The following is a 72,089-nucleotide window of genomic DNA, read 5'->3' on the forward strand; positions in this document are numbered from 1 at the left end:
TCATTTTTGCAACCAGAATTCTGCAGTGAGAGCTCCAGGGCCAAGATCTTTTTCAGACCTGAGATGGGGAAAATTCTAACTGCGCTCAGCGCTGAAAATGAGACATGAAATTGGATGAAGGTCTAGATAAAAATATGCTGTAAAATAAAATAGGAACTATTTCTTTTTTTCTGCAGTTATAACTCTTAATTAAAAAAATAAAATAATTTAAATACATTTGCTTTAGGTCATGAGAAATGAGGCATGGTTAGAGTTATTTAATGACTGATGTAACTTCTGCTAACAGTACCTATAAAATTTATATCTCTGTAATTAGTGAGTGAGAAAAGTTTAATATTTCAGAAGTATCCCTTTGGATGTGTAATTTCAGCTGGGTCTCACTGTCCTGAATAAGGTCCTTTGAATTACTTTCTAAACAATTCTGGATGAATGATCAGTCACATCTTTTGCTGCTTTTTCTGGGTTAAAACCTTAATTTTCCCACATGTGATGATAAAATCAGATCAGTATTAAAATGCAGTTGAAATGTAACTATTTTGTAAGAAAAGGTGCTGCACAGGCTGTGCTGGAGAGAGGCTGATGAGGTGACTAAACATCCTGCAAGGAGGAATTTCATTGGGAAGATTGAGAGCTGTGGTGAGAACTCTTCTCTGCCTACACACTTTTACCACTTCTCACTCTAACTGAGGACTTATAAATAGTTTATAAATTAAAATAATTAACCCCAGCACTCCCAGACTTACACATTTCACACATGGTTCTATCAATAGTGGATAAAACATTAACTCTTGCAACGAGGGCACATTTTAAAATGGAACAGAGTTGGAAATATCAGCAGCTGATGTTCTTTTCCAGGCAAATATACAGATTTGGAAGGAATAATGGATAATTTGCAATACAACGATAATTTAGTTCAATAATAATTTCCTGGCTAGTTCCAGATCCCTGAAAAGAATGCCAGGGTTTTTAAAGAGTGATACATGTAATGACCAAACTCAGTAAATCCCAAAAAACAGTGCCCACAGCCTCTGGAAGTGTCCTCAAGCTATCAGGGGGGGAGCTTTTATCACTGTTCACTTTGTGTAGAAGATCCTGTGCAGGAATTAAACATCATTTTTTTCTGCTGCTTCTCCCCAAACCCACCCAAACCATCACATGGCTGAAGCCTCCCCAGCCCTGCACTTCTTAGAGCATGCCCGGAAACCTTAGTTAATCTCACCTGCAATGCAATTAAAAGCCTCTCAAAACCTTGCACCTGCACTAATTGTAGATTCACATCGCTGCTTTGCAGTCATTAAGTCCACGAGTTAAAGTTTGGATGAGTGCAGCTAATCTGGTTTATCAACAAAGTGCTGCAAGGTTCCCATGCTAAACCAGGATAATCAGCAGGGGTCAGGCAGGAATTATCTTGTCTCACCAAGCATTTCAAAATGGCTAATTATGTTTGTTCATAAAAGTTGGACCTAAAACAACTGAAATCTGAGGGTAAAGCTTTGGAACTTTTAACTGTGAGTAACTCATTTGGCTGAGGTGTTGATTTACGTCAGAAAGTTCTGTGAGCGTTTTATTCTTCAGCAAAAACCAAGATACTGGGGTTGTGTTTTCAAAGTGCAGCAGGTAAAACTGCATCTCCATGCTGCTGAACCTGTATTTCCATGGATATCTGTGTGCAGGGATGAAAGGAACACACAATGTGGTCCTCCCACCTCACAGAGTCTAGCTCTTAAATATTAACCCTGCTGCCAAATTCCTGTTGTAGATCCCAAAGCTGCAGTATCCAAACAGGCTAAAATTCTATATTTTACCAGAGATTTTTTAAAAGAAGTTTCTTTGTGCTCATCCAGCAGCAATGGAAAACCCACCTAGAACTGTAGATGAGGATAAATAAAAACAGAGTATGGAGAAAGAGAGAAATAAGTAATTCAGCCAGGAATTCTTTTGGTTTTTTTTTCCTAAAGGATTCTTTCTCCCAATTCACCCAGGGTAAATCAGCACACCTGTGGCATGTGGAACAGATGGAGCAGGCCTGGCAAACACCTCCAGCTGCCCAGATCTGTTACACAGGTGCTGGGTTCAGGCTCTGCCTGGCCAAGGACACTGGGGCTTTGGCAAATGCCCAGAATTCCAGGGGCTGGAAGAGAAAAGGCAGGGAGAAAGGAGGCAGCTGGCAGCAGCATCTTCCAGAGCAGCCCCCAGGCCTGAGCCAAACCTGCCCGGCTCATTCCTCACCCCGTGCTCGGAATCACTGTCAAATTCCTAAACTTATTTGGCAGTTCATGGGGAGGAATTTTTGGCTGGAGTTACTGGAACAGGGACACTGGGATACTCAGTGCCTCAGTGGGTGGTGTTAAAGCCTTCCATGGCTGAGCATTCTGGGGCAGATGCTCTTGTGTGAGGTCTTCTTTTAATTCTTTTCTCCTGATTTGTTTGGGTTCTTTTCAATCCTTATTTTTTATCACTCTCATTTTCTGCCACACTTGCTCCCCTACCCTGGTTGTGGGTTTTTTTCCATTTCTCTTCTTTGATGCCCTTCCTCCCTCCCTCCCTCCTTGTTTATTTCCAGTTTTTTGTTTTTCTTTTTTTAGTTCCCCTCCTTGGTGTTTTTTTTTTGTGGGGAGGGTGGATATTTTTGTTCATTTTAGATTTTTTGGGGTTGTTTTTGGCTGGTTGGTTTGGTGCGAGTTTTGTTCAGTTTTCTAATTTTTATTTTTCCTTTCTTCTTATTTTTTTTCCCCCCTTCCTTATTTATTTTCCTCTCCTTGTTTTTTTTTGGGGGGGAATGTTTATTTTCCCACCTGTGCAATTCTCCCCCTCCAGCTGAGGAGGGCAGGGACAGTGTCAGGGGGCAGTGACAGCCCAGGCTGCTCTCCACTCTCTGGACACGCTGCAGGTGTAACTCAAGCACGGTGACGTTTGTTATGTCCCTCTAAATAGCTCTGCTGATGGTGCAGAACTGGTGCTGAGCCAGGAGAAATGATAAAACATAATCAAGCCCCAGAAGACGACGTTGTGATGTTGATAGAGACAAATTTATATCCCTCCTCTACCCATGTTATGTTCAGATTAATCCATTTGGTATCTGTGTGTTATAGAAGCCAAAACACTTGGTAATGATCTACTGGGACAGGAACATCAGTAGGGCCTATTCTTTTATAAACTAATTTTCTCTCCAAAACGCTAATTCAAATAATAATTTTTCTGTTTAAAAAAAAAATATATCGAAAGGCTTCAATTCCTTCTGTTGAAAAGCCACCTTTCCAGCTCCGAGCTGGTGGGGATGAGCTGTCTCCTCATGAAGATTTAACCGGGTACATAAATCCATGTGTTTATAGAGCAGAAATCTCTGCTGTATAAACAGACTGAGCCTCTACTGACCAAAGAAGGCCAAACCCCAGCCTCCCACTTCAAGAGAAATTTGCCTTTTTTAGTGTGATAACATCGGAGTGATGGCCAAGGTTTGGATGGCAAGGCCTGAACTTCCATTCCAAAAATCCAGGCTATGAGGGGTAAAAAGCTGTGAGGGGGTACAAGTTATGAGGGTAGTATCTGCAGCTGGAAGCAAGCCTGGAAATTTTGGGAAGGCCTAAGTTGCTTTTAGGGACAGTTTTGGACTCTGTTGAAAGCCAGAAATCTTCAGCATTGGTTGGTCCAGCTTTGCAGACCAGGCCTGGCTCAGGAACCATGATCATCCCAACTCCTGAGTTGGATACTCCAGCAGGAGGACAGATTGGATTTCACACAAGTGATGCTTAACTTCACTGAAAGCTTATCTAACAAAACTTCTTCAGACAAAACATTTAAAATGTGGAAAAAAAAAAAAAAAAAAAAAAGGTGTGTTTGGTTGCTGGGAAATGTTTGACTTCAGTCCTCCAATGCCAATATCTAAAATAAGTGTGAAATAACTTGTGTGTCATTAAACCTGGGAGATTATAAACCCAATGACAACTGGTTTAATGCCAACGTTTTTGTTGGCACTGCAGTTCAACTTGTTCTGATCTTTCATCAACTCTGTGACTAAATTCAGAAATCTTGCTTCGGTTATCAAGGATGGTAAGAAAGTATCAACACATTTTCTCAGGTTTCACAGAGCAACCTGTGTTTCTTGGCTCTCAGGAGTGGAAATAAAACATCAATTAACAACACTCCATCTTCAGGAAGGTCTGGGTGAGATATCCCTCTAATATATAAACAACATTTTCAGCAATCACAGTCTTTTTTCACTCTTCATTACCTTAACCATTTACATCCAAGTACTTCAAGCTTTCCTTGGATTTTTTTTTTTTTTTTGGAGATATGAGCCATGAATGACTACATGATGTACTGATTTCATTTGAATGATAACTGGAGATATTATTTCCCAGCAGGTGAATAAATATAAAGCTAGCAAGTCATGCCGAGGAAATCAGTAAAACCTTCAAAAAGTGGTTTAACTTTCGTTTTACTCAAACAAAACCCACCTTTGCAACCAAATATTTTATAAACTCCTTCAGCACCTTTCCAAAGGTTACTTTACATTTTAATTGGCTCAGATATTTTTCCCCCATTGATTAGGCTGATCAGACAGATGGATAAGGAAATATTGCTGCAAAGAGGATGACTAAAGAAATAAATGCTGCTTTGATGGTGCTGACAAGGCTCACTGTGGCACAGCAGCACCCAACATACCCGTGAAGAACAGCACAGAAATAAAATGGGAAGTGCCAGAAATGCTCAGGGATGGACAAAATTTTTCCCTTCTGTGTTTATTTTCAGTATCCCATTGTTAGCCTGAAGACTATTTGATAAATACTATGCTAATCTATGTAATGAGCTAATTACCTGTGGTATAAACATGTAGTGCTACACAAAGAGGGATTTTGGAGCCCAGATCATTTCAAGTTTTGATCAGCATGTTCAAAATTGATCAGATTTTTTTTTTTCTCTGTGCAAGTTTGACTGCAGCCTTTGAAAATCCCGTGCTAAAAAGTGGTTTTCCATAAAGTAGTCAGTGAAATAATTATGTTCTCTTAGAAACAACTGGAAAGATGATAGGCCATCCTCTCTTGCAGAATTTGGCCTTCCTGGATAAAATAATCCTTTCAGTGGAGGGAGCCTGTGTGGTCAAACTGATTGCCAGGAAGAGAACACTCTCAGTTCATTATCTGGAGTTCTTCAGCTCAATCCAAGGAGGCATTTTGCAATCACTAGCACAGAAAATAGATGCACTGAGATGCTATTGCATTTACAGAAAGCTTCAGGATAATTTATTTACGAGATGCCTTGTTGCTCTTACATACTACTTACATTCATCAAATTCTTGGCATTTATTCTTCCCAGTTGGGCCAGTGAAAAGCAACCAATTACAGTGGTGTTCAGGCAGAAAAATTCCAGCCCCATCCAGAAGCAGGGAAGGAGGAAGAATTATCCATGGGTTTCTTTAGAGGTTTTTAATAGGTTCAGCTCAAGCAGGTGGGAAGGAGTGTGGGAGATGCCAGCTCACAGGGCAGGGAGCTCACCTGGCCGTGGTAAAAAGTCCTTTGGGTCCTTCCCACCAAGGTCACACGTCCCTCTGCAAGGATCCTCTCCCCAGCCTTCCATCCAGGAGATTTCTGGCCAGGCCCCACTCTCCTGGCAGTTTTTGGGGCTGGCAATCTGCTGACACAGAGACTGAGGCTCTTCTGCAGGTGTAAAAACCTGCCCCTCGTGTCCCAGTAAATGTGGGGTGTCCCTCAACCAGGAGGCAACTGAGTGGGCAAAAAAAATACATAATTGGAGCTTGCCTCCATAGGAGGGACTTTTCCAGGGTGCCTGAGCTGGAAAGGTGTGAATTCATTATTTGTGAGTCCATAATCCTTTACTCCTTGAAAAATGAGGATTGTGGGAAAGGCATTTGGGTTTTCCAGCTTATTTCACTGTAGCACTTGGTTTAGGCTTTCAATACACAGCTCAAATCCTCTCCTGCCATGGCTTTGTCCACATATTTGGCCAGAAAGAAGCTCTGATTCACACTTTTATGGCAGTCTTACAACTTTTCGGTCTAACAAGCAAGTATTGCCTGGTACGTCCAGCAAAGTTATTGTGTCTTTATATCGATGAAATTATGTCTGAAACAAGGCTTGAGTGTGGTGGCGTTGCAGTTAAAGATTAAATCTGATTGTGTTCTGCGTGGCAATGCTGTAAAACTGCTATTTCTGTTTAAAAAAAAATATAAAATCCATTTTCCTCTAACAGATTACATTGTTTCTTTGAAGGGTGAGTTTAAGCAGCGAGTATTTATAAGAATATGTACCTTATTAATCTCCAGCCTTTAATCTCTAGAGCCCTACTTAACCCAGGGAAGCTTCAAAGGCTGTGGGTGCCTTACATTTTTTTATTGAGAGAGGAGGTAAAACACAAATGAAAGATCTGAAATCAGAGTTGTATCTGTAACATTTCCTTTTAATCTGCATAATATATTTAATGCTCGACAGGTTGGGAAGCTACCTGGATGTTTGCCTGATGAACAGTTCTAGGGACAAACTGGAAAGAGTAAACATATTAATTAGAGACTGCACAGCTCCTTCTTGCTGGTGTAATCATTAAATTGATTTTTCCAGTCTGACATGTAATTGTTCCAGCGATGGAATCCTGCTTTCCACTCTCGTTCTGCTTCATCAATATTTCCTGTAAAACATGAAATGGGTTACATTAATCTAAATTTGAATCTCTTTGTATGCTAATTGAAAAATAATTTTTATTATCAATGTCATCTGCTCCAAATACATTATGGGATGGTCTTTTGATTCTTTTCTTAAACCTGGAATGACTGAAAATTCAGTGATTGGCATTTTGTCTTTACATCAGAAAGGAAGGAGTGCAAAGTTATCATTCTTGCAGGGTAATAAATATACTTTGGATATTTAAAAATATGTATATTTTTAAAATACATTTTGGATAATTATTCTGTCCATCAAAATCATAATTTTAAAGTCACTTTTTTTTTATCCTCAAAATATTCCTTTCATTAAATATACCCTGCATTGAAACCCACACACCCTGAAGATTAAATAATGTAAAATGAGAGAGATGCTTGTAAAGATAAGGTGAAATCACAGCTTTGTTTAAGGCAACAACAGGATTTCCATTGTTTTAATGGAATTCAATGGATGTCCAGGATCTCGACCTCCCATGGAATAAATCCCCAAGTTTGAAGCATAAAGGGCACAGGTTTGGAGTAGGACACTGCCAAATGTGCACTATGTCACCATGAAACCATCTCCTCTTTTCTTTTTCATCCCCACCTTTAAAGCATTTTCCAAGTAATCCTGAGTCCCAAGGAAATATTTATTGCCAAATTTGTTATAAGCATGGGAGCAGAGGGTGAGGATGAGAAGAGTGATAAAAATACAGCATTTCACAGGGTTCCCAGAGTATTTTATGGACAGGGATCTCCTCCTGCAGCCCCAAAAGGTGATTAACACCATGAGAAAGGCTGTGGCCTTGCAGGAACATCCCAGAAAGCACCAAAAGCTGGATAAAACCTGCAGGCTGTATCAGTCACTGATGCTCATCATTGTGTTTCAGCTGTAGACTTCAGGATAAAGTTCAGAAACCATTGATGATCTGTGAATGCTTTGTTCATTCTGGACCCAGCTCTGGCATGGCTCACTTCCAGAAACACTTGGTGATGGTGTTCCTGAGGTAACAGCTCCGTGGGTTCTTTATGCCCCTTTGGCTTTTATGTTCTTCTGCTGTTCTTCTTCCCTCCATAAATACACCCCTTCCCCGTTTTTTATGACCTGCCAGTGCTGCAAGTGTAACTGGTGATGTGAAAATGAAATACTTCTGTGTTTTACACATCGCTAGAGAGAATATTCGGGAGAGAGAGTTCACTGATTCCGAGATTTAGCTTGGAGAAGCATCCAGTAATTTGGTCGCTTATCTGCAGTTTAGCTCAACGTTTCCAAACCTTTTTGGTCTGGAAATCCAGATGGCAATTTAATGAGACTTTGAAATGAGATTTACTTCTTGGTTCCAGTGAGACCAGAAATAAAACCAAGATATTTTTTTCTCCGGGAAGTCCTGTACTTTTAAATGCAGTCAAAAAGAAAAGTGTGAAGAACAAATATGGGAACAAATGTCAATAAATTAAACACATCCTTCTCCCTCAGCTCAAAGTTGTAAATAATCTTGGTTATAACAGAGATCAAAGGAAAGTTCAGATACCTTAAAATTTTCTTTCTGCAGGCCACAATTGCCATTAACTCAGAGATGATTTGAAAGTGCTGGTAACAATAAAGTCTCATTTTCATTGCTAACTATGCAGATAGAACTCAGAAACACGGGGACAAAACATGCACAACATTCTGCTTTCCTAATGCTAAGAACTCTCCTTTTCACATATTTAATTTAAACATGTAGTCAGGGTCTCAGGCAAAGCCAAATTTTTCACATTAAGTCAAACGGATTGGTAATTTAGTGTATGAAGCAGTAGCAGTATTATTTGGAGAAAGCTGCCTGAACTGTGTTTCTCATTTTATTCTTGATTTTGGGTGTCCAGTTTTATTTATTCAGGCAAACTTCCACTTATGAATTAAAAAGGAAACTCAAAAACCTCTCTTCTTTAATTATTCAGGTGTAGAGGTGTTTCAAGTCTGTCCAAAGACACCGAAATATCTCTACATCTTGAATTAAAAGTCACTGTTCCGGGGTATAAAGTATGGGGCTTTTCAGTCCTTTTTAAAGATTATGGTGAACAAGTGAGCCAGCTAGATAAAGAAGACATCAAAAAATTCAGAGGAGCCAACATTATGGATCTAAAAGACAAAAGGAGGATGGAAATCACTGAAATAAGAACTTGGATTCCCATTTGTTTGCTTTTCTTCCCCCCAGTGATAAGATCCAAATTGAAGTCACAAGTCAATGCATCCCATTATCACCAACATCATCAATCTCTGGGAGGCAACCACCCATGACTTAGATGAGCTGACAGCTGGGAGGCAGAAAAGAAAAAGATCTGAGAGTCCGAGCTGACCAATAATTACAGCTCAGAGCACTGGGTGCCTGCAGAGCCAGCTAACAGTGAAAACAGGGAATTTTCTATAAGCCACTGGGACAATCCCAAACTTTACCTGAATTCCCATTAGCCCCATGCAAAGCCCAGTGAGGCTGACAAGGAGAAAAGGGGAGATTCTGTAGGCAATGAATCAGTGCTCTGAAAGGTTCCAGGCTAACAGGTCAAAATTTTAAAAAGGGATTTTTTGATTCTTCAGCAATGCCGGCACAATCAGCTGGAATTTCCTCTCATTCCATCTCTCCCTTACTTTAATGGTGTTATAGCAAAGTTAAATTTATCACCATCCCATCCTTTGAACTGCTGGATGTGCCAATAAAGTTCTAATCTTAATGTTAACACACAAAAATACCTTTAGGATTGGGATAAAGGCCATATAGCTGTTAATTAATAAGGGATGACAAGTTCGAATTAATTTTTCTGTCCTCAACACCTCATGATTGCAAGTTTCATGACTGCAGGTTTTTGCAAACCTTCAAGTTTTTGATTTCAATAGTATGAAAAATGCCACAGGTTTATGCTGTAGATTCTCATGGTGAGAGTTCCTTCACAAGTGTCCAGAAATGAGAAAACAAATAATATCTCTATTGAATATTTTTTAGTCACACTCTCTGGATATCAAAGCTTTGTTAGACACAGCAGTATATTAATTTTTACGTGTTTTTAAGGACTGCAAAATCCTTTCTTTTATTGCTTTAGTTCTTCCACAAGTCAGCAGAGCTCTCTGGGACATGAATTATTCTAAGGGCTGTTATCTTTCCAATGACAGTTTAGGTACAGAAACTTCTTACTCATAGGTGCAATGAGTAAAGTCTTTGTTGGGAGGTGTGGTAGCATTGGTGAGGTTACCTATGATTAACTCACATTTCTTCATGTATCCAACTCTGTGGAATTTTAATTTAATTCTGATGGTGAATTTTCTATTTAGCCTTTTTTTTTAAATATTCTTACCACCCTGAGTATTTATCTTGGTAGTATCCAGATACTGGATCACAGCAAATACAGTAATTTTTGTTGCTCATTAGTCGAGAGGTTGAACATTTTTCTGCCTCCACATAAAAAAAAAAAAACTTTTTAGGGTGGTTTAAGAAAAGGAATGTATTTATATGACCAAACTTGATTTCTTCATAGATGATACATGATCCAGTAATATCAAATAAAATAGAAAAAATATGTATTAGGTGCACTAAAATAGTAATGGAAGAGTAAATGGAAAGTTTGGCTGCCTGCAGCGTTCTACAATCAAGAGGAAACGGGCTCACATAAATAGGAAGGGCTTCAGATGCATTAAAGGTTGTGTTGAGGAGGTAAAGTCTAACACAGATCCTTTTATAATTAACACATGATTGCTCTAAAAGCTACTTAAAAGTCACTTACTGCTTACTGTCCCTCCAGTGTGATTCTCTCAGCAGCAGCCAGCAGAAACCCTTCTGCTTTCAGGGTGGAATGGGAAATGCTGAGCGCTCCCAGCTTGTCCTGGGCCGGGCAGGGCGCAGGGTGTGCTCGGGGCTTTGGAAATGGGGTTAAAATCCCTGTAGGAATCGGGTCTGCTCGGAGCTGAGAGCCCAGGCCTACTTGTGCAGTGCTTGTTATCAAGCTGGACACAAAACTCCACGTTCTAACTTGTGTCTTTAGTGATGGATTTATGAATTGAAACTCGAGGAGAAGGCCTTGAGAAACCTTCCAAAATCACACAAATTACTCTGGAGGTGTCGAGGCCATGTTTTATATATGGCTGTTACTCTTGTATTAACTGTGAGAGCCTTATTTTTTCCCTATTTTTCTCCTACCCCACAACCATAATATATATTTTTTTAATCTGATATGATTGCCTGAGGAAAATGTGAATTTTCTAACAGTAAAGATATATATTTCTCATATATTTAACTGCCTCAGGGAACTTGTCTTACCCAGCCTGTGATGGGAACAGGCTGGTTCAGATCCAGGACACATTTGGAACTGGCCTTTAAAGGCCTTAAAATCCCCCAGTGGGTGGCAAGGCTTGGGCTAGGAGTGGGTCAGGAATTAGGCAAGGGGTTACCAAGCACATCCATGGCAAATCCTGATCACTTGATGCTGAAAAATCATAATTCCTGCAAAATAATTTGTTTTGATTATCCTCTTTGGGTTCAACCTGATGGAATTCTACTTTGCCTATCTGAACCCTACTTGAACCTATAACAATGAGAACATAAAAATTCCTTACTTGTTCCTGTCATTTTATATCACCTTATGTTAAAGCAACCTTCTTTTCCTAAGAATATTTCAATGAAAGGAGTAATAGAAAGAACAGACCCTCAGAACAAGAGGAAATCTCTGCATTAATGCTGTGCACTGTCCTTTGGGCATAAAAGGCAAGAGAAAATGCAAAATAATATTTCAGTGAAGAGAATTATTGCAATATAAGCTATTATATCATATTTGTACACAGGATTTCAAAGGGTTTTCTGTCAGAATTGGATAATATTGTACAGGGAACATAATGGAAACACTCTGTTTTTATTATTGCGATGTTTCAAGGGCTGACAGATGATACAAGACAAGGCAGTGCCACTTGTTGACAACATTCTTGCCTCAGTTCTATATTTGGATCCAGACACGACGATCCTTCTCTTTTTGTTAAGAATACGCTCGTGAATTTCTTTTAATTAAATTATGTAAATTTATGTTGTGAATTACCAAATGTGGCACAGTGATGAATTTATGTCTGCTGGCAGGTCCTGAGCGTTGCTCCATCATCCCTCACCCCACAGGACCAGGCAGAGCTCTCCTCTCCCCCAGGATGTGTTGAACTCCGGTGATCTGCTCCCTCCCGCACCACGCGGACTTAGTTAAGCTCAGCCCCATTTGTAGGATCCACATCTTTCCCAAGGGTTTCCCAGCCAGGTTAAAGGAATATGTAAAACAGTTCAGTTCTCCTGGCTCAGCACAAAGTTGTCAGAATCTTTGAAACCTCCCTGAAATCCACCCGTAATTGGGAAAGCTGTGATTTTAAAATCACACTGTAGGCTTCATAAATTATTCATTTTACCTACTGATTTCGTGTCTCTTGATTTAATTGAAAAACATCTGTTGAATTGAGAGGGGATAAAAGTTGAGCCATAATGCAGTCAGAGACTCAAATGAGGAGGGAATAAATTATTTCAGAGGGAATCATCTGTGCACCATGACAGTTTACATATTTTTAAGGCTTACGTGTTTTTTAAGACGAGCATTCAAACTGAGTCTTAGAGAAAGATTTTAAATTACTAATTAACATCTTAAAAGTGTATCTCATTTTTGAAACGAGACTTTCCCTCAGTCAAGCTGCAGAATGTGATTCCATAGCTGCAAAATCACCTTATAATATCAATTCCTTTTGAAATCCAGAGCACAGAGGCTTCATCTATTGCTGGGCTTTGGTAAAACAGGGCCATCGGTCTTCAAAAAATTTGTGTCTTTTCTGTTCAACTGATCATAAAGTTTCAAACAATTAAACTTTTCTTGGCAGTGAAATCTCATAAATCCATTGTATACATGGCCAGGCACAAATCAGTTCTGTTTTCTATAGGCAAATCCTGCAGCCTCTGGGTTGTCAGCTACAACAGTCCAGAAATAAAACACAGGGCTCTCACGTGAGCTGGAAACCAAAAACCCCTCCTGGCAGTGGCAGTGCACTTCATATCCTTGGGGGATCAGTTGCATAAAATAGAATCCCATAAATAATAGATAATATAATTCAAACATAACATCCTGTAACGTCCCACACTTTATACAGAACATCTAAAGCTTCCAGAGAGCAAACTCTCCTTTAGCATTGATTTTCCTGCTCACTCCAGAACCCAGGAATCCTGGTGTGTTGGTGGCACCAAAACTCTTTCAGGGGGTACCCAAGAACTGAGGTTTCAGCACTCAGTGTCTCACATTGTGGCTGCATCTGAATTTTGGGACAGAAAAACTCCATATCACAAAGTCCTGGCCCTTGGTGTGTCCCCAGGTTTTGTCCTGGTACAAAATAAGGTGGTGACCCCAAAGCCAGAAGCACAGGGCACGTTCTGGGGTCCACCCTCAATGCAGCGTGGACAGTTCTACCCAACACCAATTCAGTTTTCCCCAACTGAATGTTGCCCTGGTTTTTAAAATTGTTAAGTTTTCTTTTATAGTTCTTTTGAAAGTTTTAAAGTTCTCATAAAACTTCTTTAGCCTTCTGATAATGTTTACATATTTCTGCTGGAGCTCTCACGCACTGTCCATGTAAATAATGATTGTTCTGCATTCTTCTTTGTGAGAGGAGAGAATTGATGGACTGTTGGTTTGACCAGTGTGGTTGGAGAGGTGGCAATTCCATCCTCCAATCCACTGTCACTTTTGGAATTCTATATATTGCGAGGTCAGAAATAAAATTTGCTCTTTTTCTCTCTTGAACTCACCAAGCTTCTGTGTGCTCATTTCCTGTCCAATGGCGACAACTGAACATCTCAGTTACAAACAGGAATAGAAAGATCTGAACTCAGTTATCACATTAACATCCAGCAAATGATCCTTTGTGTGAAAGTTTTATATAAAAGCATCTAGAAAAGAATTGTTACCTGTCATTTGCACGACTTTGGGGAAAAAGTGTTTCCAGAATCGACACTGCTGAGCTCGTAGTTTTGTCAGTACCGCGGAAGTGTTGGTGCTCAGTGTCAAATATTTCTGGTCAGTACTAGTGAAGACTGGCCATCTTGTTCCGTTAGTCAGGGTCCCGTTTGGAGCTCTAAATAAGACAAGAAACACTTAATTTTGAATGAGAAATCACCTCAGCACACAATAAAGCATGATTTGGGTTTATTTAACAGTTGTTCAGCTTAAGTGTGTTAGTTTGGAATGACTGATGTGTCCTTTTGGAAATAACAGGGGAAAACAGCCAGATAAATTTAATTTACCCTCATTTAAAGGAAAAAAAAATCCCCAGAGGTGTTCTGGGTTTATCAAAGGGAAAAACTTAATAAATTATCATATTCAAACAACTTTTTGAATCTGGAGATTCTCACAGAAGCTGTGAATTATTAGGGATGACTCTAGAACAAACCAGCCTGCCAGTCTGAGAGGTTGAGTGGTTTGTGTTTTAGTTTGAATGCCTTTGATCCCTTTAGACGGACCAACAGATTGGAACAAATGACTGGGATAAACATGTAAGTAAAGGTAGAAATAACTCTAAACTGGGATAAGATCTGTACTGGGAGAGAGAACAATTATTCCTCATGAAGAAGGAGCTGTCATCCTGGAGGCATGTTGAGTCCTGCTTGTGGAGGGCCAAATGGGAACAATCTGAAATCTTGTGGAAATTGGGAAGAGATACAGAGGGCTTGACCCTTTATAAAACCAGCTCTGCATGTGAAAGGAGCACAGCTGTTGGTATTAAAAGAGTTGTGATAAATATTTATAATACAACAGAATTCAAGAGGCTCTAAGGACAGGCATCCCAGATTTCACCTCCAGAAATGAAAATATCTGTATGAGGGGGAAAAAATGGTTTAAATGTGTAGGAGAACAACAAAATGGGCACTGTTGCATTGGGGAACAAACAAAAGAGAACATGAATTTTAGAATAAGTACATTTGTATTTCAAACAGTCAAAGATCTCCATTAGCTCTGAAGAGATTAAGAATAGAAATTAAACATTTTATTTCAGTGCAAGCACAAGGAGCCATTTTCTTTCCTAGAAGTTGATATCAAGGAATCTGGGATTTAGGGCAGAGCAACAATAACTGGTGATTCTTGATGGGATAAATTAACTCTGAGCTGAGTTCATTTGGTTCTCTCTACTTTACTTTTCACCAGGAGTCTTCCTGGAAGGCAGAATGCAAAGAGGAGTCCAGCAAGAGGAGCCCATTTGGGTTCTGTTCCCCAAGAGAGGGAACAAGGCAAGAGGTGTGGGTGGGAGCACAAGATGCTGAAGCAATATCGATATTTCTCAGTTGATTTGGAATTAATCAAGTTTTCAGCCCATGCTTTTGTGTTCTGGGGTCTTTGGCATTGGCTGCTTCAAGAACCAGTGTTGGAATAGAAGTTTCAGGCTGTCATTTCCTGACCTGCTCCCTTCTTCACTGATTTTTCCTGACTAATTCAGCTCTGATTAACCCATGGCACCTTTTTTAAGTGCACATTTATTTGTGGCTCCTGAGAATGATGACTTAAGCAGAGCTGACTTGCTCTTCAGTTCAAGATCAGGATGCTAATGGTGCTGTCAGTATTCATTTAACAGCTTTTACTCTGTGAAATAAATCATGACATCCCACATTATAATTTACAGGTGTGTGGGGGGATTACACAATGCCTCGATTGCTACAGATGTATTTTACTAAAAAATGATTGAAAGAACTGTCAGGTGAACACAGCACTTTGAAGCCCGTGAACCTGCTGATTAGGACAATCTCTGCATTTCTAGGAAGTTTACTCTTCAAAGAAATGCCCAGTAATTTCCTTCTTGGCTTTAATATTGAAAATTTCCCAAGTTAAAAAGCAGCTACCAGCCAGAGAAAAAGGGAGATCACAGGAGTATAATTTGGAACAAGTTATGATTATAACCTTGTTGTTCCCTCACAATTACTGTTCATTCCTTCTTACTAATAACTTCATGATGAGAATTGCAGTGCCCAGAATAGGCTGTAAAATTCCCTGTTCTTTGCACCAAATTCAAAGTCTAACAATATTCATACAGAACAGTGGAAGTGTGGTGGGAATATCTTCAGTGAGCAGACAGGAATCCAATACCCTGCACAAACTTGTCGCTGCCTATTTAGGTTTGGATGGACAATCTTTGGTGATCGATTACAGAAACTTGTTTGTACTAAAAAAAAAAAAAAAAAAAAAAGTTCAATTTGCATGGAAAGCTCCATTCTATCATCTTTTATCAGTTCCTTAAATCTCTGCTCTTTCATCTACTGGTATTGCTTAATCACCTCTGCTTCAGTAATTCCAGTTTTGCCACTTTAGTGCTGGCACTGGGGCCTGATGGTGTGTCCTGAAAATGCTTTGGGCTGTGCATCTTCAGGCCAGGCCTCTATTTCTTGGTTTTATTTAGTCAAATCACCTTTCTTGGACAAGATTTATTCAGAGAAGGTCTTAATTTTGTTTGGAGAAAATCATCAAATAGTATGGTTTGGAAAGGAAGTTGGAAGATCCAACCTCCTGAAATGAGCAGGGACATCTTCATCTAAACCAGGAATATGAGGTTCACTGAAGATCTTAGAAAGAATCTTTTTCCATTTCTACCCTTTTTATCATTTGCAGGAGCAAGTCTTAAAGCAATGAAAAAATACAATTCTTTGAATTGCTCTCAGAAAATAAATTGGAGACAGAAAAACAAAACAAAACAAAACACAAACTCAAACCACCTGTGCTTTTAAACTCTAGTGTAAACAGAATTTGTCTCATTCCTGCAGCTATGTTTTCTCTTTGCATATGCCCCGAAATTATAGGCTGGATTCTCTCTATTCTGGTAGTGGCACAGCAGCTTGTTTATAGTAAATCATTTTGTTAAGATATGTTTTTAAGTGGAAGTTTCTTGATTGTACTTGTTGTTACTTAGATCAGGTTCTTCCTCCTTTGGGTTTTTCCATCCACAATTGCCGATAACTTCTATTTTTCAAGATTAATTTATAGCAAGTGTACTAAATTTGATACAGGCATGAAGAGGGTTTTGGAAGAGCTTATTCACCAACCATTTCTCGGTATTTAATATTCCTGTTCAGCAACTTTAGAAAGTTAATTTCATTCCAATGGAAAATGCAACATGAACAGAGCTCTGTTAATCATAATAAACATGCATACATTACTATTCTCATTAATATGATCAATATAGCCTGAGAAACAATACCAGCTCACTGCATTTTTATTAATATTCACACAGCATTACCTTTACAAATGGTTTATCATACAGACACACAAAAAAATGTAATTCATCATCTGATTGGTTTTGGTAAACATTCAGGATATAAAGTACCTGGACAATATTCCCCTTATTTTTGGGAGCAAGTTCTGAAGAGCAGAGTGAAAACTCATGGGGAGTGAATTCTGTCATTACCACAGAGGTTATCCTTTTGTAGTGTTAAGTTATATTTTGAAGAAGTCCAGAATGGAAAATATTCTCTGCTAACCCTCCTGGAAATGTGTTTAGGGTGCTTTAGAATTTACTTTTGTAAAACAAGTGTCCTACAGTGTAGCTTGGACTGCCCCAAGCTTTCACCATGCTCCTGTTTGTGACTTACGTTGTGGGCTTCTCCAAAGGACAAAAAAACAATCCCACGTCTCAGTGCCCACTAAGATGAATGAAAATTAATGATAATTCTGCTGCACACTCTGCTTCCCCTGTGCAGGAGGAATTAAAATCTGAGGGAGACCCATTCCTCCCAGTGTGAGTGGATTGGCTTCACCCTGGCTGGAACTGCTGATACTCATTTCCAATTTGGCCCCTTTTCTTTCAAAAGCTGGTTTAAAGGCAGGAGAGAGGGAATGTGAATCCCTTTTGGAATGTGAATCCCTTTTATTGGCTTTTGCGATTCCTGGTGGCTGTTGGGCAGCACTGGCAATCAGCTGGTTTCCATGGGATGGTATTTTATGAAGTGCTACCATGGGCACAAGAAAACCAGGAGGGGTAATGGCCTTGGAGGGAATGCAACAGCAAAAATAACCCCAACTCTTGCAGGTTTCCTGCAGCTGCAGTACAAAACCTCTGAGAATTATGGGAACAGTCAGTTCAGCATCAAACAAGAAGGACAAACTAAAGGTTTCACCCCAAGGGTAGCTCTGGGAGTGAGGGCTGCTTCTGCACATCTGACGGCTGGATGATCTTCAAGGTCTAAACCAAACAGATGAATTTTTTTTTTTCTTTCCCCTCACATTTTGGAAAAAAAACATTTTGTTGCTTTGACTCTTTCCCACTTGGGCAGGACGACACTCCTAATTAGCGGGAATGTTGATGAGGAGCTCCAGGCCCTCCTGTGCTGCCCCAGCCCCGCTCCAGAGGGGCAGGAGGTGTTTGTGGCGTTAGCCAGGCCAGCACATCCAGATGTCTCACGTGATCCCTGAAGGCCAGGATGGGTGATGTTTATACCTGTGCTCATTTTCCCATTGCAGCACACTGGCTGCCAGGTTAATCTCAATTTGGGGTGCTGGTGTGGCCCCTGGGGAGATAATGGGGTAGTGACAGCATAAGTAAGGCTTTGCTTGGATGGCACCATGGATGTGAGAAAATAGTGAGGGGTTTCTGAAAATGTAAGTCATTAAACATTTCTCATATAATTGGTTTAAATTATCATATAATTGAAATTTTAAGAAAATTCATATAATTGCTCTTAATAAGGTGCAAAAATCCTGATTTTGTGGCATTTGAGCCTTACTGAGATTCCCACAGTAGGAAAGAAAGGGCTCTTCTGATGAGCACTACGAGTCTGAGGGATGTGCAGACTCGAATCCTTCAAACTCCCTTTTTAATCAGCTGGTTCTGGGAAGTTCATTATGCCCTGCTGTGCTCAGTTCTCACTCCCAAATCACACACACGAGTCCATAATCCAGTGACTGCAGTGTCCCTGAGCCAGAGGGAAACTGCTTTGCAAGTCCTAGCCTGGGTAAATATTATTCCTCCTGCTGATCCCTGAAGAAAGCAGCAGGATCCAGCTGGCAAAGTCCTTAACTGAGAGAAACTGGAGAAGAACCTTTGCAGCCAGGCTTTCTTACACCTTCACAGGCTAAATAAAGCTCAGGATATTCCTCCCAGATTCCAGCCTGGACACAGCAGCTGCCTGTTTAAATGCCTTTAACTATAAACTATCGTGGGATGTGCTATTACATATCAGTTTCAGGAAATGAAGCAACAAGCTGTTATTCCTTTTTTTTTTTTTTTCAGGTTTTTTTTTTTTGTTTGGTTTTTTTTTTTTTTTTTTTTTTTTTTTTTTTTTTTTTTTTTGTGCTATTTGTTACTATGTTTTCTGTCTTGTGTTCTGCTCCAAAGAGCCTCGTGGAGTTGAAGCAATTCCTGCTCGTGCATGTCATAAATTCGTGCTGTACACAAGGCAGGCCTCAAGGCTTTATTGGTCATAAATAATGGAGCATTTGAGACATTTCGATGCAGGATGTCCTACCTCAGCTCTTTGCTGAGCATTTAGGAGCTGGGTGCTTCCAACCCCTGGCTCCTGGACAGGAACCTGCTCTGGTGGCAGGAGAAATAACGAGTTTGAGCCAGAGCTAATGAGCCCTTCAACCCCTGCCTGCATTTCTGACCCTCTGGGCCGTGCTGCACGTGGGTTCTCCTTCACTCTGAAATGTTTCAGGCAAGCCTGGCGCTGCTTCAGGAACCCCAAACTCCACACAGAGCATGGATGAGATGGGATTTTATCATATGAGGTCTGGAGCTGTCCCACTGTTCTGTGTAAGAGTCACAGTGAGGATTTCACACCTTCTCCAGGACTCAGGCTCTGGTGTGAATATTCACATTTCATGTTCACATGGCTTTTGGATAGACATGAGAGAGGCAACACTGCAGCTTAGTCCTTCTTTAAGCTGAAGGAACCATTTTACCTTTTTTTCCCAATGTTCCTGTAAAGTGTTTTGTAATATCCTTCTGCCCTTTTGTGTGGTGTCAATTTCAGCTTTCAAGGGCCACTTTTCAAAGCTGTTATTTCTTAACAGTCTTGGCTGCAGGAAGACATCAAATGGAACTATAGCTTTTAGTCTTGTTGAAGAGGGATATTTGGAAATGGAGGAAGGTCCTGAACCCCACTGAGACCTTGAAGGAAGAAGTACCTTCCCTAACAGGTAAGTAAAAGAATGAGTAGACAGGAAGGTACATGGCACTTGCCCTTTTGGTCATCCTCTGAGTCTGTTTTATCTCCTCTGCAACCCCTCTTCCTCCTCACGACCTGGAAAAACACAGACTTACACAATATCTTACCCAGAATTACTCCCTGGAACAAACCAGGGCTTCATAAGAAACAAAAAAAGAGGGCGTGAAAGGAGAGAATAATATTTTTATAGCCATAAAACTATTAATACTGTGTTTTAAATTCCCACTGTCTTTGGTAAAATTTGTCAGCCCAGCTGGTTCTGAGAAAGAGTAAATACTGTGCTCATGGATATTATTGCTGGTTCCATTCCTTCCTTTCTCTGCCATTAATAAAGTTCATCCCAGGCACTCAGAAATTGTTGGATAAATGTGTTCAATGCTTTTCTTATCTCTAGAGACTAAATTTGCAATTGAGACTGTGCACTTGATACTATGCCAGGATATGATATTTGAGATTTGTTTTCAATGGAAATTGCCCTAATCATGATTTATTTTCAGGATGGATGCTCCACAGAGCCCTGAACCAACCAAAACCCTCTGGATTCGTTGTGTCCTGATGAATTTCATCACAGTGGCATTTTTCTTTATATTTTCTACTACTGTTTTATTTCTGTGAGTGGGAGGAAGTGCATGAGTCACAAACTTTCACGACCATGTAATCTAGGCCAAATTGAGCAGTCCTAAAAATGAAAGTATTGGGTAGTTTTCAGGAGGGGGAATTTGTGTTACTGCTTCATCAGAAACTGAACCACTGCAGCTTCATGCTGGGAAATGTAAACAAGAAGATAGAATGTTCTCAACTCTCTCCCCAAATATATAATAATAATAGTAATAATAATAATAATAATAATAATAATAATAATAATTTCTTATGATATAAAGTCATTATAGGTTTGACATTTACAAGTGGAAGCTACATATGACTTCCTTCGATAAGGAAATTTGAATTATGTCCCATTCTTGTAAATTCTTCTGAGTCTCTGTTTTGAACTGCAGCAAGAGGGAGATCTCCAAATACCAACACATGGACTGGGAGCCATGGAAAGGTTGCTCCTAGGAAGAAACAACATGAAAAGAGGGGAGGAATCTGTTTAAAGTTCTTCTCTTTCAAAACTCGAGAGGATTTCATGGAAATTATTGTATGCAGACTACTTTATTGCTAGGAAAAACAGCTGTTAAACGTCTGAGCATTTCCAGTTGTACAGAAAATCCACTTGGAGGTTGCACCATGAATAAGATCCATGAGAGGCAGATATTTAAAAGCTTATTAAAATGAAAAAAAATTGTTAGAATAAAAAAAAATCAGTTTTTAAACAGCTGTTCCTGTAGGAAGAGGTGTACATTTGAGGTAGTGCTCTTTAGGGTTTGCATTTTATGGAATTAAGAAATTCTCTTATGTGCCTGCAAGGAAAGGTAGAGGACACAGAAGTGTCTGGGGAAGCAGAGAACGTCAGCTTTCAATTTTATATTCTTATAGAATTGTGTAACATCACCAACTGCGTGCACAAAATGCCCAATTTCTACCAACACAGCTTCAGATTCTTGGGGACAGAATTTCCCAAATCCCAACACTGAATTTCTAACTACATTTCCCCACCACTGCCTTCCCCTGCAGCTGATTGAAAACAGAATTAAACACCACATTGAGCTCCCTTCAAAAATGTGGTGTTAGGTAACCTCTGCTGCTCCTCATTTCCTCTCCTCTCGCCTTTGCCACTTCCCTGGAACAGCCAATCTCTGGCCTTGGGGACTAAATTGAAATGTGCACTGAAAAGTTTCCATTCCTCCCGTGGACCTTCTCAGCATCCCTTCAGATTAGTGTTCCAGAACCACCTGGAAAAATGGGGTTTGCAGACCTTTCAAACTTCCATTTCTGCCTTCTGATGATGAAACAAGGACTAAGCTGCAGGAAAGCAGCACGGAAGAAGAGTGGCCCTTAAAAAGGGGATTAACTGTGGGTGAACATTAATTAGAATTTCTCAGTGCCTCTTGGAACCGTGTGTTTACATGCCTGTAAAATACATTCTCTCTGAAGTGCCTGGTTTTATATGTGAACCTGCCTCAATTACAACTCGTAATAAGTCCACGTGTGCCCTTCCTTCATTTCTCTCTTCTCAGATTTGTTCTCCCCCTGCAAGCCTTTCAGACATTTTCTACTTTCATATTTCAATCTCTCTCTTGTTTTTTCTCCTTTGTGCATTTCTTGGTCACCTGATGTTACAGCAGTTACATTTCCTTCTCTTGCTTTTCTGTTTTCCTTACGTCCCACCAAACACTAAATTATTTCCATCCAGGCTTCTCACTCCCACTCCCAAATTTGAGGTGGCAATCACACCATGGTTTTATTTCACTCTTGAAACGTTTATTTCTCTTCATGCCTCTCCTTTCCCCAGAATGTGTCTGTGTAGACTCTGCCAGGCCCTTGGGACAGCAGGGAACCCTGTCCAGCACTTCAGCCTGTCTCACAAGGAAAGGCTGAGCCACATCCAAGATTTGGATCCATAGAATCATTGAATTAGGTTGGAAAAGATCCCCAGGATCTGCTGACCTGGCACTGCCAAGGCCACCACTGTCCCATGTCCCCAAGTGCCACATCCATGCGCCTCAAGGGACAGGGATGGCACCACAGGCCTGGGCAGGTTTTACCGAGGCAGGACATCCCTTTCCATGAGAAATTCTTCCTAATATCCAACCTAAACCTCCCTTAGCACAGTCTGAGGCCATTCCCTCTCCTCCTGTCCCTGTTCCCTGGGAGCAGAGCCTGATCCCCCAAGCTGTCCCCTCCTGTCAGGGATTGTGCAGAGCCAGAAATTCCCCCTGAGCCTCTTTTTCTGAGCCCCTTCCCAGCTCCCTCAGCCTCTCCTGATGCTCCAGCCCCTTCCCCAGCTCCATTTCTTCCTCCAGCTCCTCAGATCTCCCTCTCTCCCAGGGCTCAGGAGTTCTCCGTGCTCAGCCCCAGGCCCGTGAATCACCACTGATGGTTTTGGTCCCACAGCCTTTGACAACTGAATTCGAGCTTCCCCTGCTCCACAAAGCCCTGCCACTGTTCTCTCCCAGGCAATCCTCTGCATTTCTGCTCTAGCTTTTAGTTTTGTTCTCACTCAAAGGCTCCCACAATATTTGGACATTTCTTTAATAGATGTTCTCATCTCCTGTTTGAAAATAATGGTTTGACTCATCTCTTGGAGGGAGTAAAATCCGCGTGGACAGAATTGAGTTTGCTGCACATATGGAGAGGAAGGAGACATCTTCTTGTAATTTGCAATGTTTGTAATAAAATTAAACCAATCTCAACAATTTGTACCCCAGACTAATTTTTGAAAGACATCTGAATCAAATACTCCTCTTTTCAGTTTAGAAATTCAGTGACAGCTTGTCAGCTTGCAAGCCAGAGAGAGAGAGATGCCTGCCAAGGTGAGTCTCTGGTTACTGATATTTTCCATGATCCACTGTTTCCTATTAGTTTGCTACAAAGGTGTTTCCATTACTGTTTCTGAATATAACAATGGATATAAACTCTGGGAAAGATGATGAGTCACCTTTAAGAACTCAAAACTGAAAAAATAGGAGTAAATTTTCTTCAAAATGAAACTTTTTTTATTTCAAGACTATAATTTCTGCAGTTTCTTTGCATGGCTCAGAAATTTGTCACATGAAAGACAGTGAATGAGAGAATAAATGTGTCCTTTTGGGTCAAAATTAAAGCTTTAATTTTCCCTAACATGGGGAAGAAAGACTTCCCACATACATTTTTGTATTTTTGGGAACCTCTCTCCCACTCTGTTCATACTCCTTTTTTTTTTTTTAATCCAGAAATCTTTTTTTCTGGATTCTTGACCTGATCAGGAAAAATCACTTGTTAAGATGAAAAATTAATTTTTCTGGAAGGGTGTGAGATCCCAGGAGCAGCAGCCTCAGGGAAAGGCTCCTCTTGGTCCCCCTGAGCTCTGCCTCTGGAGTGTTTGAAGACCCTGTGAGGATCAAAGTGACTCCAACCCAAAAAATTTCCTCTATCCCTGTGAACACGAGTGAATCTCTGGCTGAAATACAGCCCACAGTAAATTTCTTCCCTTGAAATGGCTCAGAGGGACATAAAACTTCCAACTTCCTGAAGTATAAAGAAATTAAAAGTGGTTGGAGTTTTTTATTTTTATTTTTTCCCAGTATATTCAGTCCTTCCCATACCCAGAGTATATAGGTCCCCAGTTCAAGTGCTGCCTGGACTCTATATGAGGCTGTTGGTTTTGTTCTCACTGCTCTGAAACTACTCTCTATAAACAGGTTGTGATAAGTTGGTAACAAAAGCACTGAAATTTATTATGTGTCTACCAGAGGAACATCAGGGAAAGGCAATAATAACCAGACAAAATGCTTCACAGCTTTAGTGGGACAATCAAAGCCTCACAAATTCCCCTAAAACATAGGAGGAAATATTTCAAAGGCTTCACTTTATAGAAAAAGCTGCAAAGATTTGTTTCAGCAGTTGTAAAACTGGCAGGGAGACAAGTTTTGCCCGTTTCCTTTTATCAGAAACATTTTTCACAAAGCCTTAAAAAATATTATCTTTGTGTGCTCCGTTATAGTCTTGCTTGAGATTTCAGCTCCTCTGATTTGTCTGGCTCTTGTCACTTTGCATCTCTCATCACTAAAGAACACAGTTACCAAATCTAATGGAGAGAGGAATAGAAAAGGCACCCAAAGATTCAGGATCCCATCTAGTTTTTCTAGGGATAAATAAAATTTCCCCTTCCCAGAGCTGGCAGAGCATCCTGGGACTTGGGATTTGTAGGACCTGTTAGTGTCACCTGCCTGCTTTCAAAAGCTTCCTGAAGAATCACAAAAGTGAGGCAGAAAAAGGAACTTTAAAAATGTTCAAAAAGAGAGATTTCTATTTTTTCATGAGTGTGGCTTAAAATCAAGTATGCTGGGAAAAATTTAGGAGAAGGCCACCGAAAATGAACAATATTGTTAAAATAAATGTTATTTCCACACAAACACAGTCATACCAGAGCTGATCCAGCACTTTTCATGACACCACACTACGGTTTCCTGCTGAATCCAATCTGCCCATCTCTCTTTGTCTAACTGTGGTGATCTCTGGTATTTTATGAAATGATTTTGAGGCTATGAATTGATATTCAACTGCCAATACTCTTAAATGCAAGAATAAACTGAGGAAACTCCAGGCCAAGGTGAAGGGAGGAATTCAACCTTGAAGTGTAAATCAAGAACTTCGATTTTGGAATCTGTTCTTTCTTAGAACCCAAATATTTTATTAGGCTTGATTTATTCAGACAGCAGGAGTAATAGGTCTCTTTCTTCCCTTGCTGGTAGAACAAGGATTTTTCAGGGTAAGAGGAAAATGTTGCTCTTTCAAGGCTCAAATGTATGAAAAATAAAAGTATTTTTTGGAATATCTTAATAGCTTAAAAAGGAATGGCTGGAATACTTTGTCAAACTTACTTGATACCCAAATTCAGCCATGGAAAAGACTTTTTGAGCAGGATCTTCACAGACTATGTCAATATATGGCAGAGTCCTAAAAATGACCCTATTCCCTGGGATCCAGAAGAGAAATTGGAGTCTGACAGCAGCACCAGCCCCAGAGCTCCCAGGAGAAATGTGTGTTCCTGTCTCCTACTGAATCCTCTACATCTCCATTCCCTGTTTATATTCAAAAATAGAAATGCCTGTAATTTTCCAGGAAAAAAATGGTCACTAATCACTGATGTTTACTTTTAGCCAGGATGTGAACTAGGAAGTGCCCAGAGATTTGGAAAATTGCCTCCACTCCTGCTGGGGATGGTGGTGGGCTGGGACAGCCCTGGGCTGGCTGACAGTGTCCTTTTAGTTACTGAGAAATGCAGAAATCAAGGATTTCACACTCTTGGGATGCTTTCAAGGAGCCACTTTCTGCTCCTAACATCTTTTCTTTTGTCCTTACATGACATCAAGGATTTCTCACAAGTTTTCTTTGCTTTCATCCCTCCAGCTCTCTCTTCCCTCCCTCTGTGGGGGAAGAGGGCAGCAGTTTTGTGGGGTTCGGCTGCATGACAGAAAGAGAAAATGCTCCTAAGTGCATATTTTAAATTTTCCTATCAGTATTTTTATTCCTTGATTGATAACAAAACCCAGAGATCACTATGGTCAAGGTTTGGGCTTGAAGGCCCCTGATTAGAGGCAGCTCTGTCACCTCTCAGTCCCTCCCAGCCAGAAAACACCAAGAAAAACAAGATTTTTTTCCAGTTTTGTTGACTCTACTTCATCTCCTTTCCTCTGCAGGCTGCTCTCCCCTCCCTTGTGCTTTTGTACTTCAGCACATTAGAATATTAGGTCAAACACCCTCACTAAAAAATGTGCTGTACAATATTTCTCATTTTTGCTTGATTTTTCTCTTCATCTGCTGGAGACATCAATGGTAATTTTCCCCTCAGAGGTTTGCCCTTTGATCATGCCAGAGTTTCCTACAAACATTATGTCAAAACAGGGCTTCCCCAGCTCCTTATAAATGTTTGCTGTGCTCAAATGTGCTGGGAAAAAAAAAAATTTGGAAATATTAGGATTTTTTATTACTTCCCCACTGCTTGCACACTCTGAATAAAGGGATCCAGAGCCTTAGGTGTCTCTGCTCTGGATAATGAGTAAAGGGTCACGTAGAGAGTTAATCCTGATCTGATCTTTCACTAACACAGAAATTGCTGGCTTGTATTGTTTTTCCCAATAATGATGGTTTGGATCCTGGTGGTGGGAGCAGAGGGAGGGATTATTTGCTGTTTGCTGTGGTAACCACTTGAAATTCAATCTGTGGAGTAATCTAATTATAGTGTGAATGATGATCAGAGTAGGTGACAGGACTGTCTTCCACAAACTTAAACCTGGATGTACCTTATGCTGTCTAATTTTAGGAGCTGCAGTGACAGGAACAGTGTTTTGCAGAGCAGGTTATTGAGATTTATATATGAACATATATACATAAAAGTTATATACATGAAAATTAAATAAATGCATGAAAATGAAATATATACATAATCCAGCGGAAACCAATAGTTCAAAGAAATGTAAATATCGCTCTGCAAAATCAAATATAGACCTGAATTTCTCTTTTTCCACTAAGAAATAGTTGTGTCCAGTGGCAGGATGTGCTGTGTCTGGTGGAAGATCCTGCTGCAGGCTCCTTTAGGGCAGGATGGGGAGCTGCAGGGTGGAGCCAGGAACTTTCACTCAGTTTGCTCTCCACCAACACCAGCCCCAAAGGAACGGTGTCACAGCGCATCTCCATGGCGCAGGAAGTGCTCCCAAGCCTTTCCCAATGTCTGACTTCATCTTGGGAATCTACCAGATGCATTTTTGGCATTGATAAATCAACCTCCCAGCTCAATTCCAGACTGAGCCCCACTGAAAGCTTTGCTCTGCATCACAGCCCTCCCCACCAAACTCACCTCCGTGAGTTCAGCCTCTGAGCAGAGAGGGAGGCAGGAAGAGCTCGTGGATTCCATTTTAGATTAAATTTTACAATAATTAAAGCTGTATGAAAGCATTATGCAGTGATGAGTACAGCTATTGGTACAGCTGTTTTCTGAGTTTTAATGTGCTCATCTCTTCTGGTAAGAGAAATATTTATTACAAGCTCCAGCATATAAAGGGGGTGGGAGTTGTTAAGGTAATTAATCCTCCTATAAATCAAGGCAATCAATCAATCAACCAATCAATCACACTCATTGATAAGTAAATATGTTAAAAAAGGGATGCACATAAAAATAAGCAGTGAGTTCACCACAGAGGATGAGGTGCAGGGACAGCACAGGGCTGGCAGCCTCCAATTTTGGGGTGTCCTGGAGCTGGAGAGAGCCCAGACAAGGGGGGAACGTGGATTTGGGATGGATGGTGGAGCCTTTGACACATGGCAGCCCCAAGATGACAGCACAAAGCACAAACAGCTCTTGCCTTGGATGGATAAACAGGGGATGTCAGGTTGAACTGGGAGGGAGAGGTGACACCTGGAATTACAGCTCTGTGGGGATGACAGTGTTTAATTCTGGCAGGGAAAGATCCAGCAAAGTGTGGGTGAATCACAGGTTTAAAGGTGGAGAGTTATTATTTGAGAAAAAGCACATTAGTGCAAGTCTCAAGGGTATGATCTGTTTGTTTAACAAACAGTTAAAAAAAAAAGGATTAAGGATTATTTTAATAGATCCTCAATAATCAACCTCTATATAGAACAAAAATAATAAAATGAATCTTACAAATTGTCAAAATGTAAAACCTGGAAAATGCAGAGTTAGACTAGGCAAATTCAGTCTGGAAACATTAACTTTTATAATGTAACATTTTAAGTGGAATTAAGATTTAAAACAACCTAACAATGTTTGTTCTGGATTTTTAATCAGTGGAAACATTTTTAATCAGTAGGAACGTTTCAGTCCTACCTGTGTTTTGTGTTATGTACAAGGTTGGGTGGACTAAATGAGCACAGTGGTCCCCTTTGGTTTCTAATCTATTAAAAAATTAATTAGATCCTATTCCAATGTTGATTTCAGCCTTTACAAATCTATATATTCTTGACATATCAAACGAAGGCTCCACTTTAGAAACAGAATTAATGCAGGATTTTAACAATAAAGTTAAAGAAATGTTTTTAGAGTGTGAATTGACTGTTTGGTTATGTGTTCTCCAAGGAACAGATTTCTGTATGTATCATTTTCTCAGGAGAGAGCACAAACCAAACTTCTGGAAAAAGATACCTCCCCTTCCCTCCAGGCTTGGGACTAATCCTGTATGATTGTTGTGGCGGGGGCTGTTTTTGTTACTGCTCTGAAATGTTTTCATTTCAAACTGAGCATCTCATTGAGAGCCCCCAGCCCTGCTGAGAAGTGCAAGGGCTGCCTCACTCCTCCTGACTCCAGCTGGAGAGGGGTTGGATTTAATCCTTTCCAACACCCAAATGAAATATTCCTATTTGCTCCTTGTGCAGGCTGGGCCATATTTCACTTCAAGATGAGTGGACTGGAACTGGAGAGTGATTTGTCATGGGCTTGCACTCAGAGCACACAGAGAGGAGAGGCTTTCTGAAATCCCAACCTCTTCGTCATGTGAACACGACACACCTCCCTGTTATACACCTGAATGTTCTGAGCAAATTACACCCTCAAGGAAATTGGGCTTTTTCCCTCCTACTTCTACTGCTGGAAATCTTTTCTAGCGTTTGAAATATTTCGTTTCTAACCCTTGAAACCATTACCTGCATTTGGAACAACCACTGCCCTGGCAAAGAAATGTTTTGTATTTGCTTTTATGTGTGGATAAACATTGTTCCTTTAAGCTTGTCCAATACAGGGAGCAACACATCAACAGTTTATTTTATTGAAACGGTGCTTTTGTCAGAACTAAAATAAGAATTCTGGATTACTGAACAATTAATCTGTTCCCATCATTCCAGCCAGGCTCCAAAGCATCACTGAAACAACCAAGCTTTTTCCCCTGGAAAAACAACATCCAACCAACCAAACTTCCAGAGTAACTCACCCAGTTTTGGCAAAGGTTGCCCAGTGTCTCATCATAGAGCGGCTCAGGAGCTCCTCAGCTTTGGTGTAATTCACTCTCCTCTCCAGGGGCAGCCCGAACACAAACTCGATCTCGTAGCCGTGCATGACCCCCATCCACTCGGGCCAGGGCAGCTTGGAGGAGCGATGCTCAAAGAAATAAAAGAACACGTGGTGGCCCAGCTGGGCGAAGCTGGTGCTGAACTCCACCGTGGGACAGATGATGTTGTAGTCCCCGATAACGTCATCGATGGCATCCCGGTAGTGCTCCGGCTCTCCCAGGTTTTCCCAGTCCGTGTAGTGGAAGATGATTGACTCTATCGCAAGTTTGCTCGCTCTTGGGAAGGCCAGAGTTAAAGCTGCTTCAAACTGGGTTTTATTGATCAAGCCATCGCTATCCTTGTCGAGGCCAGGGACTCCGTATGCCAGAAATGACAACCCTTCATCTTTATTGACACCCACCAAGACCTGGGTCTCTTTGAAAAGACCATTCTCCATCAATGCTTCTGGCATGTCCGCCAGAAAATCGCCGTCCACGCTCGGACAGAAATATATTTGTAAAAGAGAACCATATGGAACGGCAAAAATTTCATTTTCCACTATTTCCTTCGGGTCCTTGTCTTGGAGGCAGAAAATGAGCTCTGACTCGTTGCTGGTGGGACACTGGAGCTGTTTGGCCAAAGCCACTGCTCTGTTCCTGGCCTCAGAAGATGTAATTGCAGCCCAGGGGGCATTCGCAGACCCACTCTGCAGGATGGCCCTGGTGAATAAAGGGTGGCTTTCAGCAGAAAGGAGGTGATAGGTGACAGAGGCCGAGCCAGCGCTCTCTCCAAACAGAGTCACGCTTCTGGGATTGCCTCCAAAGGCTGCTATGTTCTCCTGGACCCACTGAAGTGCCAACCTTTGATCAAATAAACCTGCATTTCCAGGAGCTTTCTGGCTTCCTGGCAAGGACAGAAACCCCAGTGCACCAGTCCTGTAGTTCATGGAAACCACGACCACTCTTTCCACCCTGGCCAGAAACTTCCCATCATAGACAGGCAGGGAACTGGACCCAGACTCGAAGCCACCACCATAAATCCACACCATGACAGTGGCGTTCTTGGGCTTGGGAGAAGGAATCCACACATTCAGGTATAAACAGTCCTCACTTAGGTTGGTTTTTGGGTTCCACATCTCTGAGCCAGCAAAGCCTGGGTAAGTTGTGTCTATGGGCTGGTAACAGGAGTTTGCGTGTTTGGTGGCATCCCAAACATCTGCCCATTTCTCCCGAGGTTCTGGTTTTTGGAATCTCAGCCTCCCGACGGGGGGCTGCCCATAAGGGATTCCCAGGAAGGCTGTGACTGTCCCCCCCAGCACCTGCAGGCTGGTCCCTCTGACTTTGCCCTTCTTGGTTGCAATGATGTTCTCTTCAGGCACCACCTTCCTGGTGAACACAGACAGGAGAAGAAAGCCCATCAGAAATCCGGTGAAGAGACTTAAACCATTTGTCCAAATCATGATGCCTGGAACACAGGACGAAAAATAAATTCAGAATTAGTGCTGCAATATATTAGTACCAAAATAGTCTGTTAAATAGTTCTTGTTGGTTATTTATGTTACAAAGTTTGTGTTCAGCATTTAGTATTTGGTCAGTACTTCAGAAAAATACTCTTGCTAAAAACTGTAGAACTGAGGAAGACAAACCAGGAGAGATGAAGTCATACAAGCAGGCTCTGACCACTGCAGATGATTTACCCAACAACCAAAACCTAAATGAATAATTTCTTCTAAGATCTTGTTTTTCTAGAGCATCTTTAACAAGTTTACAAACAGCAGAGTCATATGCAACAGTCATACTTCTGCTATTTAGAATGAATATTAAAATGCTAAAATGTCAAGGATTTTTGAATATATGAAGATAGTGCCTAATAATTTGGGTATGGTGTGCTCTTTCCTTGCTGAGAACTCTTCCAAGTGATAATCAGTATTACCTTAAAGCTAAGTATATAAATGCAGATTATGCATCACTTTTAAACACCCTAATAATCTTATTCACCCCAACCTTTTGAAATACAACCTCAGCACCATTCTTGAAACTGAAAATTCACAAAAAACCCATTTGCATAAATCCATTTCTATGGTTTACATATCTGAAAATGCTCAACAAAGCTCCTTTCTATTTTTTTTTGCCTGTTTCCCTGTCACACATCCCATGCTTTGTCCTGTCCCTTTAAACAGGCTATTCTTTGTTAATGAAGCGCACTCGTGTCCTTAAAAGGAATGAGGATAATTTCTCTGGAAAATACAGCTGTGGCCTAATTTGAGCTCCTCCTGCTTGTTTGCCTGTTCTTGGAAAGAAAATGCAGCAGAGGGGAGGAAGGGAAGATTTTGTGCAAAGGGGCTCCTGACTTTGAGACAGCATCAAAGGAGCAGGGAGGAATCTTCAGGGACAATATTTTTAGCATTCATCTAAACAGACAAAAAATAGATAAATTTTAGAAAAGATAAACATTTATGGTTGTTTTGTTAAAATAAAATAGATGAGGTGGCGAATGGGGGCGATAGGCGTCAGAGTTGGTCTTACACTCCACCAAGAATTCAGCTTGACTGACAGAAACCTGCAACTGTCCCATTTTTTATTAAATATGAGAGATGTGATTTGTCAGCTCACGGGGTCCAGCAGGTCCCAAGGAGTTTGGGTCAGGACAACTCACCCCGGCATGGGCAGGAGGCTCAGTCACACATTCACTGGCTTTTGCCTCCCCTCTCTCTGTGCATGGAATCAGGGAATATCCTGAGTTTGAAAGGCCCCACAGGGATCCTCCAGTGCAGCTCCTGGCCCTGCACAGACACCCCAACAATCCCACCCTGGGCATCCCTGGGAATGTTGTCCAAACCTCCTGGAGCTCTGGCAGCCTCAGGGCTGTGCCATTCCCTGGGGAGCCTGGGCAGTGCCCAGCACCCTCTGGGGGAAGAATCTTGTCTGATATCCACCCCAAACCTCCACAGAGACCAAAACAAGAGCCTGTATTCACCCCAGTTTGCTACAACATTCAAGCCTAAATCCCACTGTCTTTGAGAGAACTGGGCATAATTTACTCGGTTTGCTGAGTATTTCCAGCCTGCTAAACCAACACAGACTTGGGATTATTTTTTTAACACAGCACGTTTCATTTTAAAACTCTCTCAAGAAGATTTAAGGGAGGCCATGGAAGGAGAGGTGAGAAGAATGATTTGGTTTGCTCTGTAAATCTCTGCTTAAAAAATCATTAATGTTGAGCATCCCAGGGCTCCTCTCAGCCCTTCTGCAAATCCAAACCCAAAATCCTGAGAAGCCACCAGAGCTGGGAGAAGGATAATGATGGAGAAGGGATGGAGGAGGGATCCAGTTGGGTTTTGGAGCACCCAGTAACACTATGAGATGGGAGAAGTTATTTCTCTGTCTGTTGTTGTGACACTGTTACTTCACTGAATTTGATCATGACCAAACCACAACAAGCTGGAAATAATAAGGTATTTAAAATATTGTCATTATGAAGAGAAAATGATGATAAGAAAAGCAAGAGACTTTGAAGTTCCTCAAGATTAATCCACTTAATTACTAATGAAAATTAATTCTCCTGCTGCACTTTCCTGTTAATTAAAAAGAGATGGGATAAACAATGTAGCATTGTAAAATATAGAGGCAGTAGCTTTAGATCATAATAGTAGTGAGAAAAAAAAAAACAAAAAATTCAGTTCTGTTCCTTTTAGCTCTGGCATTTCAAATAACAAGCTGGATCAAGCTTGAAAAACACTGAAGTTTTGTGCTACTGAATGAGAGGACTCATCTACTCTCAGGTCACTCTGCTAATATTAACAAAAGTAGCAAGTGAGAGAGGATTATTATTACACCTTGAATGCCTGGCAAATATTACATTTCATAAGGATTTTAATGCTGCTTTAAACCAAACTCAGCAATGTAAAGCAAACCGAGCAAAACAAACATTGATGATTACAATGAGAGTAAAAGGGTCAGAAGATTGCTTTAGCTCATCAACACCAACCCAGCAGAGTTATATCACGCAGTGTATTTGCACATTCTAAAAACCTGCTGCTGTAGTAGCTTCCCCCAGCAAAAGTTAAACAGACTCTACTTTTGCATTCTTATTCAGCGAGGGAACACTATTTATTTCAAAGCCTCTTTCCTCTCCCTTGCAAATCTTTACCCAGCCAAAAAATCTATACACCGGACTACATAATCGCTATTTAAATAGGAAAGATGGTTGAATTAATAAGTGATTTCTAGCTCAGCTTAATTTACTTAGCCCAGGATCCCTTGAATAATGCCAAGGTCTGCTACACACGCTGTTCCATTTGCAGAGCAGAGGCAGCTTCCCCCGGAGAGCAACAAATGGGCAGAGCAGAGCGTTCCCAGAGATCCCAATCCCCGCGCAAATCAAGCTGAACCGCAAATTATCCTGGCAGGCAGAGACGTGCAAAGAGAGAATCACTTACCCTGCTTCTATTACAAGAAACTACAAAGTTTTTAAGAGTGGGGATCTTGGGATCCCTGGGGGAAATGCAGCGGTGCAGCTGCTGCTTTAAGCCCGTAAATTGGCCGGTGCTGACATTATAATCAACTCTTTCTGACATGGAGCTCGCGAGAGTTGGCAGCAGCCACTTGATCTGCCTCCCATCCCACATCTGCTCCCAGAGCAGCCCTGGAAATGCTCCAGGGACAACCCCAGGCTGGGCAAAACCAGGCACAGGGCTGGGGGAACACAGCAGGGATTTGTTCCGAGCGTGGGGCATCTGTTTTATAAGAATAAATACAAATGTAAATAATTCAAGCCTCTCTTTCATCTTGCTTAGAGCACTCTCTCACCTGTACTTTTTTTTTTTTTTCTGCACTCAAACCTCAGATTTTCATTGTAAATAAGTATTTCTTATTGGTTTTAACAGCTGTGGCAGATAAAACAGAAATGTGCCCTGCCTGGACATGTCAAGCACCAGCTGCATCACTTGGCTCCTGCCCATCCAGGCTGTGGCACAGATCTGCATGGTCCCCTTCTGATTTTAGGGTTAAAAATGGGACCCACGTGGTGTCACATGCTGCTTGCTCTCTTTTCTTAAGCCTCAAACAGGAAATCCCCCGTGGTGCTGAGCACACCTGATATCCTCCTTTTTCCTGAGGCTCCTGAGCATTGTTCCCACCAGAATTCCACGCTGCAGGTGCAAAGCCAGGCTGAACCACGGCTGGGGGACGTGTCCTACAACACAGCATTAAAATGCAAAAATTCTGCAGGGTGCAGATGAAAACAGAGGGGAGGGGAAAAGAAAAAATTCCATACACCACCCTTATAAACTTTCTTATTAAACCCCCTTCCCCGAGCCACCCCATGGAACCAGAAAGCCACCCCTTGGAGCTGGGACTGCTGTCCCCCAGCAGCACCTGCTCTCTAGCTCTGCCCTGAAATAAAAAAAAAAAAAAAAAAAAAGAAAAGCAATTTTTCCACAATTTAAGCCTTTTTTTCCTGCTGTCCACATTTGCTTCCCCCTTTAGAGCCAAACACAATTACCTTCCCTGTTTAATAATCAAGCTCTGTTTCAATTACACAAAAGCAATATTTGGCAACGCATAGAACAGGAATAAAGCAGAAATAAAAAGTTAAGGATGAAGTTTATTGACCTTAATATGGAGATTACAAGTGGGGTTTTTAAAGCCAGCATGGGAATTAGTGTTTTAACAGAGGAAAGTTCAAGAAAGCAGGATTATTTCATTTCTCCTGGTAATTTTACCACGTCCTTTATAATCAGACCTTCCACAGGAATTTTGCATGGATATGTTCACTGGAGAGAATATGTCCCACTCTAAACCTAAACCACCATGGCAGGGGTTGGAACTGGCTGATTTTTAGATCTCTTCAACCCAGGCCTTTTGAGGAGTCCATAATTCTATGAAAAATCCCTAAACTTTCAGCACAGAACTGTCCAATACAGTGGGATTGCAGAATTCTTAACCATGATTGTTAACTCAGCAGTTTAATAGAAATATTTAATAATAAAATAGTAATATAATATTGTAATAATAATATAAATAATAATAATATAAATAATAATATATATTAACAATAATTAAATAAATATTTAATAAGAAATGTTTTAATAATACAATTTTAACAACAGAATTTTTAAAATAATAAAATTCATTCAGAATTATTTCTGGTGACAACTCTTGCTGATCAAAACCTTTCAAGTGCAGGAAACACTAAATGGTGCTACTCAAACTGAGGGAGTTCTCAATGTTTCAGCATTTGCTGCCTTTCTCTGCTGCCTCCTCAGCCCATTTGGGGACGTGGCCAGGTGACACACACTTCCTTCATTTCTGTTACATCAGAGGGATGAATCATAAACCCTAAATCTTGTTAGAGGCCACTTTAAAGCAAATTTCAGATGCTTATGACCATGCTTGTGCTCTCAACCTCTTTGCCTTGAGCAGTAGAGAAGCAGCAGGAGACTCAAAGACGAAAAATGCTGCTTCTAGCTTCATCTGTTTTCAAACATTGTCCGTTTTTTCCTTCATTTGCTGTCAGGGCTGTGCCTTCCCCTCCCTGCTCCTCTTCAGAGAGCCCAGGGCACCTGGAGCAGCCTCCTGCTCCGAGGCACTGCTTCACTAAATGCAAAATGTGGAGTTTTCTGACAAGGTGACCCCGGGATAAGTGACTCCACTGTCTCAGGCTGTGTCCAAGGCACCAGGAAACTCCAAGTTCAGCCTTGGGGTTACCTGGACGTCTTCAGGTAACTGTCAGACCTCTCCACTATTGTCCTTCAGATTAATGTTAGGCTATTATGCTGTACTTTTAAAGAAAACTAAGCCAAATTCTGTATTTTTTCCCCTTTAATTAAAAAAAAATTAACATATAAATTAAAGTTTCACAACTGTGTGCTGTGAGAGGAAACACTTCTTTTTAGTTATTACTTAGCTTGCTAAAAATACCTGGGCGAAAATTAGAGATTAAATACATTTAATGCCCTCAGTAATTGTGTGGAGAGTCATCATTTTCTCAGTGATCCTATGGGAGAGTGGAAGAAAAGGAGGTGCAAACCACTGGGAGAAATATATATATATATATGCTGTACACCTACATACATATATGTATTTATACTCATAGGTTTTGCCTTTTTTTTTAATATCTCTAACCATCTATCTAATGAGATTCTATAAGGTAATGTAATTTTTTTTTTATTTAGGGCAAGGTTCTTTTTGTTATTTCACGTGTACATGTGAAATCATTGTCACATTGACATGGGGACTTTGATCAAAGAAATGCCCAAGCATCTGAAGAAATGAAAGCAAAGTTCAGCTCTGGAAAAAATTTATATTTGTTAGTCTAAGAAGCTTAGAGAACAATAGGTATAATATATAAATGTATATGGAAATACATAAAATACATAATACATATAATACATTAAAATATTTACTAAAATATTAATATAAATATTAATATAAAAATAGTATTTTTTTGTGATTTAGTTCACAATTAACTGCCCCCTCTGTATTATTAATATCCTAAGTCACACACATTCCATATTATCACAGAATCATGGAATCCCAGGATGGTTTGGGTTGGAAGGGACCTGACAGCCCATCCAGTGCCACCCCTGCCATGGCAGGGACACCTCCCACTGTCCCAGGCTGCTCCAAGCCCTGTCCAACCTGGCCTTGGGCACTGCCAGGGATCCAGGGGCAGCCACAGCTGCTCTGGGCACCCTGTGCAGGGCTCAGCACCCTCACATGGAACAATTCCTTCCCAATATCCCACCTAAACTTCCTCTCTCTCAGTTTGAAGCCATCCCCTCTTGTCCTTTCACTCCGTGCTCTTGTAAAATCTCTCTTTCCATTGATCTTCAGGACTTAGCAGAGCTGAGAAATCTTTGAGAGAGAAAAATATTTGGAGAAATACATATCTCAGACGTTTCTGGTGGAAAACATGAGCCTCTCTCCCAAGGTGTTCTCTGACCTTGCACATGAAGATCCCATTCACCAGATTTGGTCCTGCCCTTCTAAGCCATCCATAGCTCAAAAAGAGCACCTGGGCTCCTGCCAGGATAACTGGCCTGAAAATCTTTGCAGGTGTCACCTCAAAGTAAAGGATGTCACACACCAAGAGTGGGCATGTCTGAGGAAATATTTACACGCTCACGGTATGTAAAAGTAGGAAACATCCTTATTTTCTTAAGGTCTGAGAGGGAAATCAATAAGACAATTATATCCAAACTATATTTGATGCATTTCTGTGAAGATGTGGGGAGGCTGCTTTAAACCTCGGCCTTGGTAAACTCCCCTGGGAGGGCTCAGCTCTCTCTCTGATCCCTGGCTGGATTTCCACACCGAGCATCTGCGTGACCTTGGCTCGAACCTCTGAGCAAACCACCCCGTCGTGAGAAAAAGCTGTGAGGGAAACAAGTAAACTCGAGCTCTACAGGCTCCCAAAGGTCAGACTGCAGACAGGGGGAAGATTGCTGAGAAGGAGACAGTTAGCAGCTCAGGGACTCGCAGGGAAACACATCGAAGCTGCGAGCTGTGAAATTTTCAGGTTAAAAAAAAGCCCACAGAAGGTGGGAGCTCAGCAGCAGTAAGGAATTGCAGCCACGTTATTCTACTGTGAATATTAGGAAATAAATCACTGCCTTGTCCTTCGAGCTTATCCTGCTTGCAGAGCATCTTTTCATGCCCAAATACAGTGACCCCGAGGGGTTACACCTCTCAACCATTTCCGTGTTTCTTTTTCCAAATCTCACCTTGTATAACCATGCCCACGTGTGTATCCATGGATTTAAACCAGGGACACCATAAATAAACCTGGACAGGGATGAAGTGCTGCTACAGATGATCGTAGCTGATGGTCAAACCCATCTGAAATTCTTCTATTATTCTGATTATTCCAAAAAGCCTCACCCCAGAGGGGTTCTGGGGCCAGCAGAACTGCACAACAATAGATCTGAAGGGTAACTTGATGATATCAGGAAAGGTGTTTCAGATACACACCATGAAAATGGGTACCAATTTATTAAGTATACAGAAGACACTAACACTCATGTAAGCCATTAAACGTGATTATATTTTCCCCTTATTGATTCAATTATGATCTGCTGTACCTTTCTCCTTATTACTCTAATTATAGATCAGTATAATTTCCTCTTTATTAGCACAATTATGGTCTGTACCTGTATAAATATCTTGGAGAAATCAGAGCCACTGAGAAAATACAGCCAGTGAAAAGATAACATTATTATTATTATTATTATTATTATTATTATTATTGTTGTTGTTGTTGTTGTTGTTGTTGTTGTTGGTTTTGTTGTTGTTGTTGTTATTTTGAATGTTAGCATATTCTTAGTTCCTTGTGGCATTGCATAATTCCATATTTTGCCTTTTAGTGATCAGGATCAATGAAGAAAATAAAAAAATGATTAATGTGTGCTCAACATGACTTGCATGCCATTATTGCAGCCTGGTGTTTAGCTTGTGAGAAAAAAAAAGCCTAATTAAATTATAAGTTACGTTTTTTCTGTATGACTTTTTTCCCTTTCTGTTTCCTGTTTCTTTCCTATAGATAGCAAAGCTCTAATTGTTTAAAATAAAGATATTTTAATTCCCATTATCACCTTACAACAGCAGCTTGAAATTCTCCATTTTATGCCCTCCCATACCAAAACTCTGCGAATAACTAAGGTCTGGTGGATCAATGAGCTCATTTGACTCTCTTAAGTAGAATTTGTATCTGAGAAGTGGGAATTCTTCCCAGTCCTCCCAATTCTCACTACTTTAGGCTTTGTCTAACATGATCCTCTGCCTTTGAGTTTCTGCACCCACAAGAGAGATGACATCTCTGATGGAAATGCCATAAGGATGTTCAAAGGTTCAGCCTAAGCCACTGCAGTTTTCAGATTCCAATTTCATCCAGCACGGTGAAAATAGGAACGAAAAAATTGATCCTGACACCAGGACCTGCTGGGACCTGCGGGTGGGAAGTTACAGAGGGAACAAATTCAGCGTGTCCCAGTCTGCGATCCCATAAAAGGGTCACGGCTCCTGAATATGTCACAACCATGGATTTTAGTGGGAATAATTGGGTGTTTGTCATGAGATAAAGCCTCAGGTCCACTGGTGCCCTGCTGTAGGTCTGAAGTTTGTGGAGAGGAGGTTTGACAGGTCACTGCAGCCCCTATGCAGCCAGGCTGCACCTTCCCAAAACTGCTCCAGCAGGTGGAAAACAGCAGGGATGGAAGGATTTAAAAGATGTGTGGATGTGGCACGTGGGGATGGTTTAGTGGTGGGCTTGGCAATGCTGGGTTTGTGGTTGGACTTGGTCTTACAGGGCTGTTCCAACCTAAATGATTCTGTGATGTGTCGGTCAACATCAGCACACACCTTATTTTTCCTCATAATTACAAAAAAATATTCCAGAACTATTTTCCCTTTGTTTTCTATAATTCCTAGCAGATTTGATATTTTTGGCTTTTTTTTCTTTCATGAAAGAAATATAACTTAGGGTGTAACAGATGAGCCTGGAAGAGGTTTTGCTTATTTTGTTACCTCTGGGGCACCACATGCCGACCTCTTCCAAAGGGTCATGCCCAGATCCCATTGGGAAACGGGCCTGGGAAAGCTCTTCCCCAGCACAGAAACAAACTTCTCAGGCTGGGTGGCTTTTCAGCAGAAGGCCACTTTGTCCTGTGGATGTGCAAGTGTTGTGTAAGCAGGAAAACCTCATTAAAAACATCTGTGCAAATTGCTCGGGAAGACGCCGCGGTGGGCGAGGAGCGGATAATCCATCACAGGGCCATCTGCTTGAAAAAACAGCCCTGGCAGAACAGGTGGCTTCCTGCAAAAAGACAGGAGACTCCCTCAGGTGCTGCTGTATGTTTATACATTAAGTACATAACACTAAGTGAAAGGTAAGATGATATGCAAAATATGATGCTCAGTATGGATTTTGAAGGTACAGATGAAAATGTTGAGGCCACATTGATTCCAAAGCTTGTCCATGTAGAACTATTAGGAAATATTTTATTATAGAGGAGTTAGAATTATCTTTAATAACAGTACATTCTGCTCATGATCATCCTGCCCTATGCAGATCCCTGATAGTTCATGCACCATAAATGTCTCTTTCCTTCCTCCCACTTTTGTTTGCACAATGGAAACCGTACTAGCCGAAAACAACAACTTTTCCAATCCCTTGCACTCTATCAGGTCAGAGCATTTCAACTCCAAAAATGATCCTGCAGCGTACTTTCCCTTAGCAGGAGTTGCAAGAGGTCGAAACAGGAAAGGAAAACTTCAGTGCAGTGCTGGAGAGCCTGGCAGGGCTCGCGGACCTCGGCTGGGGAGAGGAGTTTTAGTGGCTGCAGGACTGTTCTGATTCTCTGCTCATTCTCTTCCTTTTGCCCGGAGGCAGGTTCAGTACAAAATGCATGAAGAGAGTCCAGGGCCTGAAAGACTTTCTGTTTAAGTTGTCAGACCAAGGAGCCTGGGAAATTGAAAAATATGCCTAGGATCCTAAGAAAAGATTGGATTGCATTCAGACACCCAGAACTTATGGACACCACCATCCTTTTTGGTTTGTTTTAAATACCCCACTCTTATAGCTGCAGTTTTCTAATTTTCTCTCAATATATCACCAAAAATAAGGACCTTTTGATGGTAATTTTGACTAAAAGCACCATTTCCATCCATTCCCCGCAGTAAACAGAAGTCAGCTCTTGGGATTCAGAGGCTGCATTTTCTAGAAGTCACTACAGGCAACAACCAAAAGATGTTATTCAGAATATTCCTGGGCTCCTTAGCTGGCAGCCACCCCCTGGGGAAGGAAAAAACCACTTGGGATCAGCCTGCCCAGGAACTGCCAGTGCTTCTTGTTGGAGCCACCAGCACAGCTGTGAGTCTTGTGTGCACAATAATCAACCCCAATGTGAGATGCAGGGAGGGTTCTGCCTGGAAATGGATTTGGAAAGCACAGATGGAACCTCATGGCACAAACCCCTGTACCTTCATTTTTGCCAAAGGAACAACTTGCTCATGCTGGAGAAAGCCCACAGGTGGGCGAGTGGGTGCTGCTGAGTTTCACATGGATTGCCTTCCCTCAGCTTCCATAAAACAGAATCACAGCATCATTAAAGCTGGCAAAGACTCTCAGTCTATTTCCCAGAGCCCCTGGAGGAATAAAGCACGATGGTGAGGACTCGCTCAGTGAAAGCATTCAAGTGATTTTAATTTTCATGTTCACACAAAAGGAAGTAAAAAAAAAAAGGGCAAATACCATCATCAGCTGCTGAAAACATCGGAGGTTTTGAATGTCACACAAAGAATTGGAAGTGCCTGTGGGGTTGTTTCTCTGATTGAGCCCATTTGTACCTGTATCACAAATGAGCTGCCCTCCCCACTGAAAGGCCATTTACCAGTGGTTAGGATTTAACCACAGAAAGGGAAAAGCAATTTGCTCACCTTCCTATGCTCCCTTTCCTCTTTTCCTCCTCATCCTTTTATTCCACACCCCCCTCCCCAAATTTTAGCCACAATTAATGTTGCCAAAATATCTGCACTGATGTCCTCCCATGCAGAGTGTAAATTAATTCCTCTAGTAAATGTTAGCAGCAGCCATAAAGCAGCAAAATAAAATAACACAAAGAAAAGCAATCAATAAAAATCTGTACAGAAATTAAGTATTGGTGCATGAGATAGGAAAGGGCCTGAATCTGAGTGTTTTATAGAGAAAGCTGGAAGCTATTCCAGAGAAGATGAGCAAGGAGTAAAATTTATCAAATGTTGCTGGGGTAATTAAACCAGAACAGAGAGGAAACAAGATGTCTGACCAAAGGGAATGTAAGTGAATAAATCCAGCTCTTTCCATGCTTCCCAAATCATTGTCCCTCTGGGCTTAGGTGATCCCAGAGTGTCACCATGCAAATGATTTTTACCTAATGCTGAGACAGGTGTTACCATGATGGGTGCCTGGGCAGGGGGAATTTAGTTTGTGCTGAGCATCTGGTGCATGAGAAATGGGGATTCAACCTTTGGGATCAGCACAGAGGCTCTCCACAGTGGGAGAAAAAAAAATTCAAATTTAACAAAATATAAATAAATAAGTAAAAAGAAAGCAGAAGGCCCACAGTGCTAACACCACCAGAACATTTTGCTTGGAAAGCTGTGCTGGGTCACTCCACGGCTGGATTCATGCAGGGACGATCAGCTACGAGCAGCCCCAGTGGAAAAAACCTCTCCAATTATGACAAGGGGCATCTGGTGGGAGCAGAAAAGTGGGACCCACCCAGGGAAACTCACAAGGCAACTTTTGTCAGCCCACACAGGGTATGCCCACAGGAATGTCAGGCAGCAGGAGCTGACAGAGCTGTGTGGAAATGTTTATGGGAAGCACTGAGGAACTGAGAGGTGTTTGCCTGGGACAGAGCCAGCCAGAAATGGGCTCTGGAGTTTTTGGCAGGAGCTGGAATCTCAGTAGCAGTGAAAACAAGAGGTGGGATGAGGGCAGACCTTGAGGAGGAGTCTGGCCAAAGGCACAGGAAGGGCTCTGGCACCATCAGGATGAAATAAACCCATCCTAACCCAGTTATTAGCATTGTGTCCCTTTGACACGATGCCTGGAGTGTCTCTCCACGGGGCAGCTGCTGGATTGCATCATGTCAGAGCACAGCATGGAGCTATTAATGGCTTTGAATGTGATCCCCTGGATCCTGACAATACCTGCCATTAGGCAGGCCTTAATCACAGGATCACAGATATTGATATGCTTAAATCATTAAGCAAAGACTCAAAATGCTCTTCATTCACATGAAAATTATGAAATTTCAAACTAGAGCATCCACAGATCCAGTGCATGCTGGAAGAAATCTGAATTTTTATTCTCCACGTGTCCACCTATTTTTGGGTTAATGTCTGAGAGTTACAACCAGCTTTTCAAAAATATAACCAAAAAGTATTGCCGTTCATTTCCTTGGCAGACTGCTTGCATCACTTTAATTTAGGAAGCAAGCCGTGTTACAGCAACCACAGACATGTAAATGAGGCAAAAAATGGTGCTCGTTTTGTTGCTTTCCAAATTTAAGCTGACCTAAATAATTTAATACGAAATTTACAGCAGTGAGAACACAATTTGGTGGACAAATATGGGAACACAGTGAATTTGTACGACAGGATTTGTACTCCTCTGGGTAAAGGATGATTCACCATCTGTGTGTACTGAAAGCAGCTTTCACTTTGGGGGCAAACACAGTGCAGACCCTCTCTATTATCCTTCAATTTAGCATGGAAAAAGGGGAATTTTCTTTATCCCAGGAGAAAAACTGGGATTGTTTTCCAAGTGAGTGTTTGACACTCATTTGTCAGCATTTTGCTCTCTACAAGTACTTGAAAAGGGATCACACACAACTGGGTCTTGTTTTTCAGGTGACAAGTGACAGGACCAGAGGGAACAGCCTCCAGTGGCCCAGGGGAGGCTTGACTGGATAACAGGAAAGATTTCCTCACTGAAAGGGTGAAAGGCAATGGAACCATCCCTGGAAATGTTAAAAAAAAAGTGTAGGTGTGCCACTTGGGAACAAAAAAATGAACATGAACAACTTATGAATAATTAAAGAAATATAGGCATCTTAATTTTTCAGTTATTATGGTAACAGTGCAAGTAATATACTTTTCTTCCTTTTGTTATTAGTTAGGAATTTGTCATTGACTTGAATAGGCGACTTTAGTTTTTAAAGTGGTAACAGGTGGCAGATTCTCAGTTGAAAAACTTTGCAACTGGAATTTGCTTATGACATTACTAAATTAATGTGTATGTCTTAACGGATCTAGAATGTTAGAATGAGCAAATTCTTTGAGTTTTCTAGGTTGATCTAGCAGCATTGCATGGAGTAATGATGGCAGTATCATGAACAAACTTAGTAACATGCATTCTAGGGTATTTTTAATACACAGTAGCCCATACTTGAGACAGAAACGTAATACTTTCTTAGTAACCGAAATGAAATCAGCTATCAGAGACTTGTTCAATTTAATTTTAGTAAACATAAACAACAATAATAAATATTGTACTATGAATTCTAGGGCATATTTAGTAAACAGCTGCGTATATTTGTAACCCTTCTGTGACACCCTTTCCATAGTTTTACCCTTAGCACATGTTATTAGTTTATTATTTAATTAGTTTATTAGAGTCTGTGGACTATGAGAACCTTTGCGTAGTTGAAGCAGCAGAGGGCAAGGTGGCTGTGAAGCTTTGTTGAGGTTGGAGGGGTGAGAACCTGGCATTGCTTTTGTTGGCACTGCTTTGGCTGGAGCTGTTAGATTTTTTTTGTTTGCCTCTTCACTGCCCATACACAGGGAGCCGCTGGCTTCTCGCAGGGCGTGGTGAGAGGGTGGCCTGCTCCTGCTGCTGAGAGGTAGCTGCACTACGTGGCCAATTGTCGCTGTCGAGCAGGACGGGAACAGAGAACTCCAGATCAGAAGGCAAAGAAAATGAGCTCTGATTTATTTCAAATATACCGCTCTATATATAGAGGACATCGAGAAGACTAATTTCATTGGTCTTAAGAGTGAAAACATGTCACACCATTGGTGTGCAGTGAATGACGCACAGTGGCAGAGCATATCTATAAACAATGTGAATAACAAGATAAATTAGAGAATTATTTACATTCTTTCCCAACTGCTTCCCAGGCTCTTGCCTGGTTAGAAAACCTTTCTCTTTCTCTCTGACTGAACTGAGAATATCCACAGCCAATACCATTTTTTTGGGCAGGATTCTTTACTAATGTTCCCATAACATAAAACTCCCACATGCTCTTTACCCCCTGCAGGGGCTTTCGCCACGCTCTGGCAAACTCACCCTTGATGTCTGGCGATGTTGCGAGGCTCTGAGGGGCTGTGGCAGCGCCAGGATGGGCCAAGGCGGTTGGAGTGCCTCTGCTTCTGGGTTTGACGGCTGCAGCTCTTGATGATGTAATTCCTAGACCCACCAATGGAGGTGGGTCGGGGGCGGGGCCACGCCCACTGGAGGCGTGGCTGTGTTCTTGGAGGTTGGCTTGGGGCAGGGCCACGCCCACTGGAGGCGTGGCTGTGTTCTCAGAGGTTGTCTTGGTGTGAGGCCACGCCCACTGGAGGCGGGGCTGTGTTCTCAGAGGTTGCCTTGGTGTGAGGCCACACCCACTGGAGGTGTGGCTATGTTGTCAGAGGTTGGCTTGGGGCAGGGCCACACCCACTGGAGGCGTGGCTGTGTTCTCAGAGGTTGCCTTGGTGTTAGGCCACGCCCACTGGAGGCGGGGCTGTGTTCTCAGAGGCTGGTTTGGGGGCGGGGCCCTGCCCTCAGGTAGGCTGCATTGGGGTTGTGGGTACATCCCTTGACAGAGGCATGGCCAAGCTCCATGGAATTGGGGGTGAAGCCACCCGGCTTCAGGAGGAGGCGGCTTTGGCATTTCTATGATGATGGGAGGTGTGGGCGGCCCTGGCAGCAGCGGGAGGAGCAGCCAGTCTCAGGAGGAGCATGGAGCTGAGCCATGGGCTGCCCAGCTGAAATGGCGGCGTGGCCTGAGCCCCGCAGCGCAGGCACGGGCGCTCCAGCGCCACACAACAACTGCAGGGTGCCAGCACGGGCGCTCCAGTGCCACACAACAACTGTGGGGTGCCACCACGGGCGCTCCAGCGCCACACAACAACTGTGGGGTGCCACCACAGGCGCTCCAGCGCCACACAACAACTGCGGGGTGCCAGCACCCCGGTGCCACATAACATCCCGGCGTGGGCGCATCCCTGCTGCCGGCCGTGGCTCCACCTGCCACCAGGACTCCGCTGCTCGCCCCTGTTTCGTTGCCCTCCGAGGCTCTGCTGTGCAGGGAGGGTTGTGGAAAACAGCTCGCTAGGGAATGGCACTGCCGTGGGGGGTGCATTTAGGGTGGCTCGGCCACATGGAATGGCATGGATGCACACAGTGGCCATTTTGTCCGGCCGCATGTTCCATGGGCTTGGAAAGGCACCCATGCCCTCCAGTAACTCCTCCGGTGCCCAGTCCTCACCACATGCCTTGATATTTAACAGTCTTATTAAATCTTAGATAAGTTTCCATGGCTTTATAACTTTATCACGTTTTTGTTGCCTCTGGAGGCTGCTTGAATTATAAATTGGCCAGTTCATGCCCAGACATTAAAGTCAAAGGCAGCTTCTTCAGTTGTATTCAATCCGTGGTTTTTAGCCCATGTTATTAACACTAATAATGCTTTTTCATCATAATCTACTTGCAATTCCTCAAGAAGTTTCCATACCTTTAGTACTGGGTGGTCTTGCACAGAGACGAAATCTAGATGTACAAAATATATCTTCTGTGGGGTTTTTCTTCTATTTTTAGCTTCTCAAGGTTTTTGGTTTCACACAGCTCTTTGACTGTAATTTTTGCAGCCTTTGCTGCAAGGTGGGCTGTCCTCGCCTCTGTTTTTTCCAGCTTTTTGCTGTGGGGACAGGCTCTGCAAGCACTGCCCTGTGTCTCCCTCTGCTCTGCCCACAGGACAATTCTTGGACTGTTCCTCATCACATCAGGGTCACCACGTGTTACCGCAGCACTAGACACCCAACAAACCTCCGCTGGCCACCAGCAAACTGCGTGTTTTATTGTTCAGAGCTTACTTTTATAGGCAATTCAAACCTCCCAGGTCTACACAGCTCATTGGTCTGATCTTTACACCCCCCAGGCTCTGGACCAGTGAAATGTTTGCACCTCAGGAAGGATGTTTTTGGGTGAAGGCCCTGTCAGTCAGCCCAGGGGTCAGTTTATGGAACTGGGCTGGGTTTCTTATTTATAACCGGATTAACGCTCAGTACAAGCCAGCTTCTACTGTGACATAATGTGGCAACAGGAATGGTTGGACTCGAGCATCTTAAAGGGTTTTTCCAACCTTCCATGATAGGAAGATGTCCCTGGTAGTACATTAAATTATTCCTGACAATTCTTTGTGCTAACATGAAAATATGGAATAACTTTGTGAAACAGCAGGGGAAGGAGAGCAGAGAATTTACCCTGTCAGTGCTGCCCCAGGCATCACCCAGCACCTACAGCAGGAGGAGATGTCAGCTCAACCCAGCTGATCTGAGCTTCTCCATCCAGGCATCAACACTGTCTGCTGCTCCTGAGCAAAGCACAAATTAGTGTCTGAACTGATGGGAAATAATTACAGAGTGATCAAAGCACGTCAGGCAGGGCGACCTGACATCCCTGTGCTTGCCAAGGGGTTTTAGACATCTGAAAAATACTCTGGTTTTTCCAGTCTGAAGCTGGATGTGTGGGAAGCTGGGACAGCTTCCATCTCAGGGGTTTGGTTTCTGTCCATGGTTATGGTTAGCTGAGGCACAGCTCAGCATCCTTCCCATGGCTGTTCCAGAGGGATTCAGGAACTGCATTATCTCCCTGTGCCTCAGTGGGATACAGGGGAAGGTTCTGAACATGTGAACAGCAGTAGGAACTCAAGGAAAAGAAGAATCTTCCTTCCTTCCTTCCTTCCTTCCTTCCTTCCTTCCTTCCTTCCTTCCTTCCTTCCTTCCTTCCTTCCTTCCTTCCTTCCTTCCTTCCTTCCTTCCTTCCTTCCTTCCTTCCTTCCTTCCTTCCTTCCTTCCTTCCTTCCTTCCTTCCTTCCTTCCTTCCTTCCTTCCTTCCTTCCTTCCTTCCTTCCTTCCTTCCTTCCTTCCTTCCTTCCTTCCTTCCTTCCTTCCTTCCTTCCTTCCTTCCTTCCTTCCTTCCTTCCTTCCTTCCTTCCTTCCTTCCTTCCTTCCTTCCTTCCTTCCTTCCTTCCTTCCTTCCTTCCTTCCTTCCTTCCTTCCTTCCTTCCTTCCTTCCTTCCTTCCTTCCTTCCTTCCTTCCTTCCTTCCTTCCTTCCTTCCTTCCTTCCTTCCTTCCTTCCTTCCTTCCTTCCTTCCTTCCTTCCTTCCTTCCTTCCTTCCTTCCTTCCTTCCTTCCTTCCTTCCTTCCTTCCTTCCTTCCTTCCTTCCTTCCTTCCTTCCTTCCTTCCTTCCTTCCTTCCTTCCTTCCTTCCTTCCTTCCTTCCTTCCTTCCTTCCTTCCTTCCTTCCTTCCTTCCTTCCTTCCTTCCTTCCTTCCTTCCTTCCTTCCTTCCTTCCTTCCTTCCTTCCTTCCTTCCTTCCTTCCTTCCCCCTTATTCTACACTTTTCCAAAACTCTTTGTACAATTTTTCAGAAATACAGTCACTGCTGTTCAGAGTATTTTGTCCTATTTATGTAACAATGCATTTCTTCTGTAATAAACCAAAGCAGAATAATAAGTATTTTCACAAATTTCAGCAGTATTCATATACATTGGTTCACAGTAACGTAAGAGAAAAGAGAAAGTTTAAGAGAAAGCTTAATACTCAGTTTAGATGCATGAATCACACACACCTCCAGTGGACTCCAGTGCTTTCTTGAGAGTGATTGTGAGTCATTCCTCAGCCATGGGCTGGCCTAAAGGACAAAGAGGAAGCAATGAGACACCTCAGCATTCCCATGTGGAGACAATCCTTTAGGAATATTCATTGTATAAAAACCATGAGCCTTTTGCCACAGAGCACTTCAGTCCTCCAGTGGCTTTGAAAATCCCTTTGCTCTCAGCTCCAAAGCCACATAGGTGAAATTAAAGGTTTTTTATATCAAGTAGGACTGAGCTTAACTCAGGGACTCCCGGTCTCTGGAAGTGTCCAAGGCCAGGCTGGATGAGGTTTGGAGCAACCCAGGGTGGTGGAAAATGTCCCTGCCCATGTCAGGCGTGGAACTGGATGAAATTAAAGGTGCCTTCAAACCCAAACCATTCTATAACTCTATTATTCCAAAAAGCCTTGCCCAGTGTCAGGAGCAGCACCAGCACTGGACTGGAAACCCCTCTCTAGTCACAGTCAGTGGCTTTTGTTCCATCCTACATGATCAGACAATGAACTGAACATGTAGCTTGCAAGAGACTTTGTTCAGCACCCACATCTGCTTTGCTGGCAATCACACAGCCTGTACTTCACAACCAAGCAAAACAGAAAATGTAATTAATTTGAAAATTCTTTCTGAGCAATTTGCCGCCCATTTCATTTCACTGCCACCTCAGAAGTTACACTCTGACCAAAGCCACTTACCCTGAAGACACACAAGAAAATGAATAAATATTATTATTGGTGTCTGAATATTCAGTCTATGTAAATGCATTATATACCTTGCTTGGCTTTGTCATAATAGAAAAAGCAAGACAAAATTCCAATTTTTTCTGCTCACACTTTCCTTTTGTCCTTTCCCCCCCACCCCCCAAATTTCGCATGGTACATATTGCAAGATTTTTTTTTTCTCAGTTATATCCCTCTAGTTATTATCTTAAAAGCAAAATTCAGATATATCCAGCACCTTCAGAATCAGGGGTGTTGGGAAGGACCTGTTACTTCATCTTCTTGTGCACATGCCCTGCTGGTTTCTATTTATTCTGCAAAGCTCGGGTAAAATGGAACCTTACAAATGAATTAATGAAAACAGGCTTCAGTTCTGTGCAGGCAACGAGCTGGGTTCTGGGGAAGGGAAATTCCTGTGCAGATCCTGATACACTGGAATAACCAGAAACCACCAGGTTGTGCTGTTGCCCTTAAGCAATGCACATCACCACAGAGCTGTGCTCACTCCTGGCTGCAGTTTGTTTGGGAAGACCCTGAAATCCTGGAAAACCACTTCCCTCAGACTCATTTTCACTTGTGATTATACAGCTCAGTATTTTTCCCCGGATTTTGGATCACTCTGAAAGCCACCAGAAGTGTTTGCTGGCCTTGAAATTCGGGTAGGAAGAAGAATGAAAATAAACAGTAAAATCAAAAGTATTAAAATAATGAGAATAAAACAATAAAAACAAAATAATTAAAAATAAATCAGCCATCAGCATAACCTTAGGATGTAAACACTGCACAGCTCACCCAAAACTGGCAGGTTTTTTTAAAGTTTATACCCAACCTATTTATTTTTCTTGCAAACTTCTAAACAAAATCAATTTTTCAAGCTTCCCATTGCATGTTTTCTAAGTACACCACAGCTAAACTGAGCAGATTTGTTCCTACAGGACTGAGCACCTCAGGCAGTGGAGTGACCCAGAGTTACTTTCCCACTCTGTCTGACTAAAGAGATGTGTTAATTGCAGAGTAATTACAGTTTTCATTAAATACAGAATACACAAGAATGTCCATGCAGAATCTGAACAAAGGTAAATCAACAAATCATAAAATCCCAGGATGGTTTGGGTTGGAAGAGACCTTAAAGATCACCCAGTGCCACCCCTGCCATGGCAGGGACACCTCCCACTGCCCCAGGTGCTCCAAGCCCAATGTCCAACCTGGCCTTGGGCACTGCCAGGGATCCAGGGGCAGCCACAGCTCCTCTGGGCACCTGTGCCAGAATCTCCCCACCCTCACAGGGAACAATTCCTTCCCAGTATCCCACCTAAACCTCCCCTCTCTTGCTTTAAAGCCATTCCCCTTTTTCCTGTCACTCCACATCCTTACAAAAATTCCCTCTCCAGCCTTATTTTCGGCCATCCTTCAGAAGGGGCCAAATAAAGTCTCTTTTCCAGGGTGAAAAACTCCATTTCTCCAGCCTTTCCTCCCAACAGAGCTGCTCCATCCCTCTGATCATCCTGGTGCTTCATCTGGACTCTCTCCAAATGTTGGGGAAGTTTGCAGAAGTAGAAGAGCAGGCCAAGCACAGAATTACACAAGTAAAACTTTCTAGCCAACAAAAACCTGCATCTCAGTAAGAGATGATGTTTTTGTCTCCTATTTCCACCCAGAGGTTTTTCTTCCCTGAATTGATCTGAGCACTTTTTGTAAACATTCGGAGTCCAGAACATCTGGTGCCAGACCCAAGTGAAAAATGCCACGAGCCACAGAAAACTTCCTTGTGGTTTGCTTTTCAACCCACCACCTGCCAGCCTCCCATGTGATAAAGAAAAAAGCAAACCTGGCAAAGATTCAAGGCTGGGTCCTGATTCTTTCCCTTGGAAATGCAGGTAATTGGATAAAAACAGCTTTAGGGGTTTGTGGTGTGACAGATGAGACCATTCCACCACACAAACCCAAACCGGGACCCCAAATCTTTAGATTTAGAGCAAATAACTGACAGTCACATTTGGAGATGATTTAGTTGAATGTACATCTCTAAGCATCTGATTGTTTATTCTCCTCTTAACATTCCCAAAGATTTTAGGAGTCTTCCCCAGCTACCCTTGAACTTTTTCCCTGGTGCTGAGGAGCTTTTCCACGTAGTTTCTTCCTCCTCAGCCGATGCAACACCCACCGTCTCCTACCTTCCCTCAAAGCACTCCAAGGAAAAAAGCTTTTAGCTCAGCTTGAAAAGAAGAAGGAGGAAGAATCCTTTTCTTTCATGCACCTCGGTGGGAATACAGCAGATCAGGAGTTGTTAGAACACAAGGAACACAACTCAGGTTATTCAGCTCCCAGGTGGGAGCCGGGGCTGTCCTGGCTTGTAGAGCACAACTTCAGTAGCAGATTATGTGCTGCACAGTGGTTTTCTCTCCTAAAATAGTCTCCTGATGGATACAACAAGATTTTTTTAGCTACTGAAATTCACAGCAGCCCTTCAGAGCCTGCTCCTGTCCATCTATTTCACCGAGATGTGAATCTGTCCTTCCACAAAGAGGGTAATTATACGTTGGATGTGCTCAGATTTCCTCCTGTCTAAATTATCGACAAGCAGCTGCTCCTATGTCAAGTTCAGAGTCTCTGATGGGCAGATAAATGTGAATATTTAACTCCAGAGTATCTACAAAGTGGGGAAAGAGGGGCAAATCCTCACCTTCCCTTTGGACTCGTTCAAAATCTTGCCCCACAGATCTGTTGAGTGCCATCAGGAAGGTCCACAGAATAAAAGCAATCTGAAGGAGATCATCCAGTGCTGGTTTTAGAAGGCTTTTGACCCAATCCATCCCCAAAACCTATTAGGGAAATTTGAAAACTGCAGGGTAAAAGGTAATTTTCTGCCATGGATTAACATGCATTGGTGAGATAGGGAAAACAAAGGAGAAGAAAAAAAAGATCTAATTCTTGACATACAGAGAGGTTAATGTGAGTGCCCCAAGATTTGCTGCTGGGATGGATTTTTTTTTTTGTCCCTTTAAATCCTTGGCATAATGCAAGAAGTCCTGGCTTACTCAGCAAATATTCTGCACTTCTCTTCTGCAATAAATCCTCGTGCTTGCTTTAGCTCAGGCTCCTGAGCTGCTGTGCCCCAAATTGTAACAGCACCCACAAGACAGTCAGGGCACACCAGGAGGGAGCTCAGTCTCCATGTGGTTCCACTGCCCTAGAAATATCCCGAGGGGGGAATCTGTATTACTTGTGATTTCTCATAAATCAGAACAAAGACATTTTTTCTTTTAAACATCCTGCCAGTCTGAAGTTCTGCAAGGTAGATAAAACATATTTTTCCCTTGTATATATATTTTCTAAAAAATTGTGAGCCATGCTGGTGCTGTGGAAAATGTTGCTATTACGTGTGAATGAATGGCATCAAAAAGATTCTTTAAATCCAAAATAAACTTTGTCTTGAAGGTTTAAGTGATACCACGGATGTGTGCAGATGTTCAGCATGAAAAGAAGCCAGCAAATGGAGCCAACTGGAAAAAAACAGTGGAGGAACTTTCATTCAGATAAAGATTTATGAGTTTACCAATAGAGATACTAATGGATTCAGAGGTGGATGTTTGGCTGTTAAAAAAAATTAAACAACTCAGTAAAAGTGTCTGCTTATTCTTCAAAAACCACCCCAAAAAGTTAATGTGTTTCATGGCAAAAAAGATGAAACCCAAATAAATGTTTGGTGTCGTTGCACATCCTCTTGATTTTGAATTGTTTCAGTCACGAGACAGAAAATATGGAAAACGTTCTGAAGGAGCAGACAGGAATGTCTTCAGGGCAGCAAGAGTCTGAAAAGTATAAAGGCAGTTTTACACAAGGTTCTGCTCCTTTTTGACCATTTCAGCTGTGCCATGTCCCAGAAGGTGACAGGCTGCCATGGGCACAGTGGTCAGAGAAACCTGACTCAAACATCCCAGGCACATGAAGCAAGATAAAAATCCTGAATACGATGAATGCTCACTATTCAGAACATAAATTCATTAATGGTCAGTCCAGCCAAAAGGTTCTCTTGGAGGTGTTGTTTCATAGGCACCACGGCAGCAGGAACTGGCAGAAAATAAAGTTGAATATTTCATTTCCATTGTCAGCCAGGATCTCAGAAAATCAAAATTGATATGTGGGACTCTGGAATATTTTCATTTGCGTTATAAATAATGCTGCCTGGTGGAGGACACCTAAACCACCTCATTTTCCTAAAGATGTGTTTGGGAGATTTCCAGTTTACACAGTACTTTTACCCTTTTGAGAATAATGGAGAGCTGAAGTCAATAATTGTATTTTTTCTCAGGTTTTGTGTTGCACATGCAAATAATTCACCTTCTATTCAAGATTAGCAGTTGGGAAGTTTTGATGATCTCTTATGGAAGAGCATTTAGCAGTCACTCACGACTGGCAACGTTACTGCCCTTTCCAGATAAACCTACACAAATCTCTTTTTAATATAAATTTTACAATATCTTCCCTTTCTTAATGTTACACTTATATGAAGGGAACACATTTCTAAGCCACTCCAACCTATTTTCAGCTGTTTGGGGATAAGAAAAAAAATTACTTTCCCCTCCATCATCCAAGTAAAGTTTGTCCAGCCTGTCCTTATTTGAAAGCATCACCCTTGATGTGGAAGGAGCAAAACTATTGCATGATTATTTTCATTTTATGTCTTTGAGGTCAGTCTGGTAGAGCACAGGTCATCAAAAATGATAGTATCACCAAGACATAAAAAAATAAATAGTTTTTGTAAAATACACACACACACAGTGGAAACTTCTCCAGATACAATTTCTCTTCAAAAAGCTGCTTTATGTAATTCCATGTTGACTGAAAGGATTTGCAGGGTGAAATACATCCAAATTAAAATCAGCCACTTTAAAAACATGGAAAGAAAATTGCTGTGTAACAGCCACACTTCTGCCAGAGAAACCCAAGTGCAGAGAAGGGAAGAGAAGCCTTTCCGAGGGTTTTACAGCTGGGAAAGCCTGGGAACTTTATTTTTCAGAATTCTTAGAAATGCAACCATTTGCTGCTATTGCTCAGTGAAACAAGAGTGCTGCTTATGGAAAAGTGTTTATGCAGAGATTGAGAAGATGAGGAGCTCTGGAGCAGCCTGGCTTCTCCAGGATCCAAAAACCCGAGCACAAATCTATAAAATGGGATTAATCCCAGGAGGAAGAATGCAAAGATTTAACCAAGCAGCACTGCAGGATCACAGGTGTTAATCAGCTGAGTTACCTGCAGCAGGTAATGATTAACTTAATTAATTGTGCCAGCTCTGGCTGCTGCAGGTGCCCTTGGGGGCAGCTGGGAGGGAAAAGGGAAGGGAGAAGGGGAAAACTGAGCACAGTTTCTGTGTCCTGAGGAAGCTGGAGAAGAAGAAAGAGCCACTCCTCAGGGCTATCATGCAGGTTACATTAATAATTGGAATTTTTAACTGCAAAAGCTCTGGAGTGTTGATGCCTTTTATCAGGACTACCTAAAAACCAGAGGCCAGACAGAGTTCAGGGAATAAAAAGCAGTTCTGTGTATTGAAGGGCCTTCAGGTACATTCAGGGCAGACCAAGCCCCCAGGGGCTACACCCAAAACGGACCACGGGTCACAGGATTCATACTTTTATAAGTTTGGCCCATTTGCATATTGGGGGTTAATCTTCCCAAATTTGTTAATAAATTAATAAAATAATAATAATAAATGTCTTTAATAATAAATTAATAACATATTTCAATTTCACCTCAATGTCCTGCTAACACTTTAAAGAGAAAAGAATACGTGCAGTTTCATGACCTTGTTGGTTTGCACCACCCAATGCTAATGGTCCCTCCAGTATTCCTGTGCAGTTTTAAAGTTGACATTGATTTTTTTTAGGTTTAGATGATGTCTCTTCCTCCCCTGCAGCTCTGCTTGTTCCTACACTGTTCCCCTGTGTGAGTGACCCCACATGAGCTGGGTGCAAAGCACCCCCTGGCCTTTCCCTGTGCCTGTTAATTTTGTAGGGCCTCTCAGCATCAGGAGTTTGCATGCCCTTTCTGTGCTTGTCTAAGGTGAATTTTCTCAGTGTTTAAACATGACTGTGAAGCACTGCAATCCATTGAAGTGCTTATCCATTCTTCAGAGCATTTCCTGTACAAGCTGCTCCAGTGAGTGTCACTCCTGCCCATGGCAGAGATGATCCTTAAGGTCCCTTGCAACCCAAAGATTTCTAGGATTATTTATTTTGCTTTTAGAAAGAACCAACACCACAACATTTTCCCCCATCAGCAATCAGTTAATTGTCCCTTTTGGGGTTCCCACAGAGGAGGAATCCCCCCCAGTTTCCTGTTTAAACCCCAAACTCGGGGCCAGTCCTGTGCAGCAGCTGCTGCAGGCTCTGGGTGCAATTTTATGGTTTTCCTGCATTCCTGGGGCTGGCTGCAGCTCTGAACACCCTCCAGCTGCTCTGCTTGGTCCCTGTGGCACCGAGGAGGGGACAGTGCAGAGTTCAGGACTAAAGGACACCAGGGAGCCCCTCCAGCTGTGCTGCTCCCATCCTGCACCCACTGAAATGTCAGAGCTGTGGAGGTGGCATCAAATTAACCCAGAAATGTAGGGGGGACAGCAGGGTTTGTTTATTCACTGTAACCTGCCTGTCTGATCACATCAGCACTTCCGCCTCTCCCACTTTTAGCACTCTTGGATCTGAAAAGGAAGCAGAAAAACACCAACCTTGAGAGCTGGTTTTTCCGTCTGGCTGCTTCTTTCTTTGAATAAAAGAGTTTTCCTGGGCCAAGAGCTGACTACCAAAATAGCCAAATTATTTCTGCCCAGAATTTCTGGTTAACCTGTCAGATAAGCAGGAAGTTCGGGAGCCAGCAACACCACATGACTGCAAGGATATGCTATTTTTTATCTGTAAATAATGTACTGCAGTAACGACACTTTGGCAAACAAGTGAATGAGCCACACCCACATTTCTGCTTTCTGTGTTTGCACATCTGTGCTTTTCCCACTTTGCTGAAACCTTTCCCTGTTATTGCTTATTTTTTATAGTTACTGATAGGACCAGAGTTTTGTATTTACTTGTAAATCCTTTCCAAGGTCCCAAAAAAAGGACATACTTGTTGATTTAATTGTTCTATAAAACCATTTTCAGTTTTAATTCATGGGGCCGACTTGTCATTTGAGTGGAATTTACATTCCACATTGCTTTTATTAGAAATAAAGAAGCATTAAAATCTAGAATAACTCAGTTATTCAGTTTTCATGTCTGGTTGTGCTTGGCTGTTCAAGTGTGGGACATCAGCTCAGGGAGGAAGGGCTGGTTCTGCTCAGGGAGCTGCTGGACCATTGAACTGCTTCCTTTTCCACTTCCCATTTCCTGACAAAAAACAAAACAGTTGTTTTGGGTTTGTTTTTTTTTTTTTTAATACTATTTTCTGTGAGCAAATTAATTGAATATAAAACCTCTGGAAAGAAAATGTCTGAAAAATAATTCCAGTTGAAGAAACTCCACTGTTCAGTTCTCATCAGATCTGCGGTGTTGTCACTCTCACGTTGCCACCTGGTTGTATTGCCAGTCCTGTGTGGATTTGCCATCTGAATTTCAAAACCTTGAGTCTGAGCCATTTATTTAGTCCTGAATTTTGGCCACCCAGAGCAACCCAAGGAAGTTGAGCAGGAGAGAACCCTTGGCTGGCTCCAGCTGCTCCCAACCCAAGGAGCTTGTTGTTATCACGCTCCTGATCCCATGAAATGGGACATTAAATGTCTTAAAAGGTTCAAAGGTGACCATGGCCAAAGCTGAAGAGGGGGGCGACCCTCAGGAAATGTTCAAAGCCAGGCTGGAGGAGATAAAAGAGCTAAAGGGACCCCAAAGGAGTCTCCCCTGTGGAAATCCTGGGGAAGGTGATGGGAGCAGTGTCTGAGCAGGCTCTGGGAGGAAAGCTGGGCCAGGGAAATGGGTTTGAGCTTGAAAAAGTCAACAGGAAACCTGACAGGAGTCTCTCAGTTGTGATTTCTGCTTATTTCTACAGCATATAAGAAAATGTGGCTTGGATTATGTAGATTTTTTTGCACCTAAGGAATACTTCACTAATGCCAACAGTGCATTATTTCATATAAGTAACTACTGGCTTTTTTTATTTTGATTATTAGTGTGTGAAAAATGCTCCCTGGGACCATAATATTTCACCTCTGGATATCTGACTTTTTCTGTGCACATTAAGACAGCTCTGCCTTTCAGTATTGTAATTTGGAAATATAATCTACACACACTTCACAAGAATTTACTGTGTGTCTTGATCCTTGACCTGTTTATATAGTAATTATTAACCAGCTTAATTCTGAGAACTCTGCTCGTGTTATGTTTTTACACAAGATATCTTGGCATGATAAAATGATGCCTCATACAAGTCAAGGTTGTTTTTGCTCAACCAGAACAGCCACATTAATTCTAAATTCAGTGTAAACAAGAAGCAGAATAAATGTTTTCCAAGTAGAGGAACAAACCTGGCAAGGAATAAAACACATTCATGCTTTTAAGGTTCACAATACAAGTGTGTAGAAATACAGAATCTTGGTTTTCAGGAATGTCAGGGCATTTTACAGTCCACGGTTTATGTATTGTTTCCCTTTTAATTTTGAGCTAATTCTTTACTTAACCAGCCTTAATCCTTAATCTGTTTCTTTCCAGGTATTTATAATTTGTGCACATATCCAAGACTGAATTTAATTTGAGTCTGAATTGGGACTGATCCTGAATGTCTTTTCAGGCAAGTGCAAATCAGAGCAGTGACTGAATTTATTGAGGAGAAAGCAGCAGAGAACCACCCCCCTGCCAGGAGCTTTGACTCCCAGAATTGGGGGGCTCCATTGATGCCAGTGCTGCTCTCAGAGTTTGTGTAAGGATCAGAAGAGTCACTGCTTTTAATAACTTCTTCTTACAAGATTTCTCACATCAGTGCTCCCCTGACTTCGAGGAAGTCATCCCCTAAACCACACTCATACAAACCAAACACACTCAGCTTCATAACTTCCTCTCCATAAAATATCTTTTCCAGGCATCCCACCTTCCTTTTCCAGAATATTCCCTGTTTTCAGGATCAGCCTGGATATTAGGCTGCAGAATTAAACAGATTGTTCCAATCAAGGGCTCAGCAATGCCCTGTGGACAGCTGCCACCTCCTCCCTGTTTTTGCTCCTTCCTGTCCTGCTTTTGCCTTCAGGTGTTGTGTCCTGGCCTTTCCTGCAGCGTTCCACTGACACTGAATATTCAGCTTCTCATCTCTGATTTCTGCAGTGCAGGACATGTTGATTTATTTTTTTTTTTCCCAGGCATAAATTTATGGTGTTGCAGATGTACAAAACGTGTTTTGCTGTAATAAAATCTATTGATTTACACTAAGACATGGAAAGCTTTCTCTAGCATTTCCTTAACCCACAATTCATTGTGCATTAGTATCAAATCAGGACAGAAAGGGCCAAGAAGTACTTTTAATGTTTTCTACCATAGACTGTAGCACTGTCTAAAGTCTAAAAACTGATTTATTGTTGCCTAAACTCATTGTTGATCATTAAAACTGGTACTAAAGCGAGTGAAATCCTGTAATTTACCACACACTGAAATATCCCAGGGTATGGATCTTCCCCTGCTGTAAACAGTCATGCTCAAATTAAAATGAATAAACTTGGGATCATTTACACCAAGTAAGAACTGGCATTTCCCGTGTTTACAGATATTTAGCTGTATTTAAAATTGCTTTTTTCACGCTGAAATGGAAAAAAAAAAAAAAGCCTTCCTGATTTATCATCTGAAATTTGTCTTTGCTTCCTACATTTGGTGGAGAGCTGGGAGCCAAAATGCAGGGGGTGGAAAAAGGCAGGAATTGCTGGATAGAAATAGCTCCCTTCCTTATCATGGACTCTGTGATAGAAAAAAAAGTCAGATTTTTGTATTTTTCCCTTTGATTAATATTTTTAGTCAAACTCTTTGCTCTGTGAATGAGTGGGCACATGCAAACAAACAAATTCACTAATGGTTTTTAGCGTAGTTGGTAGTTTTAGAATCTCAAGATCTAAGAAAAAAAAATGAAGCCAGAGAAGAAAAACTCCAGAAAAGAAGTCTTATATCACTTCTAGACAGTATTTCTAGCAGAAAAAAAAAGAGTATTCTGAGACAAATTGAGGTAAAAAATGTTCTCTGCTAATAAATCTTTGGGTTGCTGCTACGAATATCCCCATTTCCCACCCCAGTAAAGCATTTTATTTTTGCTTGAGAAGAATGAAGCAGTTTGAAGCTACTGCCTTGAGAAAAGGCTGTGATTTGAGAAAAGGCTGTGATCTCAGTCAGACAGGGGTGGGAGCAGACTGCACAATCAGAAGATATGAGGAGTGTTTATTCCTTATTAAGAACAATTTATCCTCTGATATTTCTGCATCTCCTGGTGTGGGCTTTAAACCACATGGAGCTTGCACAGGGAGAGGTCGGGAGAAGATCTGAATCTTTTCAAGGCAGATGCATTTCCTGGTGTCCTGGGGAATTGAAAAGGTTCTTCTCTGCATTTCAATAGCAGGCATTCAATCTGAGTTTCAGAAATCCCAGACCACAGGACTTCCATCTCCTCTATTATTCAACAGTTTAATATGCAGCATTTCCTGATATTTACATCAAATGTCTTTCTTCACTTATAATATATTCCCTTCACCTGTTAAATTCCTTCTGCCATGTAACAGAGTGAATAATTATTATCCTTTATACAGGCTTAGGTCCTCAGACATTTGAAAGCTGTTATTGTGTTCCTGCTTATTCCTTATTTGGCCAAATTATAACTGCTTAATTCCCTTCATTTTTCTTCCCACTTCAGTTCTCACAAAACCCTTTCATTTTTTATTCTGTCTCCTCTCTGATTTGCTGCCAATTTAACATCTTTCTGCGAGAGCATCTCTTATGGCTGCATGCAGTGGCCAGAACAAGGTTGCAGATAATCCCAACCACATCCAAACCCCTTTGAAGTCCATGGCTGCACTTCCACTGGATGCAAAGGGCACTGGATCCTCAACTTGCATTTTACTTTTTATAATTCCTGTAGTGTCCTTCTGCTCTCTTATCCATTGCCACTCTTCCATTCCCTAAAAAATAAACTCTTGTTCATCTTTTGAGTTACTCTGGTTTGTGCTGGTTTTGTGTTTGCAGTAAAATAATTTTCTTCCCTTGGTGAATCTATTTTGGCCATGTTTTATCCGTGTTTCCTGTCAATCCTTTTTTATTTCACTCCCCTTATTGACATCCATCTATGGATGGGCATAATCTGTGTATTTAATTGTGATCTTGATTATATCTTTTTTCTAAGCCATTAATGAAGATATAAAGTGAACTCAGACTAATTATCAGTGTGTGTTACCCCACTGGACATTTCCACTCATCTTGTTACCAGCTGTTTATCAGCATTTTTTTCATTTGTGCTTTAGCCATTTTTCAACACCACTCTCTGCAGCCAAGCTGACTTGAATTAATTTTTCAATTAAGATTTCATGAGACAGTGTCAAATGCTTAACTAAAATCCAAGTATCTGTCAACTCCCATATTGAGATTTTTTTCTGGTTTTATCTTATTTGACTTTTTTCCCTCGCTCCCTCTGTTTAAAGCTAATTCTTCATACAAAGACATCAACAACTCTTCTAATGTCTGCACCACTTTGAAATTGTGCTTGTCAAAGGTAGCCTGGAAGTGTCTGCTTGCCCAAAGCCCACCCAGCTCAAGGTTTGCAGAACGGTGAAAGATTTCGCTGTTTTTCACTCTGCAGTGACTGGGGTGAGCTGAACCAGGGTTTTCTGCCTAAATCCTCTCTCAGATTCCCAGTTCTCTCCATTATTGTCATTCACACAGCCAGAAAACGCCTTCTGTCCACCCCTTATCACACAAAAAGCAGGAGATGAAGCTCTAATTCCACTCACTGATTTTTATGCCAATGAGAGAAATCTTTCTCCACCTCCAGCTATCCCCTGCTGTCCGTGGTGTGCCCAAAGTACCAAACTCAGGCTCCTGAAATCCAGGGGCCTCTTCCTCAAAGGGTCCAAAGATCTGAATTTATACAGTCCCATTGCTGGACATTAATCCTCTCTTTCTGTTGTTTTCAGAGGGACTAATCATGCAGTGAAGTGCTGCTCCTTGTTAATTAAAATGGTCCAGCCTGGCTATTGTAGAGCTACTCTGTGTAGTATTTAGATATTATTAAACATCTAATGAATTCCTTTCATTCACTGAAAATAATAATTATTCTTGTCTTTATTAACTCACTGTATCCTCAGTTCTTCACTGAGGAACTTTGATATGGGGAAATAAACAGCAACTTTCTATGAACTTTCTTTCATATCCAAGTAAATTTCCAGCCACCAAGATGAATTTCTAATTAATTCATGGTAACCAGTTATAAGGTGCTCCTTCATTAATTCTGGAAGGGTATTACCAGAAAAGCATTTTATAATGTATTCAAATTCCTGCCAACAGAAAGGAGCCAATAAGCAAGTTTTAAAGAATTAAAATGCTTTCTCCCTCCATGAGAAAAATAAAGGAGGACCATCAATACCCAATTTTTTAGTAGCCAGACACCTAGCTTAATTACTAAAGGATTATGTATTTCCTCTTAAAAAAACAGATTTGAATCTATGAAAGATTTAAAGAGGCTTTTGAATTATGAAGAAACTCATTGAAATTAAAGAAAGCCAATGGCTTCTATTTTATTGCAAACATATTTTAAGGCTTGACAAGAGTTGCAGTGTTCCCCTAATTTTTGCTGTAAAAGGGAAGTAAAACAACTGTTTATTGTGGCAATACTTCATAGTGCCCTACTTCTGTAAATTGTCTTTAAGCTCTAGGGTAAGGATGGAACATTCATGTTTTTAAATTGGATACAAAAGCTTTCTGGAGCATAAATTGCCATACAGAGACTCCCAGATTTTTCTAAACACACTGATGCTCAGCAAGCTGGCAAGGTTTTCCTGCCTCGCTTTACCTGCAATGCTTGTAGCATGTGCTCCCTTGAAATGTTTTTAACGTTTGGGATGCAGAACACAGACCTTGAAAATGTTGTCGGAAATTCTCCTTGAAACAGCCCCAAAACTCTCAGAGCCGTCCCAAAGTTTTGCAGAGTTTTAGCACGGCTAATTTATAAAATAGATTGGCTGGCCAGGCGGAGGACACAATGTTCCACACGCGATAATGGGGAGAAAATGACACTTATTAAACTTTCATGGGAGGGCAGCAGCGGGTCAGGGGCGGTGTCACCGAGGTGAGTCCCACAGGGACTGCCAGCAGGAGCAGGGAGGTCACTGTTCCCAGCACACCTCCAGTGCTGTGTCCAGCTCTGGCCCCTCACTTTGGGAAGGACATTGAGACATTTGAACACATCCAGAGGAGGCAACGAGGCTGGAGAGGGGCTGGGAACACAAACCCTGTGAGGAAGCACTGAGGGAGCTGGGGGTGCTCAGCCTGGAGAAAAGGAGACTCAGGGGTGACCTCAGCACTCTCTGCAGCTCCTGAAAGGTGGCTGTGGCCAGGTGGGGCTGGGCTCTGTCTCCAGGAACTGACAGAACCAGAGGTCAGTCTCAAGCTGTGCCAAGGGAAATACAGGTTGGATATCAGGAAAAATTGAAAGAGTGATAAAGTTTTTTATGGAAAGAGTGATAAAGTATTGGACTAGAGTGATAAATTTCTGGAATGGCTGCCCAGGGAGGTGGTGGAGTCACCATCCCTGGAGGTGTTTAACAAAGCCTGGATGTGGCACTGGGTGCCAGGGTTGAGTTGAGGTGTTGGGGCTGGGTTGGACTCGATGATCTTGAAGGTCTCTTCCAACCCAGCGATTCTGTGAATTCTGGGAATTCTGTGAGGTGCTGCTCCCTCCAGGTGCCACCCAGGAGGGACCGAGGTGGCTTTGCGTCATCCTCCAGGGACAGGTGACAACAGGTGGCAGCAGGTGAGGAGTTTGCCAGATGGGTTTGGGGTTGTGGGGCTGCAGGGGAAGCAGCTGAGCGCTCTGCAGGTGCTGGGAGGCTGCTCCTGCCTGCTCGGGATTGCAGCTGGCACCTGGAATAATGGCAGGGATGCGGAGGGAAGGGAAGGGAAGGGAAGGGAAGGGAAGGGAAGGGAAGGGAAGGGAAGGGAAGGGAAGGGAAGGGAAGGGAAGGGAAGGGAAGGGAAGGGAAGGGAAGGGAAGGGAAGGGAAGGGAAGGGAAGGGAAGGGAAGGGAAGGGAAGGGAAGGGAAGGGAAGGGAAGGGAAGGGAAGGGAAGGGAAGGGAAGGGAAGGGAAGGGAAGGGAAGGGAAGGGAAGGGAAGGGAAGGGAAGGGAAGGGAAGGGAAGGGAGCTGGGCCATGGGGGAGCCCCGTTTGACGAGTGTGGCAGAACGTGATGCTGAGCAATTAGCCACTGAATTAGCAATTAACCACCGAATTAGCAATTAGCCACTGAATCGAGATGCTGCTGCAGATACCAACCAGCTCTGGAAACCCCTTCCTCCCTTGTGTTTCCACTACACTTCCTTCCTTACTCGTCACAGGAGAGAATTTTAACTTTTCCATTGTCAGGAAAAACATATTTTAAGGCTGTTAAGTGCTAAGGATCATATTGTTAGGACCTATTGCTTTATTTATATATTTATTTATTTTAAAGTCCTACTGTTTCATTTATATATTTGTTTGTTTATTTATTTTAAGGTCCTACTGTCTTATTTATTTATTTATTTATTCATTCATTCATTTTAAGGTCCTAAAGTTTCATTTATTTATTTATTTTATTTTAAAGTCCTACTGGTTTATTTATTTATTTTAAGGTCCTACTATTTTATTTTTTATTTAAGATCCTACTGTTTCATTAATTTGATTGTTTGTTTCTTTAAATCTCTACTGCTTATTTATTTATTTATTTAAAGTCCTACTCTTTGTTTTATTTATTTATTTTAAGGTGCTACTGTTTCATTTATTTATTTAAAGTCCTACTGTGTCATTTATTTGTTTTTTTTTTTGTTTGTTTAAAGGTCCTAGTGTTTCATTTATTTATTTATTTAAAGATCCTACTGTTTTATTTATTTATTTATTTAAAGGTCCTAATGTTTTATTTATTTATTTATTTATGTATTTATTTATTAACTTTTTTTTTATTTTTAAGAGCAGAAGGAGCAGCACAAGTCCCATCTTTGAGAAATTTTCGTTGGTATTAGGACTGCTTGCAAGAAGAATTTTTGCATTCCCCAGAGAGGAGGAAGGCACTTGTCAACTGCAAGGTTAGCAATGCAGTCAGCCAGTGTTTTAAATAACAGGAGAGATTCTGGAACGTGAAAACAAATTAATCCTTGCCATGGATGAGAAAGCCTTACCTGAAAATTTTATTGTGTATTTAGAGCTTAGCAACAGATGCTGCACCTGGAAAAAAAAGGAATTTACAGGCAGGCACCTCCCCCCAAACTGCTCCAAAACTCACCATAATTGCAATTATCTTCCAACAGAAGGAATGTGCACAAGCACCAATAAGCAAGGGGAAACAACTTTTCCTTGTTTCTGAAATTAACACATACACTGAGGTTTAATTGACATTGGATTTTAACAAGAAGAGTTTTGAAAATAACATAGCACCTTCTTATTTGGGTTTAGTGCTTGGGTGTGAGATTTTTTTTTATTTATTTATTTCAAACTGATCCATGGAACCTTGAATTTGTTATAATAGGAAAAGCAGCAGTTTTCTTTATTGCTGTTTTCTGCTTGAAGAAATAAAACTGAAAGACATTTTTATCAACGTTTTTATTTCAGAAGAGACAGCAAAAATCACCTTTTTGGGGGACAGTTTTTAAATCCTATTTTTTAATAAATCCTATTTTTCTTCATAGGAAACTTGGTTGTCCCTGACATTAACACCATTCAAAAATTATTTCCCACAAAACTGAAAGTCTTCAGCTATAACAGCCATATACTGTTGATAATTGGATTATGTCTTGGACTCTCTTTTAGGAAAGGGAGAGGTAAAACCCTTTTTATGAACTGGGCCTACAATGGATTAAACCTCAAGGCTGGGCTTAGAGAGGATGGAGCTGTGGCAGGTGAAGCTTTTATCATCCTCACAAAAGATAAGGACACACAGGGGAGAAAGGGTGAGGAGGTGAGATACCCACAAATCAGGCTCTAAATACCTTTAAAAAAATTGTACTTCTTACAGTAAGGAAAGAAACAGATCTCATCAAGTGATTTTTCTCTATATTTAAATAGCTTATTATGTTTTTTCCCAAAATAACTTTCCTAAGGCTGGTAGTGCTATATTTTACTGAAACTCTTTACAAAGTCCATTTATTTCTAATGACATAAAAAAAAAAAAAAGTGAATTATGGGCAGCATGCTCCATTTATTAATCTTTCCCAAAAGAGTCAGGGTAGAACTGCAAACATTGCTACCTTAGGCTAAGAAAGTTTGGTCCAAAATATTCCAGAAATGGTGTCCTGAGCTGGTTTTTGGTGCTGTTTTTTTGGTGTTATGAAATTATTTCCCCTCCATATTGGGTGCATTGTAGAAAAAAAAGTGTTCCCACAGAACAAACTGCATTTCCCACTCATCTGTAAGACAGCACCAGGTTAGACAATATCAGAGCAATCCTTCATCTTTGGTGAGGCTTTCCCTGGATGAATGTCCTCATGTCTCTGTGATGATCAGGTATCAAATCCGTGCTCTTATCCCATCTTGGCTGCTTTGGGTGGATAGAATGGACAGAAAGCAAAGAAGGAAAAATCCTGGCCAGGCAATGCTCTATCAACCCACACTCAGCACAGGACAGGCGTTTTCTGCAAAGCTTGTTGTGAACAAGGAATTTTATTTGTTTGCGTGTTTTATTCACGTAAAAAAAATCCACAAAATATTAGGTGACTATTCAAATGTAGGAATATCTATTACAAAAAATGGCTCTTATCTATTTGTCCCTATCACCATAAGAATCCCCAGAGAATCAGGCAATTTATTAAAGGTCATATTCGAGCTATCAACTGCTGATTTCCAAGTTCTTCCTTGTGAGGTGTCCCAGGAAACCACAGCAAAGCCAGAGTTGTCATTCTCACCAGAGTCCAGCTGGAGGTAAGGTGTTTTCTGCTCTCTCTGCAGGGTGGGAAGCAAATCCTGAAGTAGGTTTGTCCTCTGTTGCCCAAGGAAGAGGAATTCTGCATTTCCCTGACAGCAGAAGGCACAAAGGTGATGCTCAGAGGTGTTTGATCACCGCGTGTGAGTGCAGAGATTTCATCTCTGTGAAATCTGTCTCCTCCTTTCCTGGGCTGTAGGCAGCTCCAAAACAGCTCTGCTCTTTTATTTTGTGCTTTCTAAATAATCCCTAAGAAGCAGATAGCCGATAAAGAGGTAATTTTATGTTTTGCTTTAAGTGTGCATCATTTTCCCTTTCTGTTGTGACATTGATTTATGTATTATGCCAGAAATAGAAAATGTGCATGGAAAGAGCAGCAGCATCCCACACAAAACCACTCAATTCAGGCATTCCTTAGCCTGGGAAGTCACTCACAGGATTTTAAATCACATCACAGGGGTTTTTGCTCTTCGACTTCACCTTTCATTACAATAAAAGTTTCTATTTTTTCCACTGTCCTGCCACCTTCAATTGATCCAGTTCTCCCTGCTCTGTAATGTAGTCATTAAATACTGACTGTAACCCTTGATTTTTAGTGTATTAATTGCCACTCATTGAAGATTTTTTTAAAACCAGGTGGTTATTCCTAAGCAGACGGGGAAAAACCCCTTTAATGACATCAGCTAATTCTGGGTGCTGCCCTTGAGGTGCCCTGGCTGTGGCACATCTGTTTAAACACACACAGCTCATGTTTGGGATTGTCCCTCCAGCAAAAAAAGAAACAACTTTGAGAGGTTTTTTTGTCAACATAAAATCCACGTTCTCCTTCCCACACACAGGGAACAATTTCCTAACCCAGGGATCTTTGGCTGAGCTGCCCAAACGCAGCCAGCCTGGGGGTTGGACAACACGAGGAACAACAAATTGGATGTTTCTGTCTCTCAGCAAAATCTCCTGATGAGCAGCCACGAGGCCTCCACTGGAAAAGGCTCTGAGCACAGCAAGGCATGGAATGAGGGACTCCAAACTCTCCTTTACAAGTTAAAGAAGTGCCAGGGGCTGGAAAAAGAAGTTTAATCCCTCCCTTTATCTTTTTTTATAACCAGATCCCTGCTTCCCATGGAATGCTGCAGCTCCCAGCCTCGCAGGAGGAGCAGGGAGGAGCAAAGTGAAGCGTGCTCTTCCAGGAGGCTGGGATGAGGGAAGTGTTGCAGTAAGGTAGAAAAATCATAAAGAAAGGCTTCAGAAAATCAAGCCTGCTCTCCTGGAATCAGTGCCTTGTCAAGGTAGCCCTCTTCAAATTCCCATGTGAAAGCAATCCTGGTGTGAGCAGTTTGTTAACACAGCAATCTATTCCTGGGGAAAAACAACCAGCACCTGTATAAACTGCTTTTACACCATTAGAAAAATGAAAACTATCCCTCACAAACAACTTCTCAGCACGTGCACCCCGGGGTTTGAGTGACCAATGAATACAGAATAATAACTCGTTACTGACCAATAAAGTAACTGGCAAGAAAGCTGCTGAGCAACTGGAGTCACACACAAGGTCTGTAAAACTGGATAAAAAGGAGTTATGGGAATAAAGAAGGGGCTTTTTCCAGCATAAAAATGAAGAAAATGGAGTCTGCATGATTTATTCCCATGGGGAAGGATGTTGCTTTGCTGGCAATTTAACTTTAGGAAATTGGGAAAGTGGGAAGCTGTTACCTCACTGCCCGTGATGTGGATTGGCAGACAGATCACAGATATTTGCTAAACAAACACTAAAACTCAGGAATATCTGTTCCTTGCCTGCTTCTTGTAGGTATTGCAGGGGGTAAAAGTCTGTTACTTCTCCAGTTGCCTCTAATTAGCCTTTCCTGTAGTTTTGGGAAGCTTTGTTTTACCTGGTGTCTCTACAGATATTTTTTATTATGGTTTTTTTTTTTTTTTTTTTTTTGTACATATCTTTCTTTAGAGCAGAGTGTGGCTGGGATCCCTAACAAACATCTCTCTGCACATCGGGGTTTGGAAGTCTCTCACAGAGCCAAAATTATATCTGGGAGATATTTTGTGAGGGTTTCCCTGGGTTAAAAAGAGCTGTATTACATTAAAAGATCACATGTTGTGCTAGGAGAAGCTAAACTTAAAGGGTCCAGGATGTAGCAATTAGCACCGTTCCTGACTAATGTTGTGTTAATGTACATGAATAATTCCATTCCCTGTGCTGGACAGCTCAGCACAACACTTCAGGAACAGTTCAGCAGAAATTGGTTTTGAGAACTACCAACTCATATGCTGCAGGTATTTTTTTATCTCTGTATTTATACCTTTATCTTTATCTATGTTTACAACTCGTTCCACCACATAGAAATAGTGTTTCTCCATAAAACACTGAAAGCAGCTTCCCTTCAACTCACAAATATCTGAGGTATTTTAGAAAGCAGATGTTTCTAAAATACTCCCAAGTTTCAGCCTCGTGGAGAAAATACCCCTTAATAATTTGGGTTGCAACAATAAAACCAGGTGAAAGTGAGCCCTTCCCATAAAAAATTCCAGACAACCACAAGTACAACCCATAAGAGGAAATGCTGAAATGCTTTTGAGCCCTGTGCTACTGTCTGGTGTTTTTTACTACATGTCATCCTGGCTATTTCCCCTGTACTTAGTGCTACAATTAATAAAAATCCTTCTCTAAAGGTAACGAGGTGTCAGCTCTGCTTCCAGTTGACACTGTCTGTTGATTAAAAACTACTTCACAACGACATTAAGCTGCAAAGAACAACTCAAAAAAAAAAAAAAAAAAAAAAGAAATCATAAGCCTGAGCCACGCACTGCCAGTCCCCATAGATTTAAATTTAATTAAATGAGAAAACTGCAGGACTCTTTTTGTTCACACTGAAGATTCCCAGAGCTATCCCAGGAGCAGTGCTCAGTTATTGCAAGGCACGGGCTCAGCTTGGAATATTGTTTGATCATTAAGGCTGCCAGTCACTCCTTGTTAGATCTGGCAGCCAAAATGCCAGGGTGCCAGCATGGCAGTAAAAGGTCTTGGCCCTGCACTGAAATTGTCCTGAGGATGCAGGGCTGGGATCACATCAGTTCACCTGGAGGAACCCTGGATGCTGAGAATTCCAGACTTTCTGTGCTGCCAGGCACTGACCCCCAGGAGAACTCTGCATGGACCTGAGGCTGTGGAGAAGCTTCCAGAATGGAATGATGGAACTGGGATTGTGGGGGTGGAGTTTGGATAGAAGTGTGTGACATCACAGGGTGAAAACTCAGAGTTTAAGGGTTTAGAATGTAGTAATAGATATAAAGCAAGATGGAGGTTTTGGGACAGAGGCTGCTCCTTCTTCTTCACCTTCTCCTTCTCCTTCTTCCCCATGGGTTTGGGTGGTTTTGTGTAATTGGATAAAAAGTCCACATTGCGGGCACGGGTGGTTGGTTATTGGGTTAAAAGTAAAAATAATTCAGGTGCCATTTGTTAATTGGACAGTTTATCCTTAAAAGGCCTTGTAGAGAGAGAGATGGGGCTCCATTTTTAGTTTGTTGGAGTGAAGTGCTGCAGAACTCAGGGTTTGTGAGACTGTGGCATGGATAAGAACTAACAAACAGCTGAGTCCCAACAAGAAATCCCATCTCGTGATTTAATCCCAACCTTGGCAGAAGAGAAGCAAGGAATCGACGTTCACCCGTTTCCTAACAGTCAGCCAATTGTTTGGGATGTGAAACCCAACACTGGGGTGCTGCTCTTTAGGGAGGTGTTGACCACCTGCTCCTGGATTCAGCCCAGCCCTTCCTTTTGTAGCACCAAAACCGTGGGGTTGTGAATTTATGGATATGGAAATGATGCTGTTATCTCCCTTTAAAACTTCCATTGGATGTTTTGGATCTATGGGAGTTAATACCCACTTCCCCCTGGGCTGGTGTCCTTGCTCCCCAAACACGGAAAAATGCTGCCCCTATTCCAAATAAATCTGATATTTTCCCCACAAAACATAAGAAAGAACCTGGCATTGCTTCCTAACCCCTGCAAATAATTTGCTGTCCTTTGAAGTATGGAATTATTCATCTGACATTTCCTCTTGTCTATCTACCAGCACCCCCAAGAAAAATAAAACATCCTTAAGCCCGGTTTCCTTCTTTTTTTTTTTTTTTTTTTTTTTATTTTAGCTTTAATATTTGTAGGTTTTCCCTTCTCAAAGACAAATTAGGAGATAAATGAGCCTGCAGACCAAGCTGAGAATATTCTATATGATTGCAGTAATGCACAAAGATGAACATGAAAATGTCATCAGCAACATCGCCACACACTTTCTAGACAATTTTTTTTTTTCCCAGAAAAATTGGTTTATAGTGTTGGAGAGAGGAAGGAAAAGAGGCTGAGGAGATGAGAGGAGAAAAAAGAAAGGGGAGAGTTGGACAAACAGACCTCCCCTGTGCCTCTTCCTTGCTCCAAAAAAGGTCATTCTTGTCTTTGTAACTGCTGAATTCTTTAAACTGGCCTGGTCTGTCTGTGAGGAACTGTCCTTTTGAGCAAATACTGTGACTTTTGCAGATTAAAGGCCAAACCATGTGTTCATGAATTTTAATGTAAATAAAACCAGCTTTTTTATTATTATTGTTATTATTTCTTTCCCCTGTTTTTAAGATCTTCCTTGGCTTTGTTGTGTGGGGCGAAGGGCAGAGGAGCAGAATGGCCAAAGGGTGAAGCTGCAGCTTGCTGGAACATGTGTTTTCATCTCCTGCTGAATCTTATCCTCCATGCTCTAAAGAGATCACATTTACAACAAAGAGACCTGAGAGACTCAGAGCAAACCAGCACCTGGAGCAGAGCTCTTCCGAGCCACCACTAATAGAAAAGGAATGGGAAATAAGATTAGCCCCGCTGCTCTTCACAGGTTTCTCTGAATCTGCTGAAGTTTGTGCTTCTGCTGCAGCAGTGATCATTAATAACACTCATTTTCAGACCATTTTTAACTTAGTTCCAGGGGAGTAGTTAAACAGATGGGGCTGTTTGCTCCCTGGGGAAGAGGCAGAGGGAGGCAGAGCTCTCAGAGATGCAGAGGCAGAGCTCTGGTGAGGTGTGGGGGTGCCAGCTCCACCCGAATTAACCTCAGCCAACATCCAGGCCAGGGTGACCTGGCAGAGCAGCTCAGAGGGGACTCGTGCCCAGCAGCAGCAGCTGCAGAATTCACAGAATTCACTGAATTCCCAGAATTCACAGAATCGCTGGGTTGGAAGAGACCTTCAAGATCATCGAGTGCAACCCAGCCCCAACCCCTCAGCTAAACCCTGGCACCCAGAGCCACATCCAGGCTTTGTTAAACACACCCAGGGATGGTGACTGCACCACCTCCCCAGGCAGCCATTCCAGAACTTTATCACTCTTTCCATGAGAAACTTTCTCCTAATATCCAACCTGTATTTCCCTTGGCACAGCTTGAGACTGACCTCTGGTTCTGTCAGT

At 41.8% G+C, this 72,089-nt stretch overlaps 1 protein-coding gene across 5 annotated transcripts; it reads right to left on the reverse strand.

The window, feature by feature from the left end:
- Positions 1-6,396: 6,396 nt before the first annotated feature.
- Positions 6,397-56,351, reverse strand: BCHE (butyrylcholinesterase). 5 transcript variants are annotated; one of them, XM_053952118.1, is made up of 6 exons: positions 56,258-56,351; positions 52,220-52,358; positions 48,794-48,856; positions 29,358-30,879; positions 13,600-13,766; positions 6,397-6,642 (listed from the first exon to the last, which is right to left on the reverse strand). In XM_053952118.1, exons 4-6 carry the CDS (start codon positions 30,872-30,874, stop codon positions 6,521-6,523), a joined length of 1,806 nt encoding a protein of 601 aa, XP_053808093.1. In that variant the 5' UTR covers positions 30,875-30,879; positions 48,794-48,856; positions 52,220-52,358; positions 56,258-56,351; the 3' UTR covers positions 6,397-6,520. The 5 variants fall into 5 exon arrangements, with proteins under 5 accessions (XP_053808093.1, XP_053808096.1, XP_053808092.1 ...); XM_053952121.1 differs by lacking the exons at positions 48,794-48,856; positions 52,220-52,358; positions 56,258-56,351 and adding exons at positions 41,394-41,558; positions 45,247-45,547; XM_053952117.1 differs by lacking the exons at positions 48,794-48,856; positions 52,220-52,358; positions 56,258-56,351 and adding an exon at positions 45,247-45,547.
- Positions 56,352-72,089: the final 15,738 nt, after the last annotated feature.

Source organism: Vidua chalybeata, chromosome 10 (assembly GCF_026979565.1).
Source record: "Vidua chalybeata isolate OUT-0048 chromosome 10, bVidCha1 merged haplotype, whole genome shotgun sequence".
NCBI lineage: Eukaryota > Metazoa > Chordata > Aves > Passeriformes > Viduidae > Vidua > Vidua chalybeata.

Bases quoted from the DNA above. Each gene is read 5' to 3' on its own strand.
- BCHE (XM_053952118.1), bottom strand. From the start codon at position 30,874: ATGATTTGGACAAATGGTTTAAGTCTCTTCACCGGATTTCTGATGGGC. The intron at 13,767-29,357 runs GTGAGTTACTCT...TGTCTTATTTAG, and splicing joins GCAACCTTTGCCAAAACTGG to AGCTCCAAACGGGACCCTGA. The intron at 6,643-13,599 runs GTAACAATTCTT...CATGTTTTACAG, and splicing joins CAAAGTCGTGCAAATGACAG to GAAATATTGATGAAGCAGAA.